The sequence below is a fragment of the Pinus tabuliformis genome, chromosome 1_2, assembly GCF_031772625.1.
Source record: "Pinus tabuliformis cultivar Carrire ecotype Pingquan chromosome 1_2, CPIR1, whole genome shotgun sequence".
In the NCBI taxonomy this organism is placed as follows: domain Eukaryota; kingdom Viridiplantae; phylum Streptophyta; class Pinopsida; order Pinales; family Pinaceae; genus Pinus; species Pinus tabuliformis.
In genome coordinates this window covers 1,182,619,385-1,182,691,473 of record NC_142298.1, presented here as the reverse complement: position 1 = coordinate 1,182,691,473, position 72,089 = coordinate 1,182,619,385, and the positions used below count along the sequence as shown (strand labels likewise).

The 72,089-nt window shown below is 39.4% G+C and overlaps 2 pseudogenes; both read left to right on the top strand.

The window, feature by feature from the left end:
* Positions 1-46,417: 46,417 nt before the first annotated feature.
* On the top strand, positions 46,418-47,959 carry LOC149210454 (uncharacterized; annotated as a pseudogene).
* Positions 47,960-71,916: 23,957 nt separating this feature from the next.
* Positions 71,917-72,089, top strand: part of LOC149210453 (uncharacterized) — a 1,542-nt pseudogene continuing 1,369 nt past the window's right edge.

Below are 72,089 nucleotides of genomic sequence, written 5' to 3'. Positions count from 1 at the left end.
GAAATGCTACATTTTAAACCTACTCAGCCTCTGACTCCTCTCTCTATAGGACATTTGGTGGAGCAAGGCTCTAAGTTATCCACTGTAGAAATAGACAGAATTGCCAAATTATTCTTGAGTCCAGATTGCCATTCTAGATTCTCACATCCCTATCACCATGCCTGGTTTGATGAACCTAGAAGACTCATTATTGATATGATATCCTATGTCTTGGGATTTAGGACAAGTGAAATTGTTGATGACACCATCTTAGCTTTTATGTCCATATTTATTCCAGGACAGCCTCCTGCTATCAAGTATGACTTTGTTACCTTCATTAGCAACAAAATCCATGAACAATTCATAAAGATGGACAGAGAGGGAGTCTTCAAATATACTTCTTATATCTATCATCTATTTTTGTATTATCAAACATACAGTTTTCAGTTTCCTACCAGAAAATTGGATACTAAAGGAGAAAAGAGATCTGTAATTTTTTGGACCCCAGTCTTCCACCGAGTCCATAAGTCTCCTTACAATTACTGTGAGTTCATTGATCTATTTATATATCCAGTCTCCTCTCTGTTGATGACAGTTCCTCCTCCCAGACTTGCTGGTGACATGCAGAAAATTTTACAGCTCTCCAAAAACTATAAATTAGGTGACTGGTACTTTTACCAGAATCACACTGAGATCAGGATATATGGCTGTGAGCTGTGCCCCTATAAACTGCCAAAATACGTGCCTATGAGACTGTTTGCTCTTGAATATTTTAGGCAATCTATCAACTCAGATTTGACTCATTTTTATGGTGCCAAGAAAAAAGCTCAACTCAAATTAAGAAGCCAATTAGGCCCCTTCATTGTTAACAAAAAGGAAGGATGGGAAAATGCTGACAAGATACTAGGTGAAGACCTCAAATTAAAAAGGAGCTTCTTGTGGGTACCCTATGACCTGAATGGATTCATCTGTGATAGAAAGGTAAAAAATAGGCTATCATCCTATAGTCATTATAGGATCCCTGATATAGAGCAGTATGCTAATCAAGATGAGTGGGTAGAGGGCACATTGGTAGAAGACATTACTGAGGAAGAAAAGATGAAACAGGCAATGAAAAATCATGAAAAGACTCTTGACCTGGACTCTTTGGGACAGGTGTCTTTCGCCTCAGCAAACCGGAGTGGGCACATCAACTACTACAACTTCACAACAACCATCCCAAGAGAGCACTACACCAGCTGCAGGTACAACAAAGGGTAAAGAAGTAATAGGTTCAGAGTAACACATAATGACAGACCAGCCAGCTACATCAAAGGAACAGGGCCAAGGGCAAGTTCCTCCAGCTCAGAAAAAGGCACCAGAAACACCAGCACTACAAACTCCTCTCAATGAGGAAAAGGGCCGAAAAAGGGACCGAGAAGAGGCCACACCCATAAGTGGGCCACCAGAGAAACCAGAAGCAAAGAGGCATTGAAAAGATCCTCTATCTGAAGAGGAAATTATAGAGGAAATCATAGAAAGTCCGAGAACTGAAAGGGAAACCAGCCCACTGACTTCCCCAATGATAGAAACATCCACTAGTTCTCATGGGCAGTAATTGGGAAAACAAAATAGTGTGGAAATTTCTTCAGCAAGGCCACAAAGCAAGTAAGGTTTAGATATTAAAAGAACATTCATGGACATCAAGGCACAAAATGAATCAATCAGAATGTAGCTATATGATCAATTTTTCAGGATGACCCCCATTAAACAGCAAAGGTTAATGCCTGCATATGACATTAAGGAAGGAAAGATGATTGTGAGCCACTTCAAGCCTAAAGTGCAGCAACCACAGTCAGCTGCTGATTATATTAGAACAAATCAGGAGGCTCCTGCCAAGGACATTCACTCGATGGACCAGATTGAGTTACATAAACAAACTGGAGAGATGGTTTACTCTACATTGGAAGACAAAGCAATACTAGCTCAACAATTGTAGAATTCACTCAACAACACATCACCCCAACTGGATTTAGAGAAAGCATCTTCCCTGGCCAAGGACAATAGAATCAAGTCCTTAGAAGAAATTATAATTGAGTTGGGACATGAGCCCAAAGATGCCAAGGGAATAAAGGCACTGATAAAGAAAAAGGAGGATGACATAGCTGCCCTCAAGAAACAATTGAAGCTGCCAATCACTATGCATCCACAAACCACAGAAGTTGTGTAGGAAAAAGCAGAAGAAGACATGATGGACTTACTAATGAGGATGAATCAAAGAGTGAGTGAGATGGAGAAGGAATTGGAGAAAGCATTGCAAGAAAAGCAGGGAGTGTCGACCTCCCAGCCATCACAAACAACTCCAATAGTTACAACTGCTCCTCCTACAGCTACATCAGTAGTGCCTCCTACTGATCCAGCATCTACAGCAGGTACTTCAACAACACCAGCAGGTAGCACCACCACCATGACCACAGATGAGTTGATAAATGCTATGGAGGATTTAAAACTCCAAGTATCAGAACTAAAGGATGCTAAAGAGAAATTGGCCAAACTGGAAATAGGTTATGACAAATCTAAGATGACTGTAGCTGAGAAGACAAGAGAGGTAAAAGCATTGGAAAATAAAGTAAAGGCATTGGAAAAGGACCTCTTGTTAGACAAACCTCTGGCAGAAATCAGCGGCATTTTGTGGGCTAATATCAGTAAATCAATCACTGATGTACAAAAATCCATATAGATAATTCATGAGCAAATTGATCTGGTAATAGCAGCTCAGGAAGAGATTCAAAAGGCCAAAAGTTCATTTGGGCATATGCCTGAACAGGCCAATAGACTAATATACTTTTTGAACACCCATACCAAAGAAGATCTGGCAGCACTGGATATCCAGGACAGAACAAGCACTATTCTAACAGTCAAAAAAGTCCTCACCACGAAGAACTTTATACAAAATTTGGAGAGAAAGTGCCAGGAGATGCAAGTAGAGATAAATGCTTTCACATAGAAGTTCATAGCTTTGTAGGAAAAGGGTATGCCCAGCTTATTAACCAATGATTATAGATTGAGGACACATGCAGCCTATGTTCACAGGTTGAACACATATGTGGCTAGTCAGAGCTCAGCATCATCAAGTTCTATAGGGGAGAAGGCACTTCCATCTAGACAAAGCCTGTATGAAAATTTAGAAAATCTGTTTTTTATTAAGCATGAAGTGAGACATCTTTTCACAGTCAAGCCTACTCTTTTCAGGTACACGGATTCTGATGAAACTCTAATTAAAATGCGTAGACACCAATTACCAAATGATCAATGGTGGCAGAGTATGCTGGAAATTTTATAGGCAGATTGCAAAGTTTTGTTTATTTTTCCCAAGTCAAACATATATCATAAAGTGAAGAAAAGAGCAAATAAAAACGTGTTGGGCAGCACCTAATTAAAGTGCAAATCAAAGCACCCGAGAAAGCAATGCCACCAACGCGGAATTTCACTAAAGTATCCACTAGTCGACTCACTAAGCAAATAATCAATGCATCTCACCAACAAAATGGCCAGCATAGCATTTTCTTACTTCTGCATTCATTTCTCTCTGTTCCCAAGAGCATTTACTGCTTCTGTAGAGTAGGTGAAAGAAGTTATGGCAAGATATTTCTCCTTTGAGATATTTTGTAAATTTTTTGTACAAATACCTCCCCAATCTAAGTATTAGGGGTTGGTGAATATCATTCTAGAATTGCGGTGTAAATTTGTGAACTCTTTTGAATAAATATTGTTGGAATGCTTTGCTGATGAACTCTCTGGTTATGGAATTGATGGCAGAAGCCCATGTTGTAGAATTCTTGGATTATCTCATGGATCAATAAGTCTTTTTAACACTTGTTTTACTATCTCTGTGTTTTATATATCATCTAAGTATCATGTTCTAAATTGTAGGAATAAAGGATAGCCCAGAATTTACTTTGTTGTACACTGTGTTCAATTCCTATCATTTTACATGTTTTCTTCAGGACTAGCATAGGCAGGAATTCTTCACTGCTCATGTTTCACTGGTTCTTTCACCCTGAATATCATTAAGGAATTCTTAACTACTCCTTAGTAATATTCATACAATTTCCCTCTGTTAGCATGATGAAATATTCTTAATTTCCTTTTCATCCCCTGACTCCATTTCACCTGATTCCAGCTTGAAAATTGGTCCATGTTTAATTATCTTGCTCTATAGTTCCTCTTTTTGTCTAAGAAACCATACCCAGAAATTCATTTTCATTGACTCCATTAACCCAATGGTCTGAACTTCTCATACTTTGCAGCCTTGTTCTATTGAATGTCACCATCCAAAATCAAACAAATGAACACTTGTGCTTCATAACTAGCCTAAAATAGCAAAACAAAGCTAAATCATAAAGAGAGAGCCCTCTCTAGCTATAGATTGGCTAGAATCTGCATCTGAAAGATTGGTTAGTGGCTACCACAGCCGTATTCCATTTTCCCACTGCTTTTGGGGAACAACCTAAGTGATAACATCATTGGCGACTCCACTGGGGACCTGAATGATTGTTTGTTACTGCTATTTATTTTCTAAAGCTACAGATGGAGCCTGAAGTTAGCCAGGTCTATCTCTAGTCTAGTTTTAGGCTTTAAACAGCTTTCTCAAAGACTTGATCAGTTTCCTTGTTTATGTATATCTGGAAGAAAGTTCAAAGCTTCCAATATTTCATAAGCTTCCTTCAAAATATTTGTCAAAGTTTATTCTGCAAAATATTTCAAGCAAAAACCAAAAACATAGTTAGAAGCTGGCTCCAAAGAAGAAGACTCGTTACACTAGGTCAAATCCGGATCCAAATCCTCTAGCTATCTTTGAAAATCCTAATTTGATCCCAAAGAACCTTAGAAGCCGAGACAAGCAAGAAAATTCTACTGATTTAAACTTTCACACACCTCAGCAAGACCTAACCCAATCTGAGCTTACTCCTGGGAGAGTAGCAGTCCTCTCTATCAATACTATAGCCTCTCTGAGTTCTTCATCCACACCTCAAAGTATCCTTTCCACTCCCCCATCCACTGCACATATTTCCACTGCTATCCCTGCTATTCCAGCTCTCCTATTTCGTCCTGCTGTCCCATTTATCTATGTAAATATGGCAAATAGATATGCTCCTCTGTAGTTACCTGCAAATCCAGGGGCTATGCCCCAAGATTATCAAAGTAAAATTACATATTTTGATGGTACTGGCTCCTACACAGCACAACAACATACTAAGAAAATGATGGACTACTTTGAGAACTATGAAATTGATGATAATTGTAGGAATTTACAGGGTAAGTTCCTCAGACAAAACACCAAAGGACACCGTTCACAACTAGATCGCAGATCAATACACCAGTATTTTTGACGTGGTTAAAACCCTCAAAGAGGGAAACAATCCACGGCCTGAGCCAATGCGGCCACTTCAAGCAATTTATTAATAAAAGAGTGAAAATTTACATATGCTTATCTCATGCACAGATTACCCTACAAATGACCCTCCATGCGCTTTAAATAGAAATTATGGACCAATCGGGTGTCAAGCCACGAATCAAGTGTCAGTAATACCGAGGAGAGAATGAACCATCGTGTTATCACTTGGAACTATAGTTCATGTATATAAGGTTGTCCATAAGTTTTATATAAAGCTTTGAAGTCTTGTGAATAGGTTTATTAGTATATGTCAATTTGAAATTTGAAATTCAAGAGGTATTGATGTGAATTCGTGTAAAGGAAAAATCATTAGACACCCTCCATCATTGTTAGTTAAAGCATGTCATGTCATTGGTACTTTGCGCAGTTTCGCAGCGCAGGTTTGATTGGTCAGTTTAGCTGCGAAATGATGTTTTCGTGTTTTCGCAGCGTTCTGTTTGTCAGCGATTTCGTAGCGCATCTTGTTAAATTTGAACTGCCCGCGCTACGAAATCGGGGTTTCAGGGTTTTTTGTAGCGCTTTTCCTTTGAATGTCAAATCCGAGAGTAGTGAGTCATAGGTCCGTTCATGATTGTCAGTTCACATCCTCTCCATGTCATGATAAACCATTATTCCGCCATAAGGTCCGAAGTCATGTATTTGAGTGTTAGTTTAAGGGATGTTACAAGAGATGGTTATATCATAATGGGTTCTTCATATTATGTAAACATGTTTGCTGTATGAGAAGCCCAAGTTCTTATTTAAACGGACTACTGCAAGCGAGCCTGCACTCCAAAGTCGAAGTTTGTTTTCGTGCTACAAGCTACCATTAGTTTCCTGTGTAAAAATATTCAAAGCAGCATGGAAAGGAAGGAACACCGATCTGGTAAGTGTGTGAGGACAGAGCCGGAGGGGTTAGATGTTACTCTCAGGGATGAAGGGGTAGCAAGGGCCTTTCGAAGTGCTGGCTGCTGGCGGTTTTGCGAAAAATTGAAGGGAGGACATGCAGAAGTGACAAAGGCTTTCGCATTAAATTTCACTGGACTGAATTCGAAGGTGGCAATGTTGGAGTTTCCGGTGTCTCCTGAAGTTATTTCCACTGTCACTGAAATTCCGAGGGGTGGCCAAGAATGGTTCAAAAACTTCAAGTTCGACATGAGTCCCTGCAAAGAGTTTTTGAAGGAACCTTATGTAGATGAAGACCTCACCAAAGCAGTGCCAAGGAGTTATATAAAAGAGAATTATGCTATGCTCTTGACATGTATCCAGAAGTACCTGACATGTGAGGGTAGGTACAATAAAGTTTACTCCTACCACTTCAAACTTCTGTTACATTTCACAGGTAAGGTTTCTATAGACATACCTTTCTATTTGTTCAGGAGCATTAGCAAAATGTGTGATAAGATTCAGTTAAAGAAAGATGGTTGTGAAACATCCCTTTTTCATCATGGTCTAGTAAAGTTGCTGGTGTTGGATAGTTTACAAAAAATTGGCAAAGATTGGGATTCATTTGTGTTTATGGCCGGTTTCCCAAGCAAAACAGGCCTCACTCCATTACCTGTGAGAGAAAGAGAAGAAAGGAGTGAAGAACCCACTTTGGCTGAACTTAGAAGAGAAGTGACAGACCATAAGAAGCCTAAAACTAAATCAAGGAAATCAGAGAAGTCTGTGGCAGCTAAAGAGACACCTGAAGCATCAATGAAGAAAACTCCTAAGCCATTAGCTAAAGAGACACTTGAAGCATCAGTGGAGAAAACTCCTAAGTCATCTAGAGTATCTGAAAAGGAAACCCTTAAGTCATCACCTAAGGAAACACCTCAGTCATCAAAGCAGAAGACTCAGAAAAGGAAAGATGAAACTAAATCCAGTGAGGTTGAAAAGATTTCAAGGGTGAGAACTAGAGGCCAACTAAACAAGGAGAAAGGAAAGTCAGTCCCTGTGGAAGAAAGTCCTATTTCAAAAGGTAGTTTAAATGACTTACTTGAAGCCATTGAACTAGAGCAAGATCATCCAATACAAATTGAACCACTAGAATTTGAGCAAGATCACTCGGTGCAGCCAATGCATATTGATCTAACTCAGTCCTCACCTGAAAGTTCTAAAAAATCAAAGGCTTCTAAAAGGTTGAAATTTGAAGAGCCAAGTAAAGAATATGCCTTTAAGCCACGCAGACCAGTTACAAGAAGGCAAATCAAAGAAGTGGAGAAAGCTCAGAAAGAGAAGGCACCTTTAGAAATGCCTAGGGCAGAGGTACTTGAAGTTTTCACTGGAATAGTTCAAGCAGCCAAAAGCAAGAACAAGGATAATAAGGTTATCATCAGTCAAAGTGGAAATGTTATTGCTATTAAGAAACAAGCTGGAGCAACAAAGGAAGAAATACCTCAGATTAAAAATGTTTCTAAGGAAAGAGCAGTAAGGTATACAAATTATAAAAAGGCTGTAATGAAAGGCAGAACAAGTTTGATTAGCCAAGCTGACTCAGTATCTGATGCATATGTGTGGACAGTGCCAGCTCTGAAGCAGGCAAAAATCATGAAACAAATGAATACAAGTTTAAGAGCAGAAAACAAGGTGTTAAAGGAAGAAGTTAGCAGCTTGAAAAGGAAGCTAGGCAAACTAGCTAATTGATCCAAGGGGAAATTTGCTTTCCAAATTTTGGTAAATTTTGGCTGTCATCATTTTAAAACTTTTTGAAACTTTTTGAAGTCCTTACACCTGTGTAGAATGGCTGAAGAAATCACAGAGTTAAGTTATTGTTGTTTTAAGGTTCATATGCTTAGTTTTGATTACCTACAGCAGTTTCGTAGCGCGCTACGAAACTGCTGTAGATGACTGTTTATGTGAAAAATTTGAGTTTGAATGCTGAGGTCAGCAAATCTTAAAAGGGATGACTCGAGGCTAGCATGGAGATTATAGAAAGTCATTCAGATGTTTAAAAAGGTGCCAGGTGTAAGTATTCAAGGAAAAGGTGAAATTTTGTCTTTTGTTAAAGTTTTCACTTTATCTCCGAAATTTTAGGGTTCTGGTAGGGTTGCCGAGGTGTGGAGTGGTACACCTGTTCAGTTATGGGATGGCCAGATCATAAGTTTTCTTCCATCATACGGGACTATTAGAGGATTAAATGGCTTGAAACATGATCTTAAATGCATGAACACTAATGGGAGGCAGAGACCGTGAACATAGGGTACAGATTCTTATTTGTTGATGAATCATCTACACATCAGGCATCCGAAGCTGCTCATCCAGTGAATGTGTTTTCAGTTTGGTTTGGCTATTATTGAAGTGCTACAGGTGTCAAGTTTCAAGAACACATCAATGTACACGAGGAGATAGACTTGAAGTTTCAATAGAATGGAGTCCTCTGTTTTCGTAGCACAATACCTTTTGTAATTAATTAGTTTGTTTATGATATAGATAAGGTAATTAATGATAGAATTCCGAGCTCCCTTCATGCTTGTTGAGGAGTCTCAGGTAGTAGTATTTTGGTTTGCTATATATAGAAATGACTCTTATGTAAAAAAGGTTGGACATTTTATACAAAAACAGAGTTGTTTTGGGCCATTGTAAGACTTTTGACAGTAATAGTAAAACAGTGTTGATCTCTTCTCAAGATTCTCGATGGATTATTGTGTTCAAATATAATGATGGTGTTCTATATTTTATGTTCTTTTACAGCCTTGTTGTAACACAATCACTCAGAATTCATAAACTTATGCTCTGACTTCCTGTGTGTTTGGCAAGCTGTGGTTTTGATGGAGTATGTTTGACATGTAATGCAAAGAGCCTTGATTTCCATGAGATGACTATGTTTTTCTTGTTTACTTAGTATATGAGACTCCATAGCCCAATGAGAACCAGTTTGATATGTTTCCAACCAGCTTATGCTTTCATGAATGAATAAAGAGTTAGCCATCTGTTATAGTGAAGGATTTTTATCAAGAGTTTGTGAGAGAGCCCTCTCTGATCAAAGAGGCTAATCTTTGATCTAAAGTTAGGTTGAAAGAGTTACATGAAATCTTGCTTGGTTGCAGCCCTCAGTAGTGATTTTGTGATAACACATCGGATCACTACATATCATGACCGTCGGATTGTAAGTTACAAAATGTACAACGGTAAAGAAACACACTTTACCTAACTCTATACCTAACTCTATACTAGACCAAGTTGTACTTAACTATTTCCTATGTGTCGAAATATCCTAACATCCCCCCTTAAGAACAACTTGGGATAGGATTGAAGGATTTACAAATATGACACAATAGGAGAAGGAAGGAGGCACTAGAGCCTATCCTCCCTTAGTGACAACTTCCTGAACTCCAACCATAAATCGAAGTTTAGTGAACTTCGCCTCTGTGAGAGCCTCTGTGAAGATGTCTGCAACTTGATCATCTGTTGAACAAAATTGCACTTCAAGAACATGGTCGTGAATGAGCTTTCTGATGAAGTGCATGTGCAGTTCAATGTGTTTGTTGCGCTGATGTTGGACTGGATCTTTGCATAGCTGAATGGCACTTTGATTGTCACACCAAAGTGTAGTCGGATGCTGCTGCTCAAAGCCAAACTTTGACAGGATTTGACGAAGCCACAAGTCTTCCTTACTAGCTTATACGACACCATGATACTCTTCTTCTGCTAATGAAAGAGAAATGGTAGCTTGTTTCTTACAAGCCCATGTAATAGGTCCTGAACCAAGAGTGAACACATAACCGGTAGTAGACTTTCGATCATCAGGGTCACCAGCCCAATCAGAATCAGTGAAACCAACCAATAGAGGAGCTGCTTCTACACTCTAATGAATCCCAAACTGAACTATACCTTGAACATAACGGAGTATTCTTTTAGCTACTTTCCAATGACTTTCATGTGGGTTTTGCATAAACCGAGCAACAAGGCCAACAACAAAGGAAAGGTCAGGACGAGTATGGGTTAGATACAAAAGTTTTCCTACAAGTTGACAGTATAAGGTAGCATCAACTTCAGGAGAAGTACAAGTGACTGAAAGTTTGACTCCAGACTGAAAGGGAGAAGGGGCTGGCTTACAGTCTTCCATGTGAAAATGACGTAGAATATCAGAAGCATACTTGGACTGGGAAAGGGAAATACCCTCCTTGGATTGCAAGACTTGAAGACCGAGAAAATAGTGTAAGTGTCCTAAGTCTGTCATTTCAAATTTCGTTTTAAGGCTAGACTTCACATGGTTTATAAGGTTGGGATCACTACCAGTAAGGATAAGATCATCAACATAAAGAACAAGGATGATAAGAGAGTTGCCCACTTTCTTGGTGTAGACAGTATTGTCAGAATGACACCTAGAAAAACCAGATTCTAAAAGAAAGCTATCCATTTTGACATACCAAGCCCGAGGAGCTTGCTTGAGACCATAAAGGGATTTCTTAAGTCGACATACAAGGCTAGAGTCTGTTTGTATGAAGCGAATGGATTGTTCCATATAGATTTCTTCATGCAAGTCCCCATGTAAGAAGGCATATTTAACATCCATCTGATGGACTTCCCATTTGAAAGAGGCAGCAAGGGAAAGAACAAGGCAGATAGAGTTCATTTTGGAAACAGGGGAGAAGGTTTCAGTGTAGTCAATGCCTTCAACCTGTGAAAAACACTTAGCAACAAGACGAGCTTTATGTTTATCAACTTTCCCATCTGGTCCATACTTGGTTCTGTAAACCCATTTGCATCTAACAAGTTTTCGTCCCATTGGTAAAGGAACAAGATCCCATGTATCATTTGCCAATAATGAATGATATTCTTCATTCATAGTTGCTTCCCAATCTGGATGGCCTAAAGCTTCTGCAAAGGTGTCAGGATCATAAGTTACTGGAGCTTGAGCCAGTAAAGAAGAGGCTCTCTCGAACTGAGAACGTGTACGTCGCTGATCTATAGGATCACCGACAAGATCACTTGTTGCATCTCGAGTAGCACGAACCCATTTTGGAAGCTGAGGAGCTGAAGGAGGATCCTAAGATGGTGGGGGAGGAGTGTCATCCTCACTTTCATCATCTGAAGAAGAAATGTTTTCAAAAGTAGAAGAGATAGGGAGAGGTGGCACATCCGCCGGACTAGGCTCGCAGGCCGATATATTTTCATCAAATTTTACATCTCTTCTAATGATAACATTTTTGGACTTAAATGGAATAAGTCTATAGCCTTTGACATCTTCAGAATATCCAACAAAAGTACATTTTTCACTCTTAGGTTCTAAAGCTTTATGCTTTTCATCTGGAATATGGGCCCACGCTTCACTTCCAAAAACACAAAAGTGACTTACATCTCGTTTGATTGAGATCCATGCTTCTTCTGGGGTGATATTATTTAAAGCCTTAGTAGGAGTGTGATTTATTATGTAATTTGCACAGTTAATTGCTTCTGCCAAAAAACTAAGACCAAGTCCTTTAGATTGTAGCATACAATTAGCCATTTCCTTTAAGGTGCGATTCTTCCTTTCAGCTACACCATTTTGTTGTGGAGTATATGGAACAATATGTTGCATTTGAATTCCATTCTCAGTGCAATAGTTGATGAATGTGTTTTTAACATATTCTCCACCATTATTAGATCTTAGCTTAAGAATTTGATGTCTAGATTGTTTTTCAACAAAGGCCTTGAAGGCAAAAAAAGTGTTAAATACTTCACTCTTGAGTTTTAAGAAGTATACCCAAGTGCGTCTGGAGAAATCATCAATGAAAGTTAAGAAATACTTGCAGCCAGAGAATGACACAACTGGAAGTGGACCACATAAATCATTATGCACAAGCTGTAAAGGGGCTAAGGCGTGCCAAGAGGCACATTTTTCAAAACTGTCCCGGTGATGTTTTCCGAGTACACATCCTGAACAAACACCATCTCTGCAAGATACCATAGGAAGACCTGTCACCATATTTTCTTTACATATATGCTGAAGGGAGCGATAGCTTAAGTGACCAAATCGCTCATGCCAAAGTTTGCTCACTTCATCGTTATGAGCAACAAATACTGAGGGAAGATTTGATGACCCAAAGTTGTGAAACTTATAAAACCTTGTAGAATCATCGGCAATGCCAGTAGCTAAAATCTTTTTAGGATCTCTTAAGTCCTTGATTACAACATCATGAGGTGAAAATTCAACGATTTTACCTTCACTTGAATGAGTTATCTGATATACAGATAGAAGGTTGCAGGATACGGTTGGAACACATAATAAATCATTAAACTGACCATTGTCTAAATGAACAGTTCCAGTCCCTACAACACTAAGAGATCTATCATCACCAACATATATATTTTTGGTGTTACAATCATTTAAAGAAGAAAACATGGCTTTGTTTTTGGCCATGTGATAAGAAGCTCCAGAATCAATGAGCCATTCATGAGAATGAGAAGAAGAAGATACATTTAATGCATAGCCAGACCGAGATGCTTGACAACCACATGCAGAAAGTGCCATTCCTAAAGATGAAGTTGAAGTTGAAGATTTCCGCAAATGGATGTTATGCTTCTTCATTGCTGCTTCCAAGGCTTCCATCTTCTTAAAGCATTTTGATTCTAAGTGGCCATCTCGATTACAAAAGTTGCAATGTCTATCAGTCTTCTTCCATTTGTTTTTATTTGTCTTATCTTTGTTGAAATGATTTTTCATTTTGAGGCTGAGATTGCTTAGGACCCTTGTTTGGTTTAGGACCATTCTTTTTAGGATATGACTTCTTAGGATTCTTTGAATTTGGTTGCTGCTGGGCGGCTAATGCTTTCTTGGAAGAGTTTCCAAGATTAAGAAGACTAAGTTGTAAGAGTTTTTCTTGTTCTCTTATTAAAGAATCACAAAAAGAGTCAAAGGAAGGGGACTTGTAGTCTGTTCCTTGAGAAATGAAGGCTTCTCTTGTAGAATGGAAGGTGGAAACAAACACAGAGTAGGCTGGTCCCAACTTCGTAAGAATGGAATAGATAAGGTTACTATCTTCTTTCTTAACTTTAACACCTTCCAAAAGATATCTAAGGGTCTTGAACTTGGACAAGAAATCTTAAATGCAAGAAAAATTATTAGGGTCCAATGTAAGCAACTCATTTTCAAGTTGATGGGCTCTAATTTCATTTTTAATCCCAAAAACTTTATTGATTTATTTCATTGATTCATCAGGAGTATCAAGTTCTGCAATATGGAATCTAAGATCTGGAGAAATAGACATCCCTATCAATCCACGTGCTTGATCTTGCATATTTTTCCATTTAGCAGCCTTATCTTCATCCTTCGGTTTCTTTTCTTGGCCTGAGGCTATTCTGTAGAGACCTTTACTTCTAAGTAAATCCTCAATGTAGGCCAACCATTGGAAGTTGTTGGTGCTGTCAAGGGTAACTTGGTATTGACTTTCCATTTCAATGGAAACTGAAGCTAAAGATGCTAAAAATAAGTGTTCCAATGGATAGATCTCGAAAAATTAGGCTGGTTTAAAAAAAAACGGCTTTGAAAACGACTTTCGGATGAAGAAGTTATGGGTTTTTGAAAAAAAGTTGATGAAGTTGCCGATGAAGTGCGGGAATGTGCGGAAATCTAAAAGTTCACCCCCATAAAATGGAGACTTGAACCCAAGACCTCTACTCTCTTAAAATAGCTTTGAACCAATTGAGCTATACAAAAAATTTGAGAGAGAGAGAGAGAGAGACAGAGGGCGGGGTGCTTTGGGTTGCGTGCTTGCTTTGAGAAAGCTCTTTTTCCCTACAAAACAAAAAACACAAAACCCAACATGGACATGCAAAGAAAACGAACATTATGGCTTGAAGTTAGCTTTAGCCGAAAAACTAAATATTTTCAAAAATGAACCTTGCGGCTCAAAGTTAGATTTAGCCGGAAACTAAATATTTTCTACAATTTTTCTGATTTTCCGAGATCACCCTAAGGCGCAGGGAAAAGAGCATATGCACGAGAAAAATCCTTCCTTTCTGTTTCTGATTTACCCAGATTGCACAGAGTCGCAGGGCAAAGAGCATACGCAGAAATGAAAGGTATATATCCGGTAATAAAAAAGGCTAAATAAACCGAAACCAAAATAAACAGAGAGAAAATAACAATAAACTGCAAATAAACACTATATACCTCCAGATCTTAAGAATGACACAGCTAGGGCTATCGGAAACCTTTTCGCATGAAACAAAAGGGGTTCCTCACTGGAACATATGCTCCAACACAATAGAGCAGTCCTCTCGGCCCGAAAGCAGTCAGAAACAAGCAGATCTAGGAGACGGCAGTAGGATGCAGTTCTATTGGCTTCAGATTTGGATCACCAACGGACGCGGCCCTCAAATAGCTCTGATACCATGTACGAATTTACAGGGTAAGTTCCTCAGACAGAACACCAAAGGACATCACTCACAACCAGATCACAGATCAATACACCAGTATTTTTGACGTGGTTAAAACCCTCAAAGAGGGAAACAGTCCACGGCCTGAGCCAACGCGGCCACTTCAGGCAATTTATTAATAAAAGAATGAAAATTTACATATGCTTCTCTCATGCACGGATTACCCTACAAATTACCCTCCATGCGCTTTAAATAGAAATCTTGGACCAATCGGGTGTCAAGCCACGGATCAAGTGTCGGTAATACCGAGGAGAGAATGAACCATCGGATCACTACATATCGTGACCGTCGGATTGTAAGTTACAAAATGTACAACGGTAAAGAAACACACTTTACCTAACTCTATACCTAACTCTATACTAGACCAAGTTGTACTTAACTATTTCCTATGTGTCGGAATATCCTAACAATACTGATGTCAAAATGAAAATTTTTGTTCAAAGTTTAACCGGTGATGTAAAGACTTGGTTTAGAGCACTCCCTGTAAACACAATTGCTGATCCAGATGCCCTTTATCAAACCTTTTTGAATAGGTGGGAAAAGAAGAAGGACCCATTGCATACCTATCAGAATATGAGAGTTTGAAAAGAGGCCCACAAGAAACTGCCCAAGACTACTGTGCTAGATATAATGTGTACAATGCTATTCCTCAAAACCTTAGACCTCCACCAGACTTGGCCTTGATCAAATTCCCTAATGGATTTGATTCTGACATGGCATATCAGCGAAGGGAAAGAGCTCCTCCAAGCTTAGAAGACATGCAAAGTATAGCTGTGAGTGTAGAGGCCAATATGATCTCTAAGAGAGCATGATCTAGAGCTGAAAGAAGGACTCCTTTCAAAGAAGATTCTTCTGCATTTGAGCAAAAACTAGATGCAATTAGCAAAGGAATGGATAGGTTAGGTGATAGAGTAGAAACCATTGAAAGGAAATCTTCTTGGGAAGGTCAACCAAGTAACACCACAAGAAATCCAAACTTTAGGAAAAATCAAAATCCTAACTCCAGGAAGGCTGGCCCTGACCAAAATATTAGACCTCCATTTCAAGAGAACTATGTTGAAGCTTCAACCTCTAGTGAGCCAATAGAGGATACTCAAATCAACCTAATGGGTCTAAACGGTGAACATAATTTTTTTTTAACCCAATATGACCAAGAGGCTCATACTTTTAACCAATTTCAAACCAAATCCAAAGAATCATTTGATTTTAGAGAAGGATATGATGCAGCTGTCTATGATGTTCATAAACAATACAAATTGAGAAGTAGAATGATAGATGTGCCTAAGACCAGCAAGCAAAAAGACATCAAGCAGCCTAAAAAAGCAAAGGATAAAATCGCCCCTACAGAAATCCCTACTAAAACAGACCTCGACCCTAAATATCCCACGATTGATGACATATCAGACTTACAACCATCAAAAAATCATCCATCCATCTCCTTTCCTCCAAAAGAAAATGCAAACAACTCTCCTAAAAATAACTGTAAAGCAGATGCAGTTTATAACAACACTCCTGATAGAGAAAAAATCACTTAAAACAGAGTAGAAATGGAAAATCTTGTTGCCCGGAATGCAAAAGTTCAAGTGGAAAAACCTTTTAACCTGGAAACTGAAATAGGTAAGTTAAAAATAGCCATTCCACTGTCTGAATTGGCTAAAAATGAGGTTTATAGACAACAAATCAGCAGGTCACTTTAAATATCAGAGAATAGAGACGCAGTGAATGTTTTAGATGACCAACCAGAATTGATTTTTGGCCCTGAAGTAAATGCTAAATCAGTAGACGGAGGAGTTCCTCCATTCTATGTAAGTTTAAACATCCATGACAAAATACTTCACAATGCAATGTCTGATTCAGGAGCTTCCCACAATCTGATGCCTAAGTCTGTGATGGAGAAGTTGGATCTAGATATCACAAGGCCATATAAAGACTTGTTTTCATTTGATTCTAGCCAGGTTAGGTGTCTAGGCATAATCAAAGATTTGTGTGCATCTCTAGTGCAATACCCTGCAAAGGCAATTTTAATGGATGTAGTGGTAGCTGATATCCCACCAAAGTATGGAATGCTTTTGTCCAGATCTTGGGGTGTTAAACTCTAAGGATCTTTGCGGCTAGACATGTCTTATGCTACCATTTCTGTCTTTGGCCAGCCAAAGAGATTATACTGGGAAACTTTGATGAAATATGTGATCAGCAGTTAAGAGAAGCCCCAAAATTTCCCCTTTTATTCCATGCACTCTGAAATGTGTCCCAAAACTGATGACAAACTTCTAGAATCAGCACAAAAAAGAAGCATTAATGAAGAATCCACTGCTCAATATCTAGAAATTGTTGAAGTGATTGATGTAACACACACAATGAAAACCATATGAGTTACAAAATCCAAATCTGCCCACTAAACAAGTTTTCAAAACTCCTAATGCTAGTTGTAATCAAGAAACCTTATGGTACTTAGAATTTGATGGATCAGTGAATAAACTAGGAGCAAGGGTAGGGATTTGGGTACAAAATATGCAAAATGATCATGCTGAAGGACATGCATATAGGCTAAATTTTAGATGTACTAACAATATGGCTGAATATGAAGCCCTTCTGCTAGGTCTCAAATTGATTAAAAGTCTAGGGGCAGCTAGGATTTCAATTCTAGGAGACTCTGATATGATTATTCAACAGATGAAAGGAAACTTTGTTACAAATGTTCTCAAACTAAAGCTTATAGAGGGGCAGCAATTGAAATACTTAATACCTTTTTAGAATCACAGCTCACCAAAATCTCAAGAAAGCACAATTTGCATGCTCACAGTTTGGCAACATTTGCCAGCACTTGTAAACTTCCTTTTGAGCGTAACAATCATTTTACTGTTGAAATTAAACACAGACCTGCTGTTCTAGATAATGTTAAAAATTGGCAGGTATTTGACAATGACACACAAATCAATAATTTCCTGACTTTGAAAGAGGAATTTTCAAATACAAACATAGACACAAGCACCATTTGTGAAGGACAACAAATTGACAAAATAAAAACTAATATATCAGCTGAAACAGCAAATCAGATTTTGCATCCAACAATTTTTACCAACAAAAATTTACAAGAGCTGAAGCAAATGGACTTTGATGAAATTGCTGAGGGAGAGTCGGAAGTAATTGAGTTGAAAGATAATTTTTTACCTACAACTTTGACTCCTCTGGAACATAATTTTTTACCTATAGGTTTGACTCCTCTGGAAGATATTTTTGACTCAAATGATATTCCAAGAAAGCCAAAAATGCGGCCATTAAACGCAGAAATTGAGGACTGTAATATAGGAACTGCAGAGGACCCCAAGATGGTAAAATTGTCTAAAGCCTTGCCTCCCGATCAGAAACTGAAATATATTGAGTTGTTTAAAGAATTTCAAGATGTCTTCGCATGGAGCTATGAAGACCTCAAGTCCTATGATACTTCTGTGATCCAGCATACAATACCCTTAAAAGAAAATCAAAAACCTTTTAAAGAAAAGCTTGGAAGGGTGAATCCTGTACTCCTTCCCCTTATTGAAAAGGAAGTCAAATGAATGTACGAAGCTAGAATAATTGCATCTATTAGGTTCTCAGAATGGATTTCAAATCTAGTGCCCACTAGGAAGAAAACAGGAGAGATAAGACTGTGTGTTGACTTAAGAAATTTGAATAAAGTTTCTCTCAAAGACCACTACCCATTACCCAAGATGGATCACATTTTACAAAGGGTAGTGGGAGCTTCTAGAATTTCACTGTTAGATGGATTCTCAGGTTTCAATCAGATCCTAGTTCACCTGGATGATCAAGATAAAACTACTTTTACAACACCTTGGGGAACCTTCAAGTATGTAAAAATGCCTTTTGGACTTAAAAATGCAGGGGCCACATTTCAACGAGCAATGGACATAGCCTTTGCAAAAGAGATTCATGATTTTCTAGTCATACATCTTGATGATCTCACTGCTTTTTCAAAATTAGACCAAGAACATTTAGAGCATTTAAGACAAGTGTTCCTAATTTGCAGAAAATATGGCATGTCATTGAACCCAAAGAAGTCATTATTTGGCCTAGAAGAAGGCAAACTCTTAGGTCACATAATCTCGAAGGATGACATTAGAATTGACCCAGATAGAATGCAAGCTATTCTCCAAGTGCCTCACCCAAGGAATATCAAAGAACTGCAAGCCTTCCTAGGAAAGATCAATTTTCTAAGAAGATTCATTCCCAACTTGGCTGAACTAATAAGATTGCTCAACAACATGCTGAAGAAAGATTCCAAAGTAAAATGGACAATAGAAGCCAAACAAGCCTTTGAGGAAATCAAAATAGCTTTAACCAAAACACCAGTCCTCACAAGCCCGAAATTTGATAGAGACTTCATAATCTTTTCCTTTGCATCTGAGCATACTATTGCTGCTGTCCTATAACAAAAATATGATCAAGGATGTGAGAAGCCCATTGCTTTTTCAGCAAAGCACTTAGAGATGCACCTTTAAAATATCAAATCATGGGAAACAGGCTTATGCACTTGTAAAAGCCATCAAGGATTTCAGAGTTTATATCTTATACTCTCATGTAATAGCTTATGTCCCAAATGTTGTAGTCAAAGATATTCTAACTCAAGAAGGAATTGAAGGCAAAAGAGGCAAATGGATAGCTAACATTTTGGAATATGACATTGAAATTAAACCAACAAAGTTGATAAAAGGATAAGGATTAGCTAAACTCATGACTGAAACCAACTTTCAAGCCCTTGACATAAATGAACTAGATAACGAGCAGGATATGGTGACTCCACAGATCAATCAAGCCTTTTTACAATCACCTTGGTATGCTGATATAATTTATATATTGTTAAACCTGTAGGCTCCTCCAGGGTTGTCCAGAACTAAAAAGAGATTCTTGAAAATGAAAGCTTCAAAGTTTTGTATTATAGATAATGTTTTGTTTTGGAAAAATCATGAAGGCATTTTATTGAATTGTTTAACAAAGGATGAAACTAACAAAGTGCTTAAAGAATTTCATGCAGGGGACCGTGGTGGAAATTTGTATTGGAAATCAACTGCTGATAAAATCTTAAGAGCTGGTTTTTACTGGCCCACCCTCTTTGCTAATGTCAGAAAGTTTGTAACCTATTTCCATAAATGTCAAATCTTTGAAGGAAAAAGAAAGCTTCTACCTCCACCCCTCAAACCAGTTTCCACTGAGAGACCATTTCAATAATGGGGTTTAGATTTCATTGGGGAAATTCACCCTCCCTCTTCTGGCCAGCATAAGTGGATTTTGACTGCCACAGATTATTTTACAAAGTGGATAGAAGACATCCCTTGTAGGCAAGCCAATGACTCAGTCATCATGCAATTTTTAGAAACCAATATCCTATCTAGATTTTGCTATCCAGAAAAGATAATAACTGATAATGTTGCTGCTTTTAAAGCCAAAAGAATAATCAATTTTTGCCACAAGTACCATATTACCTTAGGCCACTCCATAGCCTATTACTCTCAAGGTAATGGTCTAGCTGAGTCATCCAACAAAAGCTTGATCAATATCATAAAGAAAGTATTGGAGGAAAACAAGAAAAATTGGCATAAAAAACTTGTCAATGCACTTTGGGCAGACAGGTTAACTACAAAAAGATCTATCAGAACAAGCCCCTATGAGCTGGTTTATGGCACAGAGGCTATATTCCCTTCATCCTTGGGAATCCTTGTGATAAAATTGCTGCAAGAAATACAGACAGAACCCAATGACATTCAGAGGAGAATCAATCAAACAATTCATTTACAACAGACTAGAGAGGAAGTGTATCAAAGAACTCAGATTCTACAAGAGAAACTTAAGAAGATTTTTGACAAAAGGACAAAAGCTAAGGATTTTTTCATAGGAGACGGAGTGCTGAAGTGGGACTCTAGGAGGGAAGATAAAGGAAAAAATGGCAAATTTTATTTCCTATGGAAAGGACCTTTTGTTATTCAGGCTGTACAAGGAAACAACACCTACTTTTTGAGAACCCTAGATGGTACAGAAGCAGAAGATGGGCCAGTCAGTGGTTAGATGCTCAAGCATTATTTTGATCCACTGTGTTAATATATCAAGACTATAGTTTGTACATAATAGTATCCATTTCCTGCAGTTTATTACAGCAATAGGATAAGACGGAGATGCAACAAATTTTGAGGAAAAAGCAAGGAATTGTACCACCCTTTTGTATTATATTTGGGGTTTATCACAAGAATTGAAGAAGAATAATTGATAGCTATAAAAATGATAGAAAACACTCAAACAAATTATTAGAGACAGAGTTGTAATTGTTCAAACTAGCTTATGGGAAAGGCATATATGTTACAGTGATACAGTTTTGTTTGTTTACAGCAAAAGGAAATTTCAGATTGCAGCAAGAGTTGAAAATAAGGCCACCTGACCTGTTGTTCTTGGCTTTTCACCTGGAAAAGCCATCCCCAAGTGGAGCCACTATTAGGTTCCTATACCAATAGGTGTCATATTTCATGATTGATTGTTAAAATGCCAAATATGTTCATCCTTTCCATGCTGCAAAGGTTCCATATTCCAAAAAATCAAAAAATCAAAAAATGAAAGGAGGGTATGCCCTAAAAGAAAGATCAAAGGGAAAAAAGAATGAATTGGTCAAAAAGAAACAAAATGAACCCCAAAGAAAGACCAGGAAAGTGTGCCAGTCTGAAATTCCACTACTATTCTATTCTGCAATGAATTTCATCATATGCAGTCAGTTGAATGTCATCACACTTGATGGATGACAAAACAACCTAATCTTGGCTAGTCCATGTCTAAATTTCCTGTTTTAGAAGTAGAGAATAAAATATGTCCAAGCAGTTTAAGCTTGGCAGATCAATAGTATGGTAGAGAAATAGAGGTGCTCAACAGCAAAATCTGAGCTCCTCGAAGAAATAAGGGCAGACATAGACAGGAGGACAACTAAAAGAAAGGAAGAGAGTAAGGGTTTGCTAGTTCAAATGCACCCAATCAAAAAGAAGAAAAAATTTTAGGTGTTTTAGGCTGGGTAGGTAGTTTGATGTTGCAGAAGCAGGTTTGTGAACAATTTTGTCTTCAAAAGATGATCTATCTCATGGATATCACAAGTGCCATGGCAAGGTGGTTGCAAAACAGTTGAAACATGACTCATTCCCCTCCCCATTTCTCCAAGAACACTCACTAACATCCCCTCAAGGACATTGGGATCGGCTCAGTGCCCCTAGTTCATTTTATTTTATGAGAAAGACTAAGTGAAACTTTGGTTTTACTTAAGACAACTAAGCCACATTTCTTGTGTAAAAATGTTTTTCTTCCATTCTTGCTAAGTTCTCCAAGTTCATGACTTGGATCCCTTTTGTTCCCTAAGCCTAAGTTTTACTCTTTTAACTTAGTGCATTGATTAAACCTACCATTTCATATTAACACCCTAACTCTATTATATATAACTCCTATATAAAGATTTCCTCGCCCCTATTATACATAAACTACATAAAAAAACCCCAAAACTTTAATATCCTGCCTCGGGCTTAATTAAAGCCATATATTAATATTTTAACGGGGGTCCAAGGTTTATCCGAAACCTTATGGACCACCCTCCCCACGTGCACATAAAAATTGGGATTTAATTAACGTTTGGTTGATTAAATAACCAACCCGCCCAAACCCAAAGTTGAAATACATTATAAAATCCCACAAAAACCTTATGAAACGTCAAATATTAGCGCGCGGGTCCCATACTCTAGCCCTCCGCCTGTTTTCTTTGCCTCCCACCGTCAGATCATTGCCCATAGATCCGACGGCCCACATGAATATCACACGCCTTCCGCTACCGAACGATAGCACCTGGGGGATGGGCGGTATTGTTGTCATACAAAAGACAGGTGTCGCCATCCTGCTTCCCTCGCTGCACCCCCTCTAAAACCACCATAGCCCAAAGGCGGTGCAGGGGCCAAACCACTTGCTTCCCATGCCCCCTCTCCATTGCTGTCACCCTCTCGTCATTTGACATGTCATCCGTCACCCCGCCTCTGCATCATTTGCTGTGTCACCCGCCATGTCATTGCCAAGTCAACCTCTGTACCCCTGCTATACGACAAAATCATTGCGTCATACTGACTTCACCCAACCAAAGTGCGCCAAAAGCTGCCGAAACCAAATTTTTCATAAAAAAGGCGTGAAAAGGTCATTGTATCCATTTGTGTTGTTTGTTCCATATGACCGGTGCATGCAATTTTCCGATTAAAATAGCTTTTCTACTGCATAGTCCGCCACCCAGCTAACTCCAGCCTGCAAACCAGTCTTCAAGCTCGGCCCGATACCTGCATTTCACACAGTTCACCATTGAAACAGGTATTTACGCAGATTTTGTCCCTGAACCTTGTTTTTCTAGTTTTCTCTGCAAAAATGGCCTGAAGAACCCAAATTTAAATTAAAATTTTCTATACAACCTTTGACATAGCTCATCATAACCGTTGTTCTGCCCATTTTTTCCAAGAAATTCCTCAAAAGCTATCTCCCTCTGCAATTTCGCCCATTTAGCTAAAATTCAAGCTCATTTCGGCCTACAACTCTCGCAGAAAAGACCCAAAGGTATTGTTTTGCCTACTATTGTGGAAAAAACCCAAATTCAAAGTTGAAAACTGCAGAATAATTTAACCAATGGAGGCTCCAGTGGCCCTCAATGTGGGTCCCCTAAATGCACCTCACAAAGAATTAGAATGGTTTCCTTTAGCTGATAGGGACTTCCAAATACAAGATTTAGTTGGTGACATAGATCATCTACAAGCATTTTGTGAAATTAGAAACAGTTACCTACACAAAACTGATTTCTATGGAATATGGGAGTCCAACCTGCCCAGATACTATCTCCCTTCAGTGAATATATTCCCAGACATTATCGGCCTCTGCTGTGAAAATTATGAGCCTACTCAAAGAGCAATCATGTCTCCAGCTGGGACTGTCTTATTTCGTATAACTCTTGGCTCAATCAATGAAATGTTACATTTTAAACCTACTCAGCCTCTGGCTCCTCTCTCTATAGGACATTTGGTGGAGCAAGGCTCTAATTTATCCACTGTAGAAATAGACAAAATTGCCAAATTATTCTTGAGTCCAGATTTCCATTCCAGATTCTCACATCCCTATCACCATGCCTGGTTTGATGAACCTGGAAGACTCATTATTGATATGATATCCTATGTCCTGGGATTTAGGACAAGTGAAATTGTTGATGAGACCATCTTAGCTTTTATGTCCATATTTATTCCAGGACATCCTTGGCTATCAAGTATGACTTTGCTACCTTCATTAGAAACAAAATCCATGAACAATTCATAAAGATGGACAGAGAGGGAGTCTTCAAATATACTTCTTATATCTATCATCTGCTTTTTTATTATCAAACAGACAGTTTTCAGTTTCCTACCAGAAAATTGGATACTAAAGGAGAAAAGAGATCTGTAATTTTTTGGACCCCAGTCTTCCACCGAGTCCATAAGTCTCCTTACAATTACTGTGAGTTCATTGATCTATTTATATATCCAGTCTCCTCTCTACTGATGATAGCTCCTCCTCCCAAACTTGCTGGTGACATGAAAAAAAAATTACAGCTCTCCAAAAACTATAAATTAGGTGACTGGTACTTTTACCAAAATCACACTGAGATCAGGATATATGGCTGTGAGTTGTGCCCCTATAAACTGCCAAAATACGTGCCTATGAGACTGTTTTCTCTTGGATATTTTGGGCAATCTATCAACTCAGATTCGACTCATTTCTATTTGCCAAGAAAAAAGCTTAGCTCAAATTAAGAAGCCAATTAGGCCCCTTCATTGTTAACAAAAATGATGGGAAAATGCTGACAAGATACTAGGTGAAGACCTCAAATTAAAAAGGAGCTTCTGGTGGGTACCCTATGACCCGAATGGATTCATCTGTGATAGAAAGGTAAAAAATAGGCTATCAACCTATAGTCATTGTAGGATCCCTGATATAGAGCAGTATGCTAATAAAGATGAGTGGATAGAGGGCACATTGATAGAAGACATTACTGAGGAAGAAAATATGGAACAAGAAATGAAAAATCTTGAAAAGACTCTTGACCTGGACTCTTTTGGACAGGTGTCTTTCAAATTGCCTCAGCAAACCAGAGTGGGCACATCAACTGCTACAACTTCATAACAACCAGCCCAAGAGAGCACTACACCAGCTGCAGGTACAACAAAGGGTAAAGAAGTAATAGGTTCAGAGCAACACATAATGACAGACCAACCAGCTATATCAAAGGAATAGGGCCAAGGGCAAGTTCCTCCAGCTCAGACAAAGGCACCAGAAACACCAGCACTACAAACTCCTCTCAATGAGGAAAAGGGCCGAAAAAGGGACCGAGAAGAGGCCACACCCATAAGTGGGCCACCAGAGCAACCAGAAGCAAAGAGGCATAGAACAGATCCTCTATCTGAAGAGGGAATTATAGAGGAAATCATAGAAAGTCCGAGAACTGAAAGGGAAACTAGCCCATTGACTTCCCCAATGATAGAAACATCCACCAGTTCTCATGGGCAGCAATTTGGAAAACAACATAGTGTGGAAATTTCTTCAGCAAGGCCATAAAGAAAGCAAGGTTTAGATATTAAAAGAACATTCTTGGACATCAAGGCACATATGAACCAATCAAAATGTAGCTATATGATCAATTTTTCAGGATGACCCCCACCAAACAGCAAAGGTTAATGTCTGCATATGACATTAAGGAAGGAAAGATGATTGTGAGCCACTTCAAGCCTAAAGTGCAACAACCACAGTCAGCTGCCGATTATATTAGAATAAATCTGGAGGCTCTTGCTAAGGACATTCACCCGATGGATCAGATTGAATTACATAAGCAAACGGGAGAGATGGTTTACTCTACATTGGCAGACAAAGCAATACTAGCTTAGCAATTGCAGAATTCACTCAACAACACATCGGCCCAACAGGATTTAGAGAAAGCATCTTCCCTGGCCAAGGACAACAGAATCAAGTCCTTAGAAGAAATTATAATTGATCTCGGACATGATCCCAAAGATGCCAAGGGAATAAAGGCACTGATAAAGAAAAAGGAGGATAACCTAGCTGCCCTCAAGAAACAATTGAAGCTGTCAATCACTATGCATCCACAAACCACAAAAGTTGTGCAGGAAAAAGAAGAAGAAGATATGATGGACTTACTAATGAGGATGAATCAAAGAGAGAGTGAGATGGAGAAGGAATTGGAGAAAGCATTGCATGAAAAGCAGGGAGTGTCAACCTCCAAGCCATCAAAAATAGCTCCAATAGTTACAACTGCTCCTCCTACAGTTACATCAGCAGTGCCTCCTATTGATCCAGCATCTGCAGCAGGTACTTCAACAGCAGTAGCAGGTAGCAGGACCACCATGACCACAGATGAGTTGATAAAGGCTATGGAGGATTTAAAACTCCAAGTATCAGAACTAAAGGATGCTAACGAGCAATTGGCCAAACTGGAAATAAGTTATGAAAAATCTAAGATGACTGTAGCTGAGAAGACAAGAGAGGTAAAAGCATTGGAAAATAAAGCAAAGGCATTGGAAAAGGACCTCTTGTTAGACAAACCTTTGGCAGAAATCAAGGGCATTTTGTGGGCTAATATCAGTAAATCAATCAATAATGTATGGAAATCCATACAGATAATTCATGAGCAGATGGATCTGGTAACAACAGCTCATGCAGAGATTCAAAAGGCCAAAGTTCATTGGGACATATGCCCGAACAGGCCAATAGACTAATATACTTTTTGAACACCCATACCAAAGAAGATCTGGCAACACTGGATATCCAGGACAGAGAAAGCACTATTATAACAGTTAAAAAAGTCCTGAACATGAAGAACTTCATACAAAATTTGGAGAGAAAGTGCCAGGAGATGCAAGTAGAGATAAATGCTTTCACACAGAAGTTCACAACTTTGCAAGAAAAGGGTCTGCCTAGCTTATTAACCAATGATTATAGACTGATGAAACATGTAGCCTATGTTCATAGGTTGAACACATATGTGGCTACTCAGAGCTCAGCATCATCAAGTTTTGCAGGGGAGAAGGCACTACCATCTGGACAAAGCCTATATGACAATTTGGAAAATCTGTTTTTTATTGAGCATGAAGTGAGACATCTTTTCACAGTCGAGCCTACTCTTTTCAGGTACACCGATGCTGATGAAATTCTAATTAAAATGTGTAGACACCAATTACCAAATGACCATTGGTGGCAGAGTATGCTGGAAATTTTATAGGCAGATTGCAAAGTTTTGTTTATTTTTCCCAAGATGGACATATATCATAAAGTGAAGAAAAGAGCAAATAAAAACGTGCTGGGCAGCAGCCAAGTAAAGCGCAAATCATAGCACCTAAGAAAGCAACGCCAACAACGCAGAATTTCACTAAAGTATCCACTAGCCGACTCACTGAGCAAATAATCAATGCATCTCACCAACAAAATGGCCAGCACAACATTTTCTTACTTTTGCATTCATTTCTCTTTGTTCCCAAGAGCATTTACTGCTTCTGTAGAGTAGGTGAAAGAAGTTATGGAAAGATATTATCTCCTTTGAGATATTTTGTAAAATTTTTGTACAAATACCTCCCCAATATAAGTATTAGGGGTTGGTGAATATCATTCTAGAACTGCGATGTAAATTTGAGAACTCTTCTGAATAAATATTGCTGGAATGCTTTGCTGATGAACTCTCTGGTTATGGAATTGATGGCAGAAGCCCATGTTCCAGAATTCTTGGACTATCTCATGGATCAATAAGTATTTTTAACACGTTTTACTATCTTTGTGTTTTATATATCATCTAAGTATCATGTTCTAAATTGTAGGAATAAAGGATAGCCCAAAATTTAATTTGCTTTACTCTATGTTCAATCCCCGTCATTTTACATGTTTTCTTCAGGACTAGCATAGGCAGGAATTCTTAACTGCTCCTGTTTTGCTGGTTCTTTCACCCTAAATATCATTAAGGAATTCTTAACTTCTCCTTAGTAATATTCATACAATTTCCCTCTGTTAGCATGATGAAAGATTATTAATTTCCTTTTCATCCCCTAAGTCCATTTCACCTGATTCCAGCTTGAAAATTGGTCCATGTTTAATTATCTTGCTCTGTAGTTCCTCCTTTTGTCTAAGAAACCATACCCAAAAGTTCATTTTCGTTGACTCCATTAACCCAATGGTCTGAACTTCTCATACTTTGCAGCATTTTCCTATTAAATGTCACCATCCAAAATCAAACAAATAAACACTTGTGCTTCATAACTAGCCTAACATATAGCAAAACAAAGCTAAATGATAAAGAGAGATCCCTCTCTGGCTGCAGATTGGCTAGAATATGAATCTGAATGATTGGTTAGTGGTTACCTCGGCAGTATTCCCTCTTCCCACTACTTTTGGCGAACAACCTGAGTGATAACAGACCCAACTGATCCTTGTAAGGTATAAGGGAAAATCCTAACAACCACATCTTCCTCTGTAACTCCTTTTAAGTTGACTAACAACATAAATTTGTTAATATGCTCCTCTACTTGTATTCTAGCATCTGGATTAAATTTAGGCAATCATTTCTCGAGATGAGTTGGCAATGGGTTTAATGGTGCAGGCATAGTGATCGCACCAAGATTATTCCATGGATTTCGTGCCATTGTAAAACTGCTACTAGATTACAGTGTCAATGAAGTTCCAGATGATTAGGAAGGAGCAGATATTGAAGTTTGAGGAGGTAGAGATTTAGATGTTGAAGACCCAGTTCCCTGTTGAATGACAATCCGGAGTGGAGGAGTGGATGGTTAACTTCGGACTGGAGAAGATGAAATGGATGATGATGACGAGAAAGTTTCACTGTCAGATCTTTCAGTAGTTTTCCTTGCCTGTTTCCTTTTAAGAAAAGTTAACTCAGTAGGTTCAATACCAAGCTTTTCACTCTGAAGTCTAGTGAGAGGATGAGAAGGAATGAATTACAAAGTTACATTGCCTTGAGATACCTCAGATTTCTGTGGAGATATTGAGAATACTTGAAGTTTATGGATAAGAGACTATACTTCAGGAGATTTTGGAGTTAATATTTCTGAGATGTTTTCGGGTTGAGCAGTGGTCGTTGATTCTTCTACTTTTCACTTGGAAACTGGGGTTCCAGCCTACAAGGGAGAAGTCGGAGGTGAGGTGGAGGGAGATTTACTTTCGGAATGAGTTGTAGATTTGGGTTTTCTCACCATTCATAGTTCATGCCCTCCTTCTAGTGCCAAAAATTTTTATGCCTTGAAAATCGCTACATCAACATCGGGGAAAACCACCCAGTCCGGACCTTAAAGGCAGCGCCTTTTACGTTTGGTGTGGTGGATCCGATTGGATATAATGGGACCAGTTTCCAAATGATTTATGAATGGGATGGATAAATATCTAATTTACTTATATCTAATGGAAAATGGTGAAATATTTATTCTAAAATGCAATACTAATCTATCCCGAGAAATCTCTGTTTTAGTGCAACTCTTAATGGTTCTTATTGAAAAATAAGCATATAGATGACTTTACTTTTAAACAAGAATATTCGTTCAGTTGATAATTACTTTGTTTAAATAGTTGAACAAAGTAATAATTAAAACATTTTTGCACTGATTGTGTATATCATTGACGCATATGTAGATGAAAGATAACAATTCTTGAACATTCAATAGTGATAAGTAAAAGAGATTGTTGTAAAGGCTTTATACATACGTCAATAATAGCAAAAATGAATGAATGCTAATTCACATAAAATAATGAAACAAAACATAGATAATAGTACCATATGTGATCAAATTGCTCCAACATGAATTTGCATTTGAATCCTACTCTCTAACTTAGAAATAAATAAATAAATAAATAAATAAATAAATATATATATATATATATATATATATATATATATATATATATACATATATATATTGGAAGTACAATAGTGCAACTTCCAATCTAAGTCTTCATACAAAATATTTAAGACCCTTTCTAAAAACATGAAAGGGTCTAAAATACTATCTAAACTAACTAACTATGAAATAAAAATGCTGTGAGATGGTGTAACAGAATCACAAATATATGAAAATCTCCCCGAAAGAGATATTCTTGCAGTCGGTAAGGATGTTTCATTGCTTCAGCTGAATATCTTTTGGCTTGAGCTAGCATATGGCAAGAATTGGCTGTAGCTCTGGAGGATGACTCCTAAGCGAATGTAGCTGGGTAGTATAGGTGGCATCAGTAATTTCAGGAATCATGTAACCAATTGCATCGGTCAGGCATTTGATTGCTGTCCTTTGACTGTATGGTTTCACAAGGAAGAACCAAAAGGTTTCCCATGTCAATGTTTGGATGCCCGCGATTAATCTTTGCCTCTTTTCCAACTCCTGCTTCCATGTCTGCTCCAATGTTTTGACTGATGGTAATTTCCCTGGGGTACATTCTGAAATCAAATTTGACAAATAGAGAGTATTATTAATTAATTCCACTAAATTACCAGTTTCCAATATACATCTCGATGTTGCCCTTTCTGCCTTCATCAATTGAGCTTTCCACTCAAGGAACGTAATTTCCTTGTGTGATTCAAGAATTCTGGGTAGATTTGCAGCTTCTCCTTCCTTGATTTCTTGCCAGGAAAGAAACTCTGTTAGTGTCTCATCTGCCTGCTCCAACTCTTTCCTATCATCAAACGATTTATCAATCATGGATGAGGAAATCTCACAGAAGGGAGGAACAAGAGAAATATTATTACATAGCAAGTTCAATTGAGTACAAAATGCTTTGGTTATTTGGAGAGCTTCTGATTTGAATTCGTCTATCTTAGGAAATTCCTTGAATCTTTCTGTTTGTGATGACAGTTGAGCAATCTGTTCATTTTTTAATTTTCTCAATTGTTCATTCATTGCTTTTAGCTTGTTCAATGCTTGAGACAGCTCTTTTTGCTTTTGAACTGCATGTTGGTATATCGTCTGTTTCTCCTTAAGAAATTACTCATTTAATTGCTCGTTTGATTGCTTCTGTGTTGCTAACTGCTGCTCTAACTACTCTATCTTCTGTTGTTTTTCTTGTACCCGTGTCTCTAGTGAGATGATCGCTTGATCCTTTTCTTTAAGAAAATTGCTGACTTCCGATGCCTTATCCATAGTAGCTGATGTATATGCCCCGGCATACTGTGAGAGCTTAGTACGATCTTCAGAATGATTGACTTCCTCTCTCCATACCACATTAGTTGTCTCCGTCTGTGTAGGTAAAAGAGAAGATTGATCAAGTTTTCTCTTTTTCCTCTGTCTCTTTATTATAGCCCTATGCTTAGGGCTGTAGAAGACATCTAAGGGTGGTATTTCTTCTACTCGCAGAACAATCTCATCAGAAGGGTTCTCTGGAATTATTTCAACATCAGTCTAAGTCATGGGTAGGTCGCTAGTTCCTTCAGATGGAACTATATTAGTTGCTGTCTTATGTCCAGTTGTTGCTTCAAGAGTACTGAATCCCTGCAAGCTCTCAGTATTGTTGATAATTGAGTCAAACTGTTGCCATTCTTTGAGTAGTTTGGGATCAATATGAACATCTGAATCAATAAGTTCATCACCCTTTTCTTGTTCTTGCTCCTGCTCTGGTGTTTTTTCTTTCTCAGGAATTTGTTCTACTGCAGGAGCTTTATCAACAGCTTGTTGTTCAGTTTCACTTAATTGGACTATCGGGGTTGTGGCTAATAGGTCTAGAGGCAGAGTTTGCAACCTCTGGTCTATAAGCATATTAAATGTTTCCAGTCCTTCATCTTGATACCTCATCCAGGCCAATGTTTTAACTTGAAATAATGATTCAGCTGAGGAAAATAGATCATTGAATTCATCGGCTTTATGATCAAACTTAGCAAGCTTGGCTTGAGACATGACATTATAAGCAACCTTTCTTGGATCATATGGCCTATTAGGAATTGTGGCCAGATTCAGCATTAGTATCTTTTCTATCTCCTTCTCTACATGCTTGTAGTCATGTAGAGTGAAAATGTCACACCGTAAAGGAAAGTTTGGCCAAATATGCTTCTTTGAATCCTTAAGGGTTCTAGATGTCCCTTCTACTGTTATTTGGTAGGCCAACTACCGAGCTAGCAATTTATCAGGCACATACAAAGGAAGTACATGAGGCTTAGTAAGGATACCAAAAAGCCTTATGTAAGTAAATTTCTCTTCCTCAAACCAACTGCCTACTACTGTTAAATCAACTTCTGCTTCCAAGAATATCCTTGGAGCAAGTTTATTAAAAATAGAATAATATACAGGGAGAATAAAACCATTGCAAATTTTATACAAATGATTTTTGTAATTCGCCTTCCATAACTGTTGGTGATAAATTTGGATTGGATTCAGGTCTTGAGGAGTTCATTTCCACCCAAGTATTGGATATTCAGAATTAAAGCAAATGGTATCCATTATATAAGCACTGTAATAGAATGGGGGAATAATTCGGGAAGTTTTATACACATCTTCTCTGTACTCTAAAATTGTTGTGGCTAATTTATCGGACAAGACATTAGACCAATCCATCACATAAGCGTTGATTACGGCTTCCATTAGGGTACCATTTCTATGGTGAATTTGGACGAATCATGTATTCCCCATAGCCTACACATCATAGCCTCAGCATAACAATAAGGAGAAGCCAACGAGTCTAAAGAGTACTTACCCGATGATTCATGCTTGTGCTTTTCGGGAAAATTTCTCCATTGCTTTATCGGGATTGACTCTGAATCATTCTCCTTTGTGTATGCCTCCAAGAACGTCTTGTTGTATTGCTTGTCGAGTTGAGGTAAGTGGTACATTTTCATGAGATCCTCAGCTTGAAATGAGCCAAATATCCTCCCATCAACTGTCCAAAAGGTTCTGTCCGAGACTGGAATTTTCTCCACCACCCATCTCACTACGTCTGTATATGGCATGATTTTAGCTCGTGCTGCTATTCTGTGTAGATAGGAACAAGCCAACTCTTTGAGAGTTCCTTCTGATTTGTTAGTAGAATCGGTTGTGGCTGACTCTGATAATTCCTCCGGGTCCTCGGCTTCTAGTAGATTGTAAATGCTCTCCCAGCTCATATTTCCTAGACCAAGGCATGTCGTGTCTGAGATTAATCCTTTCTTGCTTGGTCCGGGATCTTTGACTGGAGGGGTTGCCGCTGTAGGGGCTGCAGCTGCGGATTTCTTCGATTTCTTGCCCATTTTCTCTGGTTCTCTGGTTTCGTAAGAATTCTGCGCAAACAGTGATACAAAGAAAATGTTGTTGCAAGCCAATATGATAATGAACAAACCTACGTCGATTGGCATAAAATATAATATAGTTAAGGATTACCATGGATGAAATCCTTTAAAAGATTGATCCTTAACTACAATATTGAATAGTCGTTTAAACTGTCAATCGTGGTAAATGTCATCATAAATGTCCATCATGTCGCCCATATGCCGAATGATTGTTTCAAGTGTGCCTTAGATTTTAAATGATCGACGATCAATGATAAATCACTGATCGGCGATCGGGAATATCAAAGGGAAGGTTTTTAAGACTTTCTTTAAATATTTCCGATCATCGAAAGGTGATATAATATAATGCATGCAAGCTTCCTTTAATATTTTTGCTTTTCGAGATGTGCGCCTAATTAATAGATTGTAATCAGGATTTGACATGGGCTTTATCATTTATTGTGTATCTTCCACTGAGTGCCAATCGTTGATTGCGATTAACTTTATCACATCGGGAGTTTTCAGTCACGCCTCTTAAAAATGTTCCTTTATTGTTGACATGGCCGAGTCACCGATTGCCAATTGTGATTTGTGTTATCGCATTGGGTGAATTGAGGGTCTTTGCTTTATGGTGCGTCGACATTTGTTTTCCCCTATTTACCGATTGTGATTGCCTTTTCGAATCAGAGCATTGGGTGGGGTTTTTATTTTTTATGTTTCCTTTAATATTGCGATATGCAATCTCCGATCACTTTATCGCAATACTAAATGAATTTTATAATTATAAAGGAAACACTTTATTTCTTATTAAAGCTTGTATAAAATGATTTATTTACAATGAGGCTTTTCACAAGGATTTTTCTTATGATAAGTTACATACCATTTTATTCGCACATCTAACTAAGTTTATTTTTAAAAGGGACCTATTTCATATTAAAATTTTTGTATAAAGATTTTATGAAATGGGGGGTTGTTGTACAGCACAACATGTACTCATCTCGAGAATCCAATGAGGACTTCTGTTCTGCGCATATACAACTCTGTTGCATGCTTTAGCCCACAAGTGCAACGGTAGGCCCCGATCATGTAACATTTCCCGTGCAACTCCCACAATACTTTTGTTCTTCCTTTCAACCACCCCATTCTATTGTGGGTTATGGGGTACTATTAACTCTCATTGAATGCCTTCTAATGAATAGAAGTTCTTGAATTCATTCGACACATATTCTCCACTGTTATCACTCCTGAGAACCTTCACTTTCCTTCCAGTGTCTTTCTCAATAAGTGCTTTAAATTCACAAAATTTAGAGAATGTTTGATCTTTCTTCTTCATGAAGAAAATCCAACACTTACATGAGAAATCATCTACAAATATTACATAATACCTGTGATTGGCCATGGAGGCTGTCGAGAATGGTCCACACACATATGAGTGAACTCTTTCAAGGATCGCTTGCACTTGACTTTCCTTATCATGAAAGGTGGATTTGGTGTACTTCCCCAATGTACACCCTTTGCATGTATCTCTCTACTCTAGTGCACCCTTGGGAAGTCCTATAGAAATATGTTGCATGATCTTCAAAGCTCCATGGTGTAAGTGGCCCAATCTTCTATACCACAACTCACCGATGTCTTGGCTCTGCACCTTCTCTGCTATTGTGCTCAAAGTAGCACAATATTCTACAACCAATTTGTATAGGTTCTTCACTTGAATCTCGATCCGCTTCACTTTCCCTGAGGCTATGTGACGAAGGAAAGTATTTCCTTTGTTAAATATCACATCATAGCCATGTTCCTCCAACATATCAATTGAAACCAAATTATTCTTCAGACCTGAAACATACATGACATATTTTAATGTGAGAGGAGAACCAGACTCCCTCTGAAAAGTAACAATACCAATGTCAGTCGTGATATAACTTCCATCATCTCCCATTTTGATGTGCATATGGAGATCTCCTCTGTCACTGAAGAATTCTTTATTTATGGTCATATGGAATGAGACTCCAATATCCAGATACCACACACTACCCATCACTGATGTCACCATGCAAGCGATGAGGGTGAAATCCAACTCGAATTGTGAAGAAAGAGATTCACTTGCGGCTCCTCCTGAGGGATTCTTGTTGAACTTCTTGTGTGAACACTTCGTGGCATAATGTCCCAGCTCATGACAGTGAAAACATTTAATCTTCGACAAGTCCTTCTTCTTTCTTCCCTGACTGGAATCTGATTTGGAATGGGATGACTTCCCTTTCCCTTTCTTTGCCTTTCCAGCTAAGGCAAAATTCTGCTCATCATCATGCTTGGATTAGGATCCATATCTGGTGTTCCACTGAATCTCTTCTTGCACCAAGTTAGACCACAAATTCTCCCACTCTGGTACCTTCTCCCTCCCATTTACCAAATCCTGGTAGTTGTGTCAGCGCTTAGGAATGCCTAGAAGTGCTAGGCTTACCAGATCATCTTCAAAAACTATAACACCAACACTTCCAATCTCATCTCGACATTGGGTGAACTTGGTTAAGTACTTTGGTATTATGTCCCTCTTCTTCATCTTGATTTTCCTGAGCTTGTCCTTCAGTGCCAACCTCCCATGGTCACTATTGTTTTGAAATAGGTCTGTCAAGGCCTTCCACATTGCAGATGGAATTTCATTACTGTGGAGGTTCAAGACAATATGACCTTGAACTCCTTCTAGGATAATCATTCTCGCCTTTGCAACACATTTTCTCCACTCCACCAAATCTTGACCAACAATTGCTGGAGGATTAGGAATATATTTGCCTATGAATTCCTTAAGACCGTTGTCTTCCAATAGTGCCTCCATCTTTTCCTTGGGGAAATATCGTTCGAACTACTCTCAAGAGAATATTCAAGTCTCAATCCATAAAATGACATCCTGCTTGCTCTGAAGAATGATACTACAAATTTCATTTCACCTACAAAAGACAAACTCATATTCTCCTCTTCTAGAGTGATTTTTGCTCTTATACCATGTAGAAATTCCTTATATATTCAAATTGCTAATTGTAATTCACTAAAACAATAGACTTGAATCTACTCTACTCATCAGCGGAAATAATTAAATGATCGCGAAATCACGAAGCATACAAGATAAAAACTTCAATCAACACATTACATAATGATTTCCTAGGAAAGCCATAGCTAAAACCCCCTGTTATCTGTATATTGCATTAGTTATAAAATAGAGGGCATGTAGGTTTTAACCCCGTACAAAAATTACCTACATACGAATTCTAAAACACAGAAAATAAACAATGCGACATCATAACACATAAAACACATATACACAGAGATTTTCCCCTGGATCCCAAAACCGGGATTACCAGCTTGATTTTTCAATATATTCCTTTCAATGTTACAATACATATTTATACATGCCAAAGCATCCAATACCATGGACTAAAAACCATCGCGTCCAATACCCCGGACCGAAAACCATCTTGTCCAAAAAACATGTGTGAAAATCATGCACAAAACCATAGGTGGGTCCGCCCAACCTAATATAGGGACAAAAACAAAATTTTTCTAGGGCGCTGCCCATAAAGTGGGCTTATGGGTGCCCTTCAAATCCCATGTTAACTACGTGGAAATAATATAACACAACCCAACATTATCCCACTTGTTGTTTTCTTTCCACAGGGCGCCACAAGAGAGCTTAGTCATTTTCCCAGCCCTGAAATGCCCATTGTCTCTCTACACCAAGAGAACTTCTTAGAGCTCATAGATTTTGTCAATGCATCTGCAGTATTCTTCAAAGTGTCCACCTTTACCAGCAACACCTTTTTGTCTTCTATCATATCCCTCACAAAGTGATACTGAACATCAATGTGCTTTGTCTTTGAATGATATGCAGGGTTCTTTGCCAAGAAAATTGTACTTTGGCTGTCACAATCTATCCTTATAGCTTCCTATACTAACCCCATACTTGAACACAATCTCTACAACCAAACTGCTTCCTTGCTTGCATGAGTGGCTGCCATGTATTCTGCCTCTGTAGTTGATAGTGCCACTACAGATTGTTTCTTACTCATCCAACTGACTGCACCTCCAAATAGGTTAAACACATACCCACTTGTAGATCTTCTCTGATCCAGATCTCCACCCAATCTACATCAACAAAGCCACGTATCCAACACTGTGTCCAATCCTAGTCTTCCTTTATAGCACAAACCATAATCACTAGTGCCACGCAAATACCTGAAAACCCACTTCACTGTTGTCCAATGCTCCTTTCCTGGTTTTGACATAAACCTGCTCAATACTCCCTCTACATGTGCAATGACTAGTCTAGTACAAACCATTGCATACATCAGGCTACCGACTGCACTTGCATATGGAACATGTGACATGTCCTCTTTCTCTTCTTGTGTCTTAGGACAATGTTTAACAGATAACCTCACACCTATAGGAATAGGAACCTTCACCGGTTTACTATCCTGCATATTAAACCTCTACAGTATTGTCTCGACATACTTCCTCTGGTTTAACTAGAGCTTCCTCTTTGCCCAATCTCTTTTAATTTCCATGCCCAAAATATAGTTTGCAGCACCAAGATCTTTCATGTCGAATTTGGAGCACAATTGGGTCTTCAAATCCTCGATAATTTCTTTGTCATTTCCAACCAGCAACATATCATACACATACAAGACCATATAAATAACACGGTCACCAATTAATTTAAAATACACATAGTGATCTTCTTTGCTTCTGGTGAAGCCAAGTCCCCGTATAAATGTATCAAATTTTTGATACCACATCCTTGGTGACTATTTTAACCCATACAAAGACCTCTTTAACTTGCATACTAGTTATTTCTTACCCTTTGCTGCAAATACTTCAGGTTGCTTCATGTATACTTCCAGATCCCCGTGAAGAAATGCTGTCTTCACATCCATCTGTTCTACCTCAAAATCAAAAGCAACAACAACAGATAAAAGTAATCTAATAGAAGTTACCTTGGCAACATGAGAAAAAATATCACCAAAATCAATTCCCGACACCTGGGAATAACCTTTTACTACCAACCGAGCTTTGTATTTCTCCACTTTTCCTTCTGCATTTGTCTTCTTTTTGAACACCCATTTGCTGCCAATGGGTTTCCTTCCAGCCAACAACTCCTCTAGATCCCAAGCCTCATTTTTGTTCAAAGATGCCATTTCATCAACCATGGCCTCTTTCCAGAGTTTTCTATCCTTCGAATCTATTGCTTCCTTCACAGTTCTGGGGTAAAGAAAAATTTGAACAGAATGCAGATGGACTATACTTTTCAGGTTGCCTTCTTTCTCAAACTGATCTTCTCACAGCCGGAGTTTGTGGCTCTTCATCTTCTGATTCCTCCTCTGCTGTAGAGTCTGACTCTTCCTCCTTTAGCTCAAACTCCATCTTCTTAGGTTTCTTTCATTGGACGTCATGTTTAATAACATCTTTCACCTCTCTGAACACCACATCTCAGATGTACACAACCTTCCGTGTGACTAGGTTCCAAAGCTTATAACCATTTAAACCATCCTTATACCCAATAAAGATGCACTTTTCAGATTTACTATCCAGCTTGGTTCGTTTCTCCTTTGGAACATGTACATATGCATCACATCCAAATACCCTCAGATGTGAAAGAGAGGGTTCCTTACTAGTCCATACCTCTTGTGGAGTCTTATCCTCCAACGCTAATGAATGTGACATGCTAACCAGGTAATATACAGTATCCACCTCCTCTGCCCAAAATTCCTGTCCTAACCTAGCACCACTGAGCATGCTTCTTTCCCTTTCCATCAACGTCTTATTCATTCTTTCTGCAACTCCATTTTGCTAGGTGTATATGGAGTATTATTTTGTCGTGCTATACCACACTTCTTACAGAATTATTCAATTTCCTTACTGCAAACTCTCCACCATTATCTGTCCTCAACACCTTTATCTTCTTCTCTGTCTGGTTTTCCACCAGAGCCTTAAATTCTTTAAACCTGTCAAAGACTTCAGATTTCTTCTTAAGGAAATATATCCATGTATTCCTTGAGAAGTCATCTATAAATGATACATAGTACATAGACTTACCCAGTGATGGTACCTTCATAGGTCCAAACATGTCACTATGCACAAGTTCTAATATTTGTTTCACCCTCTTACTACCAGGGGGAAACTCAACCGATTATTCTTCCCATATACAAAATTTTCACAGAAATTAAAATCTAGAGAGCTATTACTCATACCTTCTACCATACCTTTACCATGAAGTATCCGAAGGCACTTTTCTCCAATATGACTTAGCCTTTGATGCCACAGCATGGTCTTCTCTCCAAAGACCACTAGATTTTCTGCTCCACTTTTAGGAACCACAGAACTATTGCACCCATCAATAACAGTGCTACCTTGCAGCTTGTACAGAGTTCCAATCTGAACTTCCCGCATCAATACCAGTGCTCCCCGAACCATCTTGCAGGTATCCTTCTCGAACACTATTTTTACACCTGCATCATCCAGCTTTCTAACAAAAATAAGATTTCTGGCTAATGCAGGAATATGTAGAACACCTGGAAGCATTCTAACCCTTCCACCTTGCAACTTCAACTTTACTTTTCTCCGACCAATGATTCTAGCCTTCCTGTCATCCCCCAAGAAGACATCACCACCATCATATTTCTCATACTCGCAGAACTACTCTCTATGGGGAGTGAAGTGAAAGGATGCACCTGAGTCAATCAACCAAGCCTCATGATCTACAGGTGTACTTGAAGAAGCCACGTACACATCCCCACCTTCATCTGAGGTGGTTTTCGCCTCAGAAAAAGGAGCCTCATCAGATCCCTTTCCTTTGTCAGGAGCTTTAGATTTACAGTCCCTTTTGTAGTGCCCTTCCTTTCCACATTTCCAATACACCACATTTACGGGTTTTCCTAGAGATTTAGATCTCCCACTCGATGACTTATTTTTGTTTATGTTCTAGGTCCGCCCTCGCACAGACAAGGCATCACCATTTTGGCTCTCCATATTTTTCTGTCTCATCTCCTCTGTCAGCAAGGATGAGACTATTTCATCAAAATGCAAGGCAGTTGCATTGCGACTTATTGCAATAACCAGACTATCCCACGAATCTGGTAGAGAATACAACAAACTGATGCACTTATCTTCATCTGAAATTTTAATATCAACAGATGCTAACTAACTTACCACATTATTAAATGCATTCAGATGCTCTGTCATCGAATCTCCATCTTTCATCCTCAGGTTATATAGCTTTTTCCGCAAGAACAATTTATTCACCAGAGACTTAGAATGGTACAAAGTCCCTAACTTGTCCCACAAAGCCTTCGTCATAGCTTCCCCTGATACATTCAACAATACTGAATCTGAGACACACAATCGTATTATGCTCTTTGCTTTCCGATCCAATTTCTACCATTCTTCATCGGACACTCCTGTTGGTTTAGTACCTAGATCTACCGCGATCCATTGGTCTTTATCCATCGACAGATCCTACATCTTTAGTTTCCACAACTCAAAACTCTGACCATTAAATTTCTCGATCTCTATCTTTCCACTACTCGCCATCTTCTTTCACCACCAAAATTGATCTCACAGATAACCCACTAAACAGGGTCTACCACATGCCCGAGCGAAACCCTTCAGCAACAAAGGCGTCCCCTTGAAGCCAAAAGAGCTTCGATACCATATGTAGGTTTTAACCCCGTATAGAAATTACCTACATACGAATTCTAAAACACAGAAAATAAATAATGCGAGATCATAACACATAAAACACATATACACAGAGATTTTCCCCTGGATCCCAAAACCGGGACTACCAGCTTGATTTTTCATTATATTCCTTTCAATGTTACAATACATATTTATACATGCCGAAGCAGCCAATACCATGGACTGAAAACCATCGCGTCCAATACCATGGACGAAAAACCATCGCGTCCAAAACAAATGTGCGAAAATCATGCACAAAACCATAGGTGGGTCCGCCCAACCTAACATAAGGTCAAAAACCAAAATTTTCTACGATGCTGCGCCCGACCCCATAAAGTGGGCTTACGAGTGCCCTTCAAACCCCCTGTTAACTACGTGGAAAGAATATAACACAACCCAACAGGGCAGGGGCATGGCAAATGCCAGTCCCAACCACACCTAGCGAGGGGATGGGGTCACATAAATACCTCACGCCTAATTCGGGAAGCAACACATGCCTATCATGAAAAACTCATCCTCAGATTCGATAATTAATTTCAGGATGGGAGTCCGACTTAAACCAGTAGGCTGAAAATACTGAATTGGATATGGAAGAATGGGGAGATTTTATCCCAGACCCTAGCCATTCCAGAGGCCGATACACTCGATTTTAATAGACAATTTATCTTTATTGGGTGATGAAAATCATTGTGGCTAAAGCCTTGGCAACCTCTTTTGTTGGAACATCGAAGACAAATACTGAATTTTAGGAAATCCATAAGGAGTTTCAACTTATTCAATGATAGATTCAACAACAAAACCCCACCTCAGTCGCATATAGAAGCATATTCCATGTCTTCCCCAAACTGAGCTGCCAGGGTCCAGTGCAAAAGATCTAGCACCTATTGACTCATTTGATGAGTAGCAATGTGATTTGCATAGTTTGGTTTTCAAAATTTTGATATGTATGAATGACTAAATTGCAGACTTTGATATGTTGTTATAGATATATAGTCATTAGGATAATTAAAGACAATGAGGTACATATAGTGTTGTTAGATAGTGTCAAACTCTTTCGTTTTTGGATGGCATATAATGCGGTAAGGTAGCTAACAGGCCTGGTTCCAAGTGGGTAGGTTTAGGCCACTTGACCGAGTTGAACATGGATGTAAAACGTGCCTATTTTTTGAAATGAATAGAAAGGAACTGCGAGGCTTACAAAAAAATAACAATGATAATTAATTTTTGTGGACATTGTTGGGTATATGACCAAAGTCCCACATTGACTAGAAGTGGGAAGGATCATGGGTATATAAGGATGGACAAATATCTCCATTGGTATGAGGCCTTTTGGGGTAAACCCAAAAACAAGTCCATGAGGGCTTAGGCCCAAAGTGAACAATATCATACCATTGTGGAGATATGTGGTGTCATGAGTCCTTACAAGTGGTATCAGAGCCAGATTCAAAGTTAGCCAAGTGGATGAATCCTCGGAATGCCGAACGAAGGTGGTGAGCCCCGGTAATATCACAATGGGATCCGTGGATGAGCTCGGTTAAGAGCAAGCTCTCGAGACAGGTGGTGCTACCATGTAAGGCGTGTGCTTCCAACGCATTGGAGCGGAGAATCCTGGTTGGTAGAGAGGGGAGAATGGTGCGGATGGACAATCGTTTGAGGGGAGGCTCGATGGTCCTTTGTTCGAGGGGAGGATTGTTGGGTATATGACCAAAGTCCCACATTGACTAGAAGTGGGAAGGATCATGGGTATATAAGGATGGAAAAATATCTCCATTGGTATGAGGCCTTTTGGGGTAAACCCAAAAAAAAATCCATCAGGGGTTAGGCCCAAAGTGAACAATATCATACCATTGTGGAGATATGTGGTGTCCTGAGTCCTTACAGACATAACTATTATAACATGTGTTTTATTCAAGAGATTAAAGATTTAATTTTAAAGTAGTTAGAGTATGTACACCTATGTAAATTTTATTAGTAAAATATAAATGTATATTTTGATTTTCCAAAACACAAATTTATTTATACATTTAAAAACATTTTCAAACAACAAAAATAACACATTTAAAAAATTTACAATCTTACCCAACATTATCACCCAATTAAAAAATATATACATTCAAATAAATATACATTTCCATTAAATTTTTAATGAAATTACAAGTCAATCTGTCAAGCGTAATTCCTTGATTATCTTTAAATTTAAATTTAAATTTTAATGTTTAAACAAATTTAAAAAACTATACATCGACATCAAAAGCATTTCAATTTCTAGCTTCTTGAATTTCATTTAATTTCTTTTAGAATGCGTTGCTGGTTGAATATAATAATCCTACTGACCGAAAAGAAAGCCAATGCTGACACTGTAATTATATATGGTACTATATGCAAGTAAGCATTTCAATTTCCAGCTTCCTGAATTTCATTTAATTGCTTTTAGAATGCGTTGCCTGTTAAATATAATAATCCCACTGACGGAAAAGAAATCCAAGGCTGACACTGTAATTATATATGGTACTATATGCAAGTAAGACAATAGAGGATAATGAAATCATAGCATTTGAAATTTTGTTCTGGAACGGTGTCAGACTCATAATCTGCAAATTTGACTGGAACCTTATATTCTTTCCATCTCTCATAAAATATTTTTACCAGATACATAAACAAATCTAATATCAATATTATGCTCTCACCCTACGCACAAAAATCATGACCTCATTACACTAAGAAATCTGAGAAAGTTTGCAGATAAATTCAAAACAAAGTTTCACAATTCTACCAATAAAAATTGTATACAACTTGGATGGGTGAGAGGGTATATTAATTGTACTTCCTTTTAGATGAACAAAAATTTAAATGCGTCTCATGGGGATACCTAATTCAATAAATTCAATTGGAAAAAACTAAGGTGTAGCTTTACATGCCAACTAAAAAATAATCCAGAGAATTAATCCAAACTATTGCAGACTAATCATTAGAGTCCAAATAATAATACTATTGCAGACTAATCATTAGAATCCAAATAATAACAGTAATAATCAAAATTTTTGAAAAAATACGGAAGTAGTTTGCACAAAATTACATGTAAGATAAAAGAAACACAGCCATAAGCGAGAATGCGACATCATTTTAACCTTGCTGATCATCTGCAGACCTCCTCGTTGTAGGAACAACTCTGCAGTTTACAGAACATAAATCTACAGTATTGGAAACCTAATGCTTAATACCAAATTTTCTCTCTACTCAGAAACTGAGAGAGCCTTCATGGCCACACTTCCAAATCTTTATCTCACATTGCTACTTCCCAAATGCTTCGGCCAGCCAGCCTCTTCCGCCTCAGCGACGTCTCTACATAACTCCATTGCCTTGTTTAGAAGCAAGGCGTTGCTTAGTAGTAATTGCGGACACCCACCCAAACCTAGAATGCAGTCTAGTGAGTTAGATAATTGAACATATATATTAAATCAATAATGGTTTTCTTTTTATTTAATAATTATGCCGTAATGTGTTTCTCTTTGAAATGAACCCCCAAATGCTTCTTTGTTTTAATCGTAGCCGTTAGATGTAATGTTAGACGATTGAAGAGAAGTCAACTATCTAATTAATTAGGCCGATAGGCCTACCTTGGAACAAGCGCCACCCTTCTACTTTCCACTAAAATCTGTGAGTATTTTCAAGATATTCGTCATGGTCTCCTTCAATTGCTCATCATGGTCTTCATCCTTCAGAAGAAATGGTAGGCATTTTTGTTGTGGTTTTCGTCCTTCACATGGTAGGCATTTCTGCTACGGTCTTCATCCTTCAGGTGGAATGGTAGGCATTTTTGTTATGGGTGCCAATAACCGATGGATGTCTTCCACTTGATGCCTTCCTCTCAATGCAGAGATGGTAAACTGCCCTTCTCTCTCAAAAGCCAAGCACTTCAACTGCGGAGATCGTCAAACATGCACAACCTTATAGTGCTCTTGTATAACCCCTAACACAGAAACCTAATTCGGTGCATTCGAGTAGTCGGCAGGAGCCTTATTCTAGCGGGGAAGGGCCGAGCGTATACATTGTATACATGGTTTTAATCTTGTTAGAGATTGTTGTTCACACTCTCGCCATTCTGCACACAAGCGACGAACCAATCATCTCCCAATCAAATGACCTTATTATCTAGAGCGAGACCTGATCAATACGACCTTGTATTGTTGATGTAGGGTTTGCTCTATTCTCGTTATTCCGTAAGGTGTTTCCTTTGAAATGAACCCCCCAAATGCTTCTGTGTCTTAATTGTAGCCGTTAGATGTAATGTTAGACGATTGAAGAGAAATTAGTCGTCTAATTAATTAGGCCGATAGGCCTTCCTTTGAACAAGTGCCACCCTTCTGTTTCCACTGACATCTGTGCACATTTTCAAGATATTCGTCATAGTCTCCGTCAATTACTCGTCATGGTCTTCATCCTTCAGACGAAATGGTAGGCATTTTTGTTATGGTTTTTGTTCTTCAACGAAATGGTAGGCATTTTTGTTATGGTCTTCATCCTTCATGCGGAATGGTAGGAATTTTTGTTATGGGCGCCAACAACCGAGAAATAGCCATGTTAGCTTTATTTTGATTTGGAGGTCTATTTGTTTACAGGCCCTTGGTAGTAGTCGGCAACCTTGACGATCCTTTTCTCTTTTATTTCAACTCAAGAGCTGTTTTCGCAACTGCCCGCATGACCTAAACATAGATTAAATCTGCTTCCGCCCAATTGTTTGCAGGCGAGCCATTGCAAAAAAGCAAAGCGCAAGGAGAAGGGAGGGTGTGGCCTTCTTCTTCTTTGATTTTAGGCTGCCAGGAATTGAACCCGCGACCACCTATTTATTCTTCTTTTCTGAATCGCTAGAGGTGCTTTAACTTATTCCTCGTCTTCTAAGCTCTATTTCTACTGTGATCCTATGATGATGGCCATTCTTTGTTTGCTTATTCTTCTTATGTGTATTGTTAATGAATTATTGATGAAGATGATGCACAGCTGAATGATGGTATGATGGAGGTTGTTGCTCTGCTCTCCACTTCTTCCTTCGAATCGTCGAGTCATATCATATCATGGAATGTAGCGACGAACCAATCATCTCCAAATCAAACGACCTTATTATCTGGAGCGATACGTGATCAGTACAACCTTGTATTGTTGATGCTGGGTTTGCTCCATTATCGCTGAGTTTTCTTTACTCTGCAAAATAAATCATTTACCCATCTGTCGTGGCCATTTTCGGTTCAAAGATTTTATCAGAGCCTTCCACCGCTGTTTGGAGGGAATTTCAACCTCTCTCGGTGGAATTCGACCTGTCTGTTATGCGCCAGGTTGGCATTAACTAACCCTTTACCCACATTTTTTGATCTACAAAAAGCCTTTTTAAATTTATGTATTTCAGGCTCTGAATTGATCATGGTAGAACAATTTAGCGGTTAATTCTTCTCGGCCTTTACAGTCTACAGCGGTAGGTTTTATGGTTTTATTTTATGAAAAACATATAATGCATTTTATCTTTAAATAGTTGAAATCTTGTGTTGCTTATATCGCTTAAGTGTTTGGAGTAAGTCTGTTCTTTGTCTTATTTGTTTTACATTTCCTGTGCTAAAACGTCATGCAGATTCCTTCATTTCGCGGTCTAGAACGGTGTAGAAATGGCCGAGGGTCTAATGGCCGATATGTTTATAGTACAGCAGACCACGGGTCGAGTACTATATTGTATGTGCGGTATTTCCATGCCACCCAACGCAACAAACATGTGTGTTAATTGTATACAAACCCAAGTGGATATCACAGAAGGTCTACAAAAACAGGTAACAGTCCTTCATTACCCTGAATGTAATTCGTAATTACAACCCCCCAAAACATGGATAAAAGCCCAATTAGAATCCAAGGAACTCTTAACATTTTGCATTAAGAGGCTCAAGAATTTGAACAAGGTTAGGCTTGTACATGCTGAATTCATATGGACCGAACCCCATTCTAAGAGAATCTAGGTCAAGTTGCGAATACAGAAGGAAGTGCTCAATGGGGCTATATTGGAATAGGCTTACGTTGTTGAATATGTTCAGCAAGATCATATGTGTGAACACTGTACAAGGGTTGAGTCCAACCCAGATCAGTACGTGGCTGTTGTGCAAGTCAGGTAGCATGTTAGCCACAGGAGAATGTTTTTCTATCTGGAACAGTTGATTCTAGAGCACGGTGCAGCGGCTCAGGGAGTCAATGTTAAACAAGTGCACGAGGGCGTTGATTTTTTCTTTGCTAATAGAAGTCATGCAGTTAGGTTTGTGAGCTTTTTAGGCAATGTGGTGCCTATTTTGAATCGCAATGACAAATAGCTTATGTATCAGGATTCAAAGAGCAATACATACAATTATAAGTACACTTTATCTATTCAGATATGCCCTATTTGCAAGGAGGATTTGATTTTCCTCCCTCCAAAGGTTGCGGCAAACTTGGGTAACTTAGGTCCCCTTGTCCTGTGCACAAAAGTGAGTACCCATATTATGCTGCTTGACCCATTTACTTCGAGTCATGCTTTTATGGACGCGAATCAGTATTGGAGGGTTCCTTTTAAGCCTCTCCTTTCAAACTGGCAGTTGGTTGAATATATTATATTCGATATTGAAGTTGAGATGGGTTTGACTACTATGTGTGGTATCAAGTATTCATTGGCAGAGGCAAAGGTAGCCCATGTTTTAGACTTTGGAAAGAATGACACTATTTTTACAGTGAAAACTCATCTGGGCCATCTTTTGAGTCCTCGTGACTATGCTCTTGGTTTTGATTTCTATGGTGCAAATACTAATGATGTGGATTTAGATAAATACAAAGGAATTAATCTTCCATATGTGGTTTTGGTGAAGAAAAGTTATGAAGAGAAGCGCTAGAAGAAGCAAGGCAAGCTTAGACCTTGGAAGCTTAAGACATTGCCCATGGAGGTTGAACCATCTTCCAAAGGCAAAATGGAGGATGTGAAGGAATGGGAGGACTATGAAAAGTTTTTGGATGAACTGGAGGAAGACCAGGAGATGTGATCCAAGATTGCATTGTACAGAAATGAAAATTATCAGCGAGCGGATACAGCGTCTATGACAGATGGTGAAGATGTTCCTTCTGTACCTTTAGATGAGATTCTTGGTGATCTTACACTCGAGGATGATGAGCACGAAGATGAAGAAATGGAAGGCTAATTGTTAAAACACATTTCAGAAAATCACAGTACATTAATTACTCACTGTGAAAACCTTCATGCTCAAAATCAATGTGGTATCACAGCTACACAATGGTAGACATATCATTTCCAACAGAAATATTTTGCAGTTGATTGTCATGATATGCAGACCTTTTGTTAGCCTATCAGTGGCATTTATTGGAGCTAGCATATTGAAGATTGGTGCAGCACCATCAGTAATGATATTTTTGATCTGTATGTTTGAGTTAAGAAGAATTGCATGGCTTAATTTATTGTAGACACTAACATTGCTTTTCCATTAAATTATTGCAGTTGCTTGTATTTTTATTGCCATTATGATGCTTGGAAATCGTACTGTCATTTTGTAAGTTGCACAGATGAATAGATTAATAGTATAATGTATGGATGTTGTATGCATTTGCCACATAAACACTGCAACAGATGAAATGATGCTTTAAGAATGCTGAGGTGACATTGCGTTTTTTATGTGTTGGATAAATTGTGTTTACTACAACTATTTTGCATCTGTTGGATACTTGTGTGGTTTTTCAATTGGTGTGGCTACTGATTCTGTGGTTGCTCATTGCAAAATTTTGAAGAAAAGGCCTTCCAGGTGTAGAATTTGATGATGTCACACAAAGAATTTCTCCGGAATTGAGGTTCCTTACCACTGCTATTGAATCTGCCACTTCTGCTAAATTTGCTCCATTTTTATGAAAAGTTAAAATAACTAGGGAACAATTTTTGCTTTAGAATATGAAACATTGAAGATACCACTCCAGAAGATGATGTTGCTGCCATCATGAAGAAGTAGTTAATGGTAATAAGAATACATTTCTGCGGAAAAAATCATCATTTCGGTTTGTTTTCTGCAGGCTTTTATGACCAGATGCTGATTACAAAAGTTCATTGTTGCTCCTATCCGATGACTACTATTGATGTTCGCTATTATCTGAAGGCAACAGGTTGTATCTTCAGATTCCAGGTATTCTTAAAACTTGATCATCAAAAAATCAAAGAGGAAAAAGTTGATGGTAGAGTTCGTTGTTGCTCCTGTCCTGAGATGTTATTCATGTTTACTTCTATCTGGAGGCAGCAGGTCGTATCTTCAGATTCACTGTATTCTTAAAACTTTATCATCAAGAAGACAAAGAGGAAAAATATGATGGTATCATATATGTTATTTTCATGTTGCTAATTGGAGAAAATCATTGCTGTTTGTAGCATTGGGAGATTGTTGGTACAATAAGGGAGTAAATTTATTAAACGAAAAGTGTTGTTTGCTTTGCTGGTCACAGATTGAAACCTCTGGTTGACAAGGTGAAATAGATCATTCAATGCTCTCACAGTACTACCAACAAAAACTGGGTTTTGGTATTTGAAGTGAGGACTAGATTCTCTGTCCTTGCTTTTCTCCAAAGAGTTGAAACCGACACACAGGGTTGAGAGTTTATTAAAACTGATATGCGTCTAGGAAGGAGCAGTTATGGCAAGACTTACACAAGGAGGAATGATTTCTGACTGCCATAAATTACATGGGAAGAATTATGCTGCTAGGGAATAAAGGATGAAGACAATTCATACATACCACAATTTAAACGAAATTATTCCCCATGTCTAGGATGTTGAGGATATCCTTCAGGATTGGGACTCTGTGTCCAAGGATGTCCCCTTTACGAAATAAATATAGGCATTATAGACTTACAAAAAGATAAATGGGTACAATGGTTGTTCTAATTACTTGGAGAATCTTTTAACAATTCCATAGCCCTGCAATTTACTTGTGGTTTCAGCTTTATTAAGGACTTGCTTGTAATTGCCCTTGTTCAGCAGGGGCTTCGCCATTTTCGTTTTAGTTCTGTTGTGGATCTTGAATGATTCTTATTTTCCTAGTTAACTGTTTGTAGGCAACCTAACTATTTTTGACATTTCTTATTGGTAGGTTAATTGTTATTATCCAAATTAGTTACTGTAGTTGTAAGGGGTTCACGCTTGAATGTGTTCTATTTGACCTTGCAATAAGAATTCTAGGAAATATTTTGAATGCTTTCTGTTTGATGCCATTTCCATTCAACTGTACTGAGTTTTCAAACCATTTATTGCTATCTGTTTGGCATTGTCACCTCCAATTATGTTTTGATTTGGTAGCAGAAATACCTCTCCTGCATGTTTGATAAAACATTTAGTATTTCGTGGCTATCATTATTTGTAAACTCAATGTTTATGTTAATCATTAAACCACTGGAATATATTAAGCCGGGTCTATGTTATAGTCTTCTAGCAAATATAAGGTCACTTGTATAAGAAAAGGGTAGATATCCTTGGAAATTTGGTCTATGGGAGTAATGGCTGAGAATTAGTATATATAGGAGATTATTATAATCAATTCATATTTACTGTTCTATAATATCTAATAAAATTATGATATTTTGGGTTATAACTTATTAGGGGTTATATTCTCTTAGTATCTTAGAATTTTTTTTGTAAGATATCATTATTATTATTCTTGGGAGCTATACTCTCCATCTATATTTGTCTGTCAATCCTTGTCATACTTTTTTGAGTAATTTGGATCTTATGCTTTCAGAGTGAAGCATTCCTAGAAGGGAGGTAATTGTTATGGCCCTCCAGTGAATTTAAGGAGTCCTGGAACTGGAACTACACTAGTAATGGATAAGAATTAGTATATATTTGGTGTAATGTAATAGCTGAGAATTAGTATATATGATATTATTATGATCATTGACATGCACAATTGTCTATGATAATTTGATATTGCAATCTTTTGGGTATCAAGAGTTATTCTCCTAGTATCTGAGGAGTCATTGTACAATTTATCATTATTATTCTTAGGAATTATGCTTTATATTTGACGTGTTCAGGGTTTATTATGTTCTTTTGGGTGTTTTGGATCAAAGTAGTCTACTCTGATGAAAATTCTATTGATTCCATATTAACAAAGGATCATAGAGTACAACTAGAAAGATACTTGAACCAACATCTCTTCTATGAAAATTCAACAATTCCAATTTAATAATCCTATTGGCCTCTCTTTGTATCTTTTGGGAAAATTGCTAGTAACTAATACGTTAATAAATCAGTTTTGTTCATAAATTGGTTTTAGTTAATAAATCACTTTAACTTTACCCTAACTACCTCGCTAAACCCGTCCTGCCCGCGGATATCCACGTTTGATGCAGAGGAGGGTGAGGGTCTTGAGGATGGCGCAGTGGAGTTGGTGCAGAGGAGGGCGGCAAAATTGTAGAGGGAGAAGGGTTTCGACGAGGGCCGCAGAGGACAAGGTGACTTTCTTCGCTGCATGAGGGCCACGTAGGCCGTTTTTCCTGCAGATCGTTTTCCCCTCGCCCTCTACATATTATGGTGGTAGTTATGGGGTTTTATATATATTTGGGTCACTGTTATCTTAAATTTTACCTTATCTTTGTTGTTTGTGAAAACCCGCAGGTGTATGGAAGATTAATTCTACGCGTTAGGAGAAAGCCCTACAGGATTTTTCGGGTATGCATTATTATTATCTCATGTGAGAGGTTCCTCTGGATATTTTGCTCTTAAGCCACTTGTAACATTTATTTCTTGCAAGTTTTATCCATTTTATACTTCCACTAAGTATACTTTCATTACAAAAACCCTTTTTGTCATTTCCACTGAGTGTGAATTGTTTAAAAACTAATAATTTTTTAGATACTTTTTGGGTCATGAAATCGGTTTCAACAATAATCTGAGCCACACCAAATAGTTTCTTCTTTATATGCACTATGTATATTAGATCCCCTACCATAACACTCTAATCTGTAGGTGTTGTCTGACTGCTTTTTGACACAGAGCATCTTGTGGTCAAATCATGTTAAAACATGGACAGTGAAGAAAGTCAAGATATGTATTTCCAGTTCAACAAAATGGGGGAGATTTCAAGCTCACACAAGCTTTTTGTCTCTGAACCTCAGGAGCATAGCCCCACTTTAATGACGACTGATATGACATTTTCTAAAAGGGAAGCAACATAATTGCATTTTGCATTTATTATTATATAGCTCAGGAATCTTGCTTTTCATTTATCCAAGCTATTAAGAGTCTTGATTGGCCCTAGATTGTATGCCTGTGGGCCAGAAAGCTGCATGAATTTGTACTATGTTTTCATTCTGAATAGCTTCTAGGTTTGCAAGAGTGCCTTTTTTGGAAAAGTTTTCCCTCCATGAGATGGATATTACACATGACTTCTCAGTAGACTCCCCACCTTATTAGAGAATGTCCACTTTATGATGGTCCCTCCTATCTACGTTGGTAAGCTTTGGATTTTTTTCACCTTTGCTGAAGTTTGCAGAGGTCTGCTAGTGAGTTTTTTTTATGTGCAGCCTGCGTTGGGAGTTGCTTGGAATGAAAGAATATATTGTTGACTGCCACTTGGGAGGACCACTACCTTTGTAGCTATCACCCAGCCAAGACTTGTTACAGTTGGCCTGAAGCAGACCATAAGCTGAAGTTAGAGACTGATAAGCTCTGGATTTTTTTCAGCTTTGCTGAACTATGCAGAGGTCTGCTTCATGCAACACATCCCCACTCCCATTCAAGGGAAACAATTGGGTAGTTTCTGTCCCAAGCACTTCAACTGCGGAGATCGTCAAACATGCACAGCCTTATATTGCTCTTGTATAACCCCCAACACAGAAGCCTAATTGCATTCGAGCAGTTGGCAGGAACCTTATTCTAGCGGGGAAGAGCTGAGCGTATACATCGTATACACGGTTTTAATCTTGTTAGAGATTGTTGATCACACTCTCGCCATTCTGCACACAAGCGACAAACCAATCATCTCCCAATCAAATGACCTTATTATCTGGAGCGATACCTGATCAGTATGGCCTTGTATTGTTGATGCAGGGTTTGCTCCATTCTCGTTACGCTGTAAGGCGTTTCCCTTTGAAATGAACCCCCCAAATGCTTATGTGTCTTAATCGTAGCCATTAGATGTAATGTTAGACGATTGAAGAGAAATCAAATTTCTAATTAATTAGGCTGATAGGCATTCCTTTGAACAAGCGCCACCCTTCTGCTTTCCACTGACATCTGTTCGCATTTTCAAGATATTTTTCATGGTCTTCATCCCTCAGACGAAATGGTAGGCAATTTTGTTATGGATTTCGTCCTTCAGCGAAATGGTAGGAATTTCTGTTATGGTCTTCATCCTTCATGCGGAATGGTATGCATTTTTGTTATGGGCACCAACAAGCGATGGATGTCTTCCACTTGATGCCTTCCTCTCAATGCAGAGATGGTAAACTGCCCTTCTCTCTCAAAAGCCAAGCACTTCAACTGCGGAGATCGTCAAACATGCACAACCTTATAGTGCTCTTGTATAACGCCTAACACAGAAGCCTAATTCGGTGCATTCACGTAGTCGGCAGGAGCCTTATTCTAGCGGGGAAGAGCCAAGCGTATACATTGTATACATGGTTTTAATCTTGTTAGAGATTGTTGTTCACACTCTCGCCATTCTACACACAAGCGACGGACCAATCATCTCCCAATCAAACGACCTTAATATCTAGAGCGATACCTGATCAATACGACCTTTTATTGTTGATGTAGGGTTTGCTCCATTCTCGTTATTCTGTAAGGCGTTTCCCTTTGAAATGAACCCCCCAAATGCTTCTGTGTCTTAAGCGTAGCCGTTAGATGTAATGTTAGATGATTGAAGAGAAATCAGTCATCTAATTAATTAGGCCGATAGGCCTTTCTTTGAACAAGTGCCACCCTTCTGTTTCCACTGACATCTGTGCACATTTTCAAGATATTTTTCATGGTCTCCTTCAATTACTCGTCATGGTCTTCATCCTTTAGACGAAATGGTAGGCTTTTTTGTTATGGTTTTCGTCCTTTAGCGAAATGGTAGGCATTTTTGTTATGGTCTTCATCCTTCATGTGGAATGGTAGGCATTTTTGTTATGGGTGCCAACAACCGATGGATGTCTTCCACTTGATGCCTTCCTCTCAATGCAGAGATGGTAAACTGCCCTTCTCTCTCAAAAGCCAAGCACTTCAACTACGGAGATCGTCAAACACGCACAACCTTATAGTGCTCTTGTATAACCCCTAACACAAAAGCCTAATTCAATGCATTCGAGCAGTCGGCAGGATCCTTATTCTAGCGGGGAAGAGCTGAGTGTATACATTATATACATGGTTTTAATCTTGTTAGAGATTGTTGTTCACACTCTCGCCATTCTGCACACAAGCGACGAACCAATCATCTCCCAATCAAACGACCTTATTATCTAGAGTGATACCTGATCAGTACGGCCTTGTATTGTTGATACAGGGTTTGCTCCATTCTCGTTACGCCGTAAGACATTTCCCTTTGAAATGAACCCCCCAAATGCTTCTGTGTCTTAATCGTAGCCGTTAGATGTAATGTTAGACGATTGAAGAGAAATCAACCGTTTAATTAATTAGGCCAATAGGCCTCCCTTTGAACAAGCACCACCCTTCTGCTTTCCACTGACATCTGTGTGAATTTTCAAGATATTCGTCTTGGTCTCCTTCAATTACTCGTCATGATCTTCATCCTTCAGATGAAATGGTAGGCATTTTTGTTGTGGTTTTCGTCCTTCAGCGAAATGGTAGGCATTTCTGTTATGGTCTTCATCCTTCAGGCAGAATGGTAGGCATTTTTTTTATGGGTGCCAACAACCGATGGATGTCTTCCACTTGATGCGTTCCTCTCAATGCAGAGATGGTAAACTACCCTTCTCTCTCAAAAGCCAAGCACTTCAACTGCGGAGATCGTCAAACATGCACAACCTTATAGTGCTCTTGTATAACCCCTAACACAAAAGCCTAATTCGATGCATTCGAGCAGTCGGCAGGAGCCTTATTCTAGTGGGGAAGAGCCGAGCGTATACATCGTATACATGGTTTTAATATTGTTAGAGATTGTTGTTCACACTCTTGCCATTCTGCACACAAGCGACGAACCAATCATCTCCCAATCAAACGACCTTATTATCTAGAGCGATACCTCATCAGTACGGCCTTGTATTGTTGATGCAGGGTTTGCTCCATTCTCGCTGAGTTTTCTTTGCTCTGCAAAATAAATCATTTACCCATTTACGGTGGCCATGGATAAAGTTGGGTTGCACGGCTAACTGTATTGTTTTTGGAGTATTTCTGGTTTTGTTGCAGAAACCTTGAATTCGTACAATTCACATCTTTGGGGGAAATATTGATATCTACATCTTTGGGTAAATATTAATTTCTAATGAACCCTACTCCAGTATTCAGAAGATAGAGGGTATAGTTACCACTGTGTTCCTTTGAATGGAATGATTTTCTGTTGTAATTGTTGTATTGGGCTGACATGTTAATAGATCTGTAGAAAGCTTTGATGCGGTTGGAGGTGAAGAATTGTGGTAAATTAAAGCAGGTCATTTTTTCTTTTGCATCACGAGAAATAGCCATGTTAGCTTTATTTTGATCTGGAGGTCTATTTTTTTACAGGCCCTTGGCAGCAGTCGGCAGCCCTGGAAACCCTTTTCTCTTTTATTTCAACTCAAGAGTTGTTTTCGCAACTTCCCGCATGACCTAAACGTAGATGAAATCTGCCTCCTCCCAATTGTTTGCAGGCGAGCCATTGCAAAAAAGCAAAGCGCAAAGAGAAGGGAGGGGGCAACCTTCTTCTTCTTTTATTTTATGCTGTGAGGAATAGAACCCGCGACCGCCTCTTATTCTTCTTTTCTGAATCGGTAGAGGTGCTTTAACTTCTTCTTCTTCTTCTTCTTCTAAGCTCTATTGCTACTGTGATCCTATGATGATGGCCATTCTTTGTTTGCTTATTCTTCTTATGTGTTTTGTTAATGAATTATTGATGAAAATGATGCAAAGATGAATGAGGGTATGATGGAGGTTGTTTCTCTGCTGTCCACTTCTTCATTCGAATCGTCGAGTCATATCATATCATGGAATGTAGCGACAAACCAATCATCTCCAAATCAAATGACCTTATTATCTGGAGCGATACCTGTCAGGCGGAAAGAGTCGATTGTGTGGACACAACCAACCTCCCTAGGAGCCTAAGACTCTCTACTGACAAACAAGACAAACAAGAGCAATCCTTCTCTAAACATGCATTTACTATATGGGAAATCAAGTGTTTAGATCCTACCTGTAGTCCAACGCTATTGTAGCAGTCCAGCTCCTCTGATCCGGATGAGCTCCTCCTTCACTTTGAAACCTGCATACACTAACAATCAAACGATTAAATAGCACTTGATAATCTCATAGAATAAAACATATTTAACACATAGACCAAGGAGTACATGAAACAACTCATAAATAACAAGTTATTGAGAAGAATGGACTCATTTGCATTAATAGGTAACAAAAGGAACAAATACAACCTAAGCCTTGGTGTTGAGCAAGTCCCTCCCAGGGTCCATAAAGAGTTCTCCTTTACTTTGACAAAGCTCACCCACTTCCAAATAGAACAAGCAAAGATGAAAATCTCTCCTCACAAGCTTCTAAATGGGAGTCCTAATTCCTGCAGCATTTACCCTTAGAAATGTATAGCTTTCAACCTCTCTCCTTCTGGCCCAATGCCTGTATTTATAGTGCTCAAGAGGAAGTTAATCAGGTCCACCATTAATGGGATAATCCCCTATTTGGATGGGATAGCTCCCTTATTGATGGGATAAGTTCCTCTTTGGTAGGAGTGCATGAACCATCTGGAGGCGCTCAATACACGTCGGACAACCTTCTAGAATGCTCTAGAAATGACCACAAGTGACTTTTTAAAGATGAAACTTGCGCATTTTAACCTTTACAGGGGGACGCACCTGCCCTTTTACATACAGAGCGTCCAAAGACGCAGCTTTTGTGAACATTGGGTGCGTACCTGCAGGTAAGGTTGAGAGAACCTGCGTCCCCAGAGATAAATACATTTAGAAAGACTTTCTCTCTTTTTTGGAGTTTGACATGGAGAGTAGAGGCATAAGACTTGCCTAAGAGGGTAGCATGACTGTTGATAGAGCCATACTAACTGTAAATAGTCATGGTGACATTTTTTAGTGTAACAGATTGCCCCCTAAAGTGCGAAGCCTGTAATAGATTAGGGTTTTGTATTATCTAGGAAGGATTTATCATTTCAAGGATTATCTTGTGGAGAGCCTGGTCAGAACCTGCAATTTTCAACACAAAATACATGTATAAGATTATATCATCACTGAGGTAGGCATTCCCATACTCAGATTAAAACTTTAACTAATAGACTAACTACTCTGATACAGGAATGATCTTGCAGTACATCATAATCATAGTCTTTTGTAGACACAGTATGGGCGTAGCGATATGTTTATGATTAGTCTACTTAGATAATGAATACAAAACTCCTCGCAGCCTGGATGGTGGAAACTAGATCCAGGGTCTTCATTTCTACTTCCCGAATTGGTACGATTCTAGCCATGCGAATAAATGAGTTGATGTCAAACATGGTAGAAACCACTTGATTACCAGTCGATGATGTAAACTGTTAACAAGTGTGAGAGAGACCACCAGTAATGTCAATGGTTCCCAAAGTACCCAATACAATCCATGAGATGTGAATGAATGAGTTGATGTCGAACATTTCACGGAATCCTTCGATCGAAAGTCAATGATGTAAACTGACATCAAAGGCGAGAAACCTGCCATTGATGCATGCAGACTTCAAGGTACTGACGATTTCTAAGTCATCTCTCTAGATAATGTGTTGATGTCGATAGAAAGCGACCCGTTGCAGGCAAGCCCGCAACACGAAATCATTGTTCAAGTTGAAGAAATGTTGCTGTAAAGACTGACTCAGGGATGGTCAAATGGATGACAAGTATTTTGCAGATGAAAGTTTTGCTTGCAGACCTCTTGAACACATAACGACACGACAGATGGCTTGGCGATAAATAACTCAAAGTTAATCCCCGGAACCCGGCTAAAGACTTTCAAAGTGGTTTGATCAACTGTGAAGTAAAGGATTTCCCAACCCAGATGAATGAAAAAGTGTCGTGTTCAAGAGTGGTAATAAAGTTTCTTCTGAGACAAAAGGTAAAAAATAGGCTCATTCTTCTCTCTTTTCCCCCACCATTTCTGGCAAGTACCTCTTTATTTTTAACAAGCTTGAGGAGGATAACATATTCTTGATTATAAGCTCATCCTTCGGATGAGTCCAACCTAGTTTTGATTCGAACCCTAGGAAGGAGTGGTTCGTTCCTGTTTGTAATTGAACAGGTCCTTTACTGTGAAGTCTTTAACGAGCCCAGTATAGGAGAAACTCGGCGTTTTTCAATTTTATAGAGTCTGAAAAACTTAAGAAGACTCCAAGTTGAACTTTTTCGTAGATTTGTGTCCCTCAAGCCCGAAAAAGTATAAAATAATACCTGGGGGAACCGCTTGATCTTGCGACCAAGGAGTACTTTCATAATTAGTGCCACTGACCTAAAAAGTAAAAAGCGATCAAGGACACATCGTTTTATTTCCGTATCGAGTTTGAAACGACAAAAACGCGGCAATCTTTTCCTGATTTTACAGTCAAAAAAGAGCTATAAGGGGACCGTCTTTTAATTCTGTTTTAACAAGTGTAAAAGAAACGCTCGGAAATCTTTTCATTTTTTAGGAGTCAGAAAAGGGCTTAAAAGATGACTCTGATATTTTGGTTTGTGAAAAATGACAATTTTCCCTCTAAATCCCTTTGTCCTGCACAAAAACGACACATTACTCATACCTATTTAAGATAGGCAAAAATACATCGAAAAACGTCCTTCCATGGTGAAAAATGAACAAATTCATCCAAAAAATATATAAAAAGACTTTTTACCATGTCATTTTTACCATTTTACTGTTGAGGTTGAAAAAAGGGCTTTTGGCAAGAAACTTCCCGTGGTCGCTGCAGAAAATCCGACCGTCAGAATCGAACGCCGTCTCTTCCAGGTATTTTACAACATCCTCCTCTTCAATTTCATCCGTTTAGAATTGTGTTTTAGGTTTTAGTTTTGAGTTTTGGGGGGTTTTGGGTTTCAAAGTGCGCTCTGCGGGGGACGCAGGTGCCCTTCGGGTGACCTGCGTCCCCCGACTTTTTCCTATACAGGAAAAAGGTCGGGGGACGCAACCCACCTTCAGGCCAGCTGCGTCCCGACGCTCTGTGTTTTGAACGCGGGGTGCGTCCCCCGTGAAAGGCGGAATTTGAAACCCCAAACTCCACCAAAAACCATTAAAAATTTCCCAAATTAATTCTAATCTCTGTTTCTTGGTGTGTAGGGCACTCACCATGTTGGATTGGAGAGAAAGAGAGAACGAAGACGTTGATTTAGCTGCAATTGAACATCAACCTTCCATTGATGCCCTAAAAGCATGCAGGCTATATAAATACTGGGCCATACTTGGCATGAGGGCTCAGGTGAGATTCTTGGAATGGCTGGTTGAGAGATGGAACGTTCAAGAGCAATGCTTTTACATAGGAGGGCACCAGCTCGAGATAGAGCCCTCTGACGTATACTTTCTCACTGGCTTGCCAAATAGAGGCGAGCAACTCAATCTAGCCGGGACTAGGCCGGGTGGCCAATCCCTTGCTAGTCTCCGTGCAAATTAGTGCACACCCAATGCACACCATGCGAAAGGCGTGGAAATCAAACACATCTCTCTGCGTGAACTCAAAGTTATAGCTTTCACGGTTACCAGAATTTGCGGCGCAGCTGCTTTACATATTGCCTCCGGGTCCCAAATGCGGATGGCGATTGACTGTTACCAAGGCACCATTTTCAACAACTGACTAGTGCAAAGGACGAACGACTGAAGACCTTTGGATATGGGCCTCTAGTTGTAAGCTTTGCCTTAGAGAGATTTCCGATGCTGATCCCTCAGCAACTCACTGTTGATATCTTAGCTCCTCGGGAGCCAAAGCTGATACGATGGGTTACGGTAATGGCCCGGCATCCTGACGAGGGCGCGGCAGTTGTTCGATTCACTGATAGTTATTTTCACTGGTTAGAGGAACAGGTTTTTTCGATCTAGGACTTTCCGTATGCCGGAGTAGATTTTCGAGGTGATCTGGACATGGTTCTTTCACAGGGAGAACAATGGGATGACAGAGGTACTTTATTTTTCACAAGTTTTCAAATTATGTATTTTTTGTTTTTTATATATATCGTCTCAAAACTGACAGTAAAAATTTTCAAAATGCAGATGTTGGTCCACAGCGCCCAGCCAACCTCCGGCCTTTTGAGAGGAGACATCCAGTTGCACTGGTACCGGCCCCACAGGATGTGGCTGCAGAGTCACTAGCTGAGTTGGAGCATGATCTAGAGCGTCTGACGACGGATATGCCTGAGACTACCATAGATGATATTCCTATCAGACTTCAGCACTATGTAGTCGCAGTCCCTGGACCGTTTAGGAGATTTTTGTGTAAGGTAGCCCGTGCAGTGGTGTCGTATAGGGAGCACCACCAGTGATTGGCTAGTTACTTTGTAGACACATGTGACATTTTTGACTTTTTGTACCTTATCATTTTTGCCGATCATAAGGTGTTTTTCAACCTATGATCGAAGACGATTTATATTTTTTGACACACTCCTATCTATATATATATATTACTATTACCGGCTTATCTTGTTTAACATATGTGATGAAATGTTTTTAAATTTACTTGCATGATTATTGTAAATGTCTGTCCAACATTCGAGAAGCAATTGCATCTGCTAATGTATTTAAAGACCTTGGAATATGCTGATATTCAATGTAATCAAATTCACGTTCCAAGAGACGCACTCTCAAAAACAACCTTAATAACACAGGATTTCTAATGGCATAAACTCTATTAAGCTGTAATACAACAAGTTCAGAATCTAACCTCACTATCAAACGTCGAATTCCAAATGAAATAGATTCAGATAATAATTCAACCACTGCACTGTATTCTGCAATGTTGTTCGTTGTTTGACCGAGGCTTACCCCATGCATAGAAACTAACTCGTCAGAGGGTGAATAGATAACCCAAGCTGCGGAAGAGATATTCCGTGTACTACGACAAGCACCATCAGCAAATCCAATGTATGTTTGGAGAGGCGTCGACATCTGCAATATCAAGAGTAAAACCAAGATAAGCCAGAATAACGACGAAAAACACACTCTCTAAGCTAAGCACACTGACTAACTAACAAACATACTAGCTAGAAAGAAAACCTAACCTAACTAAAAATTCTCCATACCCACCATTTAAGCATAATACCTCTTTAGGTAAAGTCCATTTCTGGGTTTACCCAAAGAGTCCCCATCAAAATCTACCAGCTCATAAGCCCCTTTTGCTAGCTTTCGCTTTACAATGTAGGGTCCATGCCACATAGGAACGAATTTTCCAGCACCTAGCTTATCGTTAGCTTGATCATATAATAGCACTAGGTCTCCCTCCGAAAAACTTCGAGGGGTCACATTTCTATCATACTGAGCTTTCATTCGCTTCGCGTGAGTCTCGATTGCCAATGCAGCGTCACGTCGAGTCTCATCTAATTTAGCTAAGTACAATAAACGTTTCTCCTCTTTGGAAGTAGCTGGAAGTAATTCGACAGCCATTTGAAGTGATGGGATTTCGCATTCAATGGGTAACACAGCTTCCAAGCCATAAACTAGCTGGAAAGGAGTGAACCCTGTTGAAGTTTTCATTGAGGTTCGGTATGCCCATAGCGCTGAAAATAACATGTGCCAATTCGACCAATGAATACCAATGGTTCGTCGGATCATGATAACCAGAACTTTGTTGATAGACTCAACCAAGCCGTTGGCTTGCGGATAATAAGGAGTAGAGCTATCGTGGCGCAAACCAAGCTGGCTTGTAAGCTTAGTCATCATGATGTTTCGAAAATGGCTCCCATGGTCAGTACTGATTGCTTGTGGGACACCAAACCTAGTTAGAATATGATTGAATACGAAAACTGCAGCTGTTTTGCCGCTTGCGTCGAATGTAGGCATCGCCTCGGCCCATTTAGTGAAATAATCAACCGCGAGGATGATATACGCATGCCCCCCGGCCGAGTGAGGGTTACAAGTAATAAAGTCGATACCCCATTTTGAGAAAGGACCAACGGCAATTATAGGGTGGAGAGGAGCAGGTGGTGCGCGCATCTTGCGATCAAACACTTGACAGTTGTGGCACTTCCGGACTGCAATGATACAATCTTTAAACATAGATGGCCAGAAATAACCAGCGCGCAACACCTTCTGAGCTATGGCATACCCAGACATATGACCGCCACATGCTCCAGAATGACAATCATTCAAAACCCTCTCAGCCTCTTCGTGAGTTAAACAACATCGAAAAACTAAGTCTGCCCCCTGGCGATAAAGTGTATCTCCAATAATTTTGTATTGTTGGGATTGAAACCGAATTTTTCGACGTTCCGCCTTTGAAGCTTCAGGCCGAAAGCTTTGAGTTTGGAGATAGATGATTATATCCCCGTACCATGGATCTAAAGTACTGATAAGAAACAAAGATTCGTCCACAATGGACTCCTCTGCCACAGTCTCTGTGTCAGCACGAGGGAAATCACACATCAATTCCGCAAAAACCAAGGATTTCTTAGACTTGGACTTCTCAAATTCCAAGTCGAACTCTTGCAGGATAACGATCCATTTAGAGTACTTGCCCCCTAGCAATTGTTTTGTCAAAATGTAAATCATAGGGTTGCAATCCGAAATAACTGTAGTTTTATGGAGAAGAATGTAGTGACGAAAGCGTTGGACAGCTTGAACGGCTGCCAGGGCCAACTTCTCCACATGCGAATATTTTAGCTCAGTGGGATTTAAGGTCCTACTGAGATAATATATCACATGTTCCGCTCCGAATTCATCTTCTTGAACTAACACCATTCCAATGGTGGAATGCGAAGCTGCGAGGTATAAGAAGTAGTCCTGGTTGTAGTTGGGAGGATGCAACAACGGTGCATGGGTCAACGCGTGTTTAAGTGCATCAAAAGATTGTTGGGCAATCTCGTCCCAAAAGAATTGAGCATTCTGTTTCAACAACCGTGTAAAACCTTTAGTGACCTCGGCGTAGTTTGGGATGAATCGGCGTAAAAAGTTTGCTTTCCCTTGCAAACTTTGGAGTTGGCACAAACTCGAAGGAGGAGGCAATTTGATGATAGCTTCGACCTTCGAGGGATCGACGCGAATGCCGGCTTTTGAAACAACAAATCCCAGGAATCGACCTATTTCTATACAAAAAACACACTTGTGGGGATTCAACCAAATTCGATAATGTCTACACCTCATAAAGATTGCTCGTAAGTGGACAAGGTGATCAGCTCGATGTAATGAATGAGCAGCCAAATCATCGAGATACGGTTGCACAATGTGCTTGATGTCGTGAAATGCGTAAGACATTGCCCATTGAAAAGTGGCCCCGGCATTTTTAAGCCCAAAAGGTAATTTGCAATAAGCAAATGTCCCCCATGGAAAAATGAATGCCGTTTTTGGTTGGTCGGCAGGTAGAATATTGATTTGATTATAGCCCGAAAAACCATCCATAAAGGAAAACATTTCACTTCCGGCACAATCATCAATAATTTGATCGACATAAGGTGTAGGATAGTTGTCTTTTGGACAAGCTCGATTGATATCCCTATAGTAGATACAGATTCTTATTGTTCCTTGTTTCTTGTTGACCGGAACAATATTCGATACCCAATCCGTTAACGGGATCAGATAAATGAAACCTGCTTTCAACAACTTTTCGACTTCTGCTTTAATCGCAGCCGCTTTTCTAGGGTGAATCTGACGCAACCGTTGCCGGACGGGTTTAGCATCTGGGTAGGTCTTTATTTCATGAACAACAATGGCAGGATCGATTCCCGGCATTTCCTCGTAAGACCAGGCAAACACATCGCGGAATTCTTGGAATAGGGCCTTGTAAGTTTGGATTTCATCTTCTGTACATGCGGCACCTATATGAATGTTCTCCTCAATTCCAGGCTTCACTGAAATATCAATGGGAATAGTGCGAGAAATATTCCCTAAATTCAACTCTGAATCAGAATGTTTCGTTGGATCCTGAGCGTCTTTGACATATTCAGCGGTAAAGATAGATGAAAAATCATTTTCAAATGCATCATCCTTAGGTAAAAACGAAGATCTGTGATGGAGATCTTCCCATGGTAGATCGTCTACACTTAGGATTTCGCGAAGTTGCTCGTCAGATGACACGACTTCGGGAAACGCTATCCATTCTAAGGTTGAGGTGAAAAGTGATTCTTCACTGACCACATTCATTTGGTCGATTTCGGTTGAACGCGAGTCGGTAAAAGACATGACAACTTCATAAGAAATTTCATATGGACTCCAAGGCATAGCATCACCGAATGAGTCTATCTCAGATTCAGATGGGACAATCCAAGGATCATCATAAATAATGTTTTCTGATGTAATCATATGAATTGATGCAAATGAAGGATCTACGCTGAGTGGAGGGAGAGGAAAAGTTCCCAGTAAACCGGAATCTTTAACTAAACCTACGCCAACGTCCCTATAAGGGATTGTCGTCTTACCGACATGCTGGATACTCTCTGAAGAGGCTGGGTCGGATGAAAAGTATGTCAGCTGATCAATAGTCACGATCTTACCGTTATATGGAAACTTAATTACTCTGAAGACCGATGAAACGACCGTCGTCATAGCATATGACCAACTTCGACCCAAAAGAAGGTTGTAGTCTAGAGGGGCATCAACCACTTCCACATCCAGACTAACGGTTTTACCTTCTACCCCTATAGGCAATTCCTGTAGAATACCAAACGGACGGAACCCACGGCCATCAAAGGCATTAAGGATGGTGGGGGATTGGTTCAACGAAGGAGAACCAAGAGATCTCCAACATTGAATCGACATAATAGACGTAGAGCCTCCCTCATCAATCACAGTCCGATGAATAGGCCTTTTTTTTACTATCACTGGGATTTGGAAAGCCATTTGATGGGGGAGTCGTGGTGCACTATTTTCTAGATCGAAGATTATTAGATTCGGGTCCTGAACATCAACAACTCCGATAGCCGACAAAAGTAATTTTCGTTGTGCTGGGCATGATTGCAGCACTTCTAACGCCGACATTGCTGAGGGTGAAACAGCTAAGTCCTCAACAATCTTGTAATTCTGGGCTGCTCTCGCATGTGGATTGAAAGCAGACCTTTGAAGTACACCCTTGGCGAGCAGTTTGATTACTAAGTCCAGGTTAGGTTTCTCGATCTGTAGTGGATCGGAACTAGGAGCTGAGGTTGATGGGTTAGAGTGAGAAGATTCTGCTTCCTTACCATCAATAGGATTCTTACTACCATAATCTTGCGACCGAGTCGCAATCCTCACATGAGACATCATCAAAATGGGTTCTTCACTGGCATTCGAGGAAGAACCTATCATCTTATTCTCCTGCTCCGGAAATGGATTTTTTAACACAGCAGGAGTGGGAGAACCTTTGACTATTTTCACAACCTCGGCCCGATGAGGGCAATCTCTCGTAAAATGATCCTCTTCACAAATAAGACAAGGATATCGAGGTTTGCATTTTTCATCATTGGTTTCCGACTTTTCCGTTTTCTCCTTCGGAGCCTTGTCTGCTTTAGCCTTCTTCTTTCCTTTCTTTTTCCACCGTTTTTTGATTTGGCCGTAGATGACTCTACAGCGTGAATATCGGCGGTAAGTTCAGGAGAAGACTCTCCTGTCGGGGAATCAGGCAAAGTGATAATAGGAGTAGTTGAAGCCTTGGAAGACTTCTTCTTGCTCTTTGTATTCACGATACCAATCATACCATCAGCGGCATGAGATCCTGAAGGAGCAGCAACGATTTGATTCGACTTTGGAAGATCCGGAATCTTCTCGTGTAACGTACCCGACTGAGTGTAAACTAAGTCAAGGTATTGCGCTTGAGCAATGACTTGCTCCTCAGTAACTACTCTGGCCTTAGCTACATCTTCAGTAATCTTCGGCAATAATGATTTAACAAACCATTCAGCTAAGATTTGGTCCGGGATAAAAACTTTCACTAGCCTTCTTCGACGTCTCCGCTCATGAATGTGATCAGAAATATACGTGGACGTTGATTGTTTTAGTGAAGTTAATAACTCTGTGCCGTTATCGTATCTGACCGGCAACTGAAAGTGAGTTAAGAACGAGGTAGCTAACTGGCTAAAATTGTAAAAAGAGGCCCATGGTAACTCAATGTACCACTTGGCCGCGAGACCAATGAGTGTACGCTGGAAAAGACGTAAGCAGATCGAATCATCCGAGATAGAATTTGAAGCACACCAGAGGTGGTAAGTCATCACGTGATTGGACGGATCCTCTCCAGACTTACCTTCGAACTTGGGTATATCACTGGGCAACTTATTTGGCATTGGTGGCCAGAACTGAAGATATTGAATTGGATCGTTCGTTAGGCACGTCAAGTCTGGTAAATCCAAAGTTGCGATAATTGGTAACTGCCGGTTAGGATCTCTAAAACTCTGGGTCACAAGACCAGTCCCAGGAGGAGGATATCCAGGATAACTAGGAACAGGAGTCGCATTTGGGATATTATATCCTCCTGGAAAACCAGGATTAACCGGACCGTACTGGGTTGTTGAGGTTTTTGATAAGTGTACCTAGGATACGGTTGATACTGGTAAACTGGTTGTTGGACAACTTGCCCAGGTTGGTACTGTCCCTGGTACTGTGGTTGAACAAATTGAGGTTGAGTAGTGACAACCGTACTTATACCAGGCTGACCTGCAGGCATCTGGACCGTGGTTTGAATCGTAGATCCAGACAACGGTAAAGATGTTTGAGGAGTGGTTACAGAGACAGTAGAAACCGGAGCCGTCGATACTCCAGAAGTAAGTATCGTAGATGTGGCGGTAGTTGCAGCAGCCGTTTGAGATGGAGTACTAGGTGCAATTGGCGGCTGAGTAACTACCGAAGTTACAGAAGTTTGAACATTTGACTGGACAGGTTGCGGTTGCTGGGGTGGACCAGAAACTACGGGTTGTCCAGCTTGAGGTACCAACTGTATACTTGGCTGCAACACCTGTTGACCCTGTGATGGATCCCATACTAACATTCCGGGGTATTGACCCGTAACAGGTTGAGGATACTGAGATCCATAACCGGATTGAGGATAGGATTGATAATTGTAAGGTGCAGTTCCCATACCTTGACCATATGATTGACCTTGAGGTGGTTGATAACCTTGACCTGAGTATTGACCTTGAGGTTGATAACCTTGAGGTAAATACGGATACTGGGGTTGACCTTGACCTTGAGGTTGATACCCTTGAGGTTGATATTGATACTGAGGTTGACCCTGGGGTACATATTGAGGCTGGGGTTGACCTTGAGGCATGTATTGCACCATAGGTACATACTGACCTTGAGGTGGCCCCCGAGACACGAATGGTGTACCTTGGGGTTGCCCCCCAGGCGTTAACTGAGGCTGCCCCCCAGGCGGTAATTGGCCACCTTGAGGTTGGGACACGGGAACTGAACCTGACATCATGTAAATGTCACCTACACCCAATGGTACATTACCACTATTTCCAGCTAATAACCCATGATCAATGGGTTGAGGAGATGCCCCCGCAAAAGTACCAGAAAGTGATTGATACCCAGTGGGAATAGAAGGACCGCCATGTAAAAAAGATTCAGGACTTTGAGTAAACACGGACGACGGACCAGGCATATTGACAGGAGTATGAATACCTCCAGGTGGAAAAGGAGTACGAGGTGTAGAAAAACCTACCCCAAAGTTGTCTAAATAATTGGTTAACGAAAGGTACCAAGTAGTACTTCTAGGAGGACTGTAAAAGATAGATTCACGCTCCCTTAGATCAATAGTAAGTTGATATTCAAGGTTAGAGACGCCTATTTCTTCCTCTGGAGCAAGTTCTTCAATAGCAATCAGACCAGTAGGAAGATTTTCGGTGATAATTCTTTCTATTCTCGGTGAATCTGGAACACTAGAAGTTGGAGTAACAGGTTCAGATATTTCAGGTTCTTCGCCTGTATCACTAGCAGACGAAAAACTACCAACAAGCTCAGAAACTGTAACAGCTTCGGGATTATAACCTGTCTCTAAGCCTTTGTAATCTGAATGGACTACCAAGGAAGATTCTCCTTCTTCAGGTGAACCTACTCTACTGCCACTAGGAGAAGTTACAAGGACCTTTAAACCTTCTAGATTACCCGGGTCGTCTCGAGGAGGTGACCCCCTAAGTCTACGGGATCTTCTCAACAATTCGGCCACAGAAACAAATTTAGGAGACTGGCCTCGAAGTCTACGGGACTGTCTCGGTAATTCTGCCACAGCTAAAAACTTTTAACTACTACACACGAAAACAAAATAAAATTTCAAATCAAACCACCTAAAGTCTCTAAATAACCAAACAAATTTGAATCATACGCCTAAATAATCTAGGGCGTCAAACCAAGCACAAACAGTAGCCTTCCAGACCGAAAGCGCTAGTTGGTGATGAAGCCCAACATCGCTGGATTCAGTACAGAAGTGGCGGGTGGAACAGTTACCCCGGCAACCTGCTTAATGAATAGGCTGGACCAAGTTCCTCCACTTTAACCGTCTCGAGTGAAGTGAACCCCCCAGAAAATCCAAGTGAGTCTAGCCGACGTCTGCTCCAGGTACAGTGGGATCTTCCCTCCACTGTCACCTCGGTAGAATCCTAAAGATAATGGCCACTAAGGTTACCAACCGCAACAAATGTACCTGGGGGAACAGTCTAAACTCCGACAGCACGCAAGGGCAGAGTATCAAGCTCAATCCCCTTGCCGGCTCCTTGACAATAATCCAAGGTTTACCGACAAGTGACCCCTGGCTCCTCGAAAATGGTTAATCCGAGGTTTACCGTTTGTAATACGTGCATGTCTGGCGTCGTTCCCAACGAGGGGGGATTGATCCCCTCACTGGTTCGGACACGAGCTCGTGCTTCTCCTTTAAGAGGAGCTTTCCCAGAGTACAAATGAGACAATTGGATTTATTCTATCACAAGATAAGCTACTTGTTTGGTTTTGTTGTCTTGGAGAGTTAATTACTCACCTACTCCAAGACACTAGCCTGATCTAAATTGGTGTTTCAGAGCCCTAGTAAATAAAAGTTACTACGTCGATTTTACTTTAAGCGTTAATTTTATGGTTTTTCTTAAAGACAAAAGGTAGCGGAAGTGAAACCAATGTTGTGTAGACTAGACTCAAACCACTACAAAGATGCACCTAAGATGATTTACGCTACTTTCCTTTTTCAATGAAATTCTTAACTAAGAGAGTTGAGAGATGCAAATTTTATAGAAAAGAACTTTCTTAGTAAAGACAATCAAAGAAACAATTCTCTTTATCTTTTCAAGCATACAAACATGACCACTTCTTACGTGCACGAAAAACTCTTTTTCTTTCAAAACTTTTCAAAGCTACTTGAAACAAAACTTTTCAAAGGAGATGTTTTTGTATTTTGTCTTTTTAATAAAGCATATAAACCTATCTTAACGAAAATCAATCTCAAAAGTTATAAAATCTATGAAAACTTGACTCATAAGCAAATCAAAAAAGGAAATTACTCTAAGCAAACCTAACAAGGCAAAAGCTCACAAAGATGATTCTAGGTTGTTTTACTTGACCAAAATCAAATCAAGGACCAGCTAATGCAGAATCAAAAGACTAGTCAAAACAAAACTCAAACCTTTTTGTTCTTTTTGTAAAATGGAATTCAAGACTTAATCAACAAGCACTTCGAAATTTGCCCAAAGAAACAACTCAATGGTAAGTTGCTCTCACAGGTAGACTTTATGACAGGTCTGACTTCTAAGAATGCTGACAAAACCAGAGAGATCTAAGGCTTGACAACTTCTACCGCCAAAGTCACTACAAGACTTACTCAAAAATCAAACCCTAGGGCTTAAACTTCTATGAAATCCACTAAAACACTCAATGCTATCGAAACAAGTTTAGGTGAAGATCTTTGACAAGAGACTAATGAATCTGGGCAGTAAAAACAGAGAAAAAGCAAAATCTAAGAGAAAAAATGCAAAAAATGGAATTTTCTCAAATTTTAGCAGGGGACGCAGGCGACCCGTTAAGACAGGTGCGGACCCGCTCTGTGCACACAGCAACAGTGCATCCAGGGACGCACTGTGCAATACTCAGAGGGTGTGTCCTACTGGAAAATTCAAGAAAAACCACAATGAATCTAACCCTAAGCTAACCCACCCAAAGACAAAGTCACAGAGCCAAAAACCAGAAAAATAAACCAATTTTCTCAGAGCAAAGTTCATATAAAGGAAAATACTTTCTCATCAATGGAGTCCCCAGTGGAGTCGCCAATTTGTCAGGCGAAAAGAGTCGATTGTGCGGACACAACCAACCTCCCTAGGAGCCTAAGACTCTCTAGTGACAAACAAGACAAACAAGAGCAATCCTTCTCTAAACATGCATTTACTATATGGGAAATCAAGTGTTTATATCCTACCTGTAGTCCAACGCTGTTGTAGCAGTCTAGCTCCTCTGATCCGGATGAGATCCTCCTTCACTTTGAAACCTGCATACACTAACAATCAAACGATTAAATAGCACTTGATAATCTCATATAATAAAACATATTTAACACATAGACCAAGGAGTACATGAAACAACTCATAAATAACAAGTTATTGAGAAGAATGGACTCATTTGCATTAATAGGTAACAAAAGGAACAAATACAACCTGAGCCTTGGTGTTGTGCAAGTCCCTCCCAGGGTCCATAAAGAGTTCTCCTTTACTTTGACAAAGCTCACCCACTTCCAAATAGAACAAGCAAAGATGACAATCTCTCCTCACAAGCTTCTAAATGGGAGTCCTAATTCCTGCAGCATTTACCCTTAGAAATGTATAGCTTTCAACCTCTCTCCTCCTAGCCCAATGCCTGTATTTATAGTGCTCAAGAGGAAGTTAATCAGGTCCACCATTAATGGGATAATCCCCTCTTTGGATGGGATAGCTCCCTTATTCATGGGATAAGTTCCTCTTTGGTAGGAGTGCATGAACCATCTGGAGGCGCTCAATACACGTCGAACAACCTTCTAGAATGCTCTAGAAATGACCACAAGTGACTTTTTAAAGATGAAACTTGTGCATTTTTACCTTTACAGGGGGATGCACCTGCCCCTTTACATACAGAGCGTCCAAAGACGCAGCTTTTGTGAACATTGGGTGCGTACCCGCAGGTAAGGTTGAGAGAACCTGCATCCCCAGAGATAAATACATTTAGAAAGACTTTCTCTCTTTTTTGGAGTTTGACATGGAGAACAGAGGCATAAGACTTTCCTAAGAGGGTAGCATGACTGTTGATAGAGCCATACTAACTGTAAATAGTCATGGTGACATTTTTTAGTGTAACAATACCTGATCAGTACAACCTTGTATTGTTGATGCTGGGTTTGCTCCATTCTCGTTGAGTTTTCTTTGCTCTACAAAATAAATCATTTACCCATCTGTCGTGGCCATTTTCAGTTCAAAGATTTTATCAGAGCCTTCCACTGTTGTTTGGAGGGCATTTCATGTTCTCAGGGTGGAATTTGACATGTCTTTTATCTGCCAGGTTGGCATTAACTAACCCTTTACCCACATTTTTTTATCTACAAAAAGCCTTTTTAAATTTATGCATTTCAGGCTCTAAATTGATCATGGTAGAACAATTTAGCAGTTAATTCTTCTCAGCCTTTACAGTCTACAGTGGTAGGTTTTATGGTTTTATTTTATGAAAAACATCCAATGCATTTTATCTTTAAATACTTGAAATCTTGTGTTGCTTATATCGCTTAAGTGTTTGGAGTAAGTCTGTTCTTTGTCTTATTTGATTTACATTTCCTGTGCTAAAACGTCTTGCAGATTCCTTCATTTCGTTGTCTAGAACGGTGTAGAAATGGCCGAGGGTGTAATGGCCGATATTTTTATAGTACAGTAGACCGCGGGTCGAGTACTGTGCTGTATGTGCGGTATTTCCATGCCACCCAATGTAGCAAACATGTGTGTTAATTGTATACAAACCCAGGTGGATATCACAGAAGGTCTACAAAAACACGTAACAATCCTTCA